Here is a 72,089-nt window from a genome sequence, read left to right as displayed (position 1 = left end):
TAATAGGACAAATCATAAGTGAACATTTACTTTGCATGACTGGTAAGATACGTGATTGAGTATATTTATCCTCAAAATTATAATTTCTCCAATCACGCCCTTTTATCGGGATATAAATCAAACAAGTTCAAATAATAAAAAATTCCAAGGGTCTTAGGATATCCAAAATTTTCTATTCATCTTAGTATACAAGGGATTAACCATATTATCTTTATCTATCTAGCTAGACTTCCTCAAAAGTAATTAAATGCGCCCTAACAAAAATCCAATTTATCTAAAGAAAAGTAAAAAAGAGCATTGGATCTGTGTGCGTATGCTACTCTAATAATAGTGTGGTTAATACATGAGATAAAAAAAATCTCAAGTGTGAGTCCATCGTCATATGCTTTTTAAAATTATTTGTTCGTCAATAAAAAATAATAATTACCTATTATACATAAATTATACCCAAAATTTAATATTTAGTCAACACTTCAACAGTTGAAATTTGGTTCGAACAAAATTTCGGCAACCAATAATCGTATATGGATGCCAAAATATTATTACATGGCAATTTGGCCGACATTTAAAATATATTTTTTTAATAACAAAAAAATATATTTAAAATATTGTATTTTCTTATATCTTTATATATATAAAAAGCAAAGTAAATGTCAATAAATTTAATTTGAAGGGTAATTTTGGAATTGGAAAAAATAGATAACTGAAAATTAAATTCAATATGTTGACTAGATATCGAATTTTTTTGTGCAAGAAAGAAAAACTGCCGTTAACTATACCAAACCACGCACCAAATTTTGTGCAATACATTAATTAAATCTTTTATTTCTTTCTTTTTTTCAAAAGTAGTCGAATTGTATATTTTTTTTATTTTTTTATATCAAAAAATTATGAATAGGACATTATGTAATTAACATAAAATGGTACTTTAATTTATTTGTATAGTTATAGCAACTCCACTCCCAGAACTGATCACCTACCCACCGTGGGCAAGCATAACGTGCCCACCATTGATGTGGCAATTTTAATTAGGAAAGAGAATTAATAAATCTTACTCTAATTAAAATTATCTTACCATAATTACAATTGCCACATCATGGTGGGCACGTTATGCATGCCCACGGTGGGTAGGTGATCGTTTCTGACTCCACATATAGATGATATTATATCTATGTATAGATATATGTTATATTTTTGTATAAATTAAATTGATCACTTTGCAAACAATAAAATTTGGTATCACATTTTAATTTTATTAGTTTATACTATTACTTACTCTGTCCGAATTCAATAAACCATGGGGCTTGGGAACTAATTTATGAAACGAATAATTTGTAATAAATTAAGAAAGAGAAAATAATTTTTTTTATGGTATTTGTCAAAAAAGTAGAAGAAATCATTATTAGTTTTTAAGTCAAAAGATAGATAATTATTTATGGATCACAATGACATTTAATGTAAATAATAAGTTGAGTGATGGTGTTTGTTTTGTATTAATTTTTCATTTTATACGAAGTGACATATTGAATTGTAACGTATAAATAAGAAAATTATGTATATCAAATTGAAATAGGAGGAGTGATAATTAAAAAGTATATATATATAATTTACGTAAGTTTAAAATCACAATCACCGCGCATCGCGCGGGAGATACACTAGTTATATATAAAATAGATATCGTTTTCTTCATCTTGCTTGCAACATGCAGTAGGGTTTAGGGAGTTATAAATTATCGGCTAAAATGACATGTAAGAAAATTTCAACATCCACATAACATTAATTATATTGTTGTCAGAATTTTAATTTGAGCCAAATTTCAAAATAAAAAATTTCATGTATTGATTAACTAAAATAATACTAGTATTAATTAAAATTTAAATTTAAATATATTTTATATTTGAATTATTGGCGTATAAATACACCAATTTTAGATCAATTTTTATTTTTAACACGAATTTTAAAAAGTGTAAAAAAATATACTAACTTATTGATCAAAGAAATTTTGACACGAATTCTATTTTATATCAAATTAAAGCTAAACTGACAATCCAATGATATTAATTGAGTGAGGTGGAATCAACATGGCAAAAAGAGAGAGACATGGCTTGAAAAAGACGACATCGATATCTAAGCTTGATATCGTACCCCAAGAAGAATTTGATGCGTTTGCAGAAGACAATATTTAATAGCTATGAACCCTATTTTTTTAAACGATGGTCATGTCTCATGATTCTGTTCAATTTGAACATAAATTTTGTTCAATGACATTAGAATGTTGTATCCATAATTTCGTTTTTATAAACATCTGATTTCTCTATATCGACATTCCAATATGCCATATCAATTTTAATTTGAATGAACATTGAATATGTATTAAAATTACTATTCTTAATAAGTTAATGTATTTTTTATACTTTTTAAATTTGCATTAAAAATTAAAATTACTTCAAAATTAATGTATTTATGTGTTAATATATTTATATTATATTTTTATAAAATTATTATTTTTCATGAGAAATGAGAATAATAAATAAGCCAATATACGGTTAGATAAGTGAAATTTTCTTGAAAATAAAATAGAACAGTGGAACGGGAATACGGGATGACATCATTGCCCCCGTCGTAACGGATTGGGTGGTCGAGAAACAGCGAGCACGATGAGGTGACAACATTTGGTTGGATGGATTTTACGTCAACCAATAGGATTGCGGGATCCGTACTATTTGGAAGGTCCCACCAACCTCGTAAGCTATAACGGTGTACCTACTCCAATCCGTTTCTCCTGCATACATGGAGATCTTTTTCCTGCGCATAGGCCCACTCGGCTATAGCTTTGGGTACTTCCTAAGTCAAGAACTAAAAAGACAAGATTGTCCTATTTTCCACAATATTATTTCATATAGGTTAAATATTATTTTAAATCTTAAATTATTTGTCTACTATTAATTATATTTTTAATTATTAAAAAAATATTATTTTTTATTTTAAATTATTAATTTTGTATTAATTATACTATTCATCTATTTTTTCTTTCTGCTCTAAAAATTTGATGTGGCTCGCCAGATGCCACAATGTATTTAAAATTATTTCTTTTTAAATTTAAATTGTATCGAACGATGTCATTTATGTCATATTAATAAAAAATTCAAAAGATGAAAAATAGATCAAGAGTACAACTTATACAAAATTTATAGTTTAAACTTTTAAAAGATATTTTCGATAATTTATGATATAATTGATAGTGCGAAAATCATTTGAAGTTTATAGTGATATTAGCCTTTTATATAGATATATTAGTACATAAATATACAAACTTTAGGTATTTTTTGATTTTGCATAAAATTTTTGTTTTCTGAACTTAAATACATGATTTTTTTTTCTTTTTGAAATTTCCACTGAAGTTGAATTGTCACCATATTAAATCTATCGTGGCAATCAAAACAATTTATTTTAAATAACATCACCTCTGTACATCAAGAATATACAGCAATTATTCGATTTAGCGTCCACAAAGAGTGTATTACTTTTATTTTTCAGAAATGATAATACTTTCTCTTTTAACTATAATCACTCATTTGTATATAACCTCACAGCAATTCAACCACAACCATTTATTTCACACGATGAAACCCTTTATCAACTAAAAAAATCTATCAATCATTTTATTGAAATCTGTGCCGGACTCAAAATAGTATTCCCTTCGTCCACAAAGATTGTGTGCTTATTACTATTTTCGTCCGTCCACAAAGATTGTGTGTTTCCTTTTTTAGAAATTCTTTTTATACATTAAACCTCATTCATACTCAATATTTATAAAATGTTCACCCTTTACTTTTACAATTTAGAGGACCCAATACTAAATCACATCTTTTAACTATTTTATTAAAATACGTGTTTTCCACTTCACTACACACTCTTTGTGGACGAAGGAAATACTATCTTTTATTATTGGAGGTAGTATAAAATTAAAAATTAAAATAAAAAAATAAATTAATTTTAAATCATCCTTCGCAGTTATCTAATACTTTTCATAGATCGATGGTGGGAGACAGACTGAATTAATTAACATTTGAAGCTCATAACCACTCTAATATGAAACTACCACATCTATATTTATACTATATTAAAAATGGAGTTTCCAATTTGAAATTGATTTCAATGGCGATTTTGTTATTTATTGAAAAAATAATGGCTTATTGTATATATTCAAAAATTAAGTAAACTAACTTAATTAAAATTATGTGTCCCACGTGGGGCACCAAAAAAACTGCTTTAATTCATGCAATAGATTGATAAATTGCATTTGGATTTAAGAAAGTGGAAATATAACATAATTTTGTGCATAAAAAATTATTTTTTATTTATTTTCTTTAATTTCATTATTTTTAAAAATCCCCGTTCAAGAAATTATATGCAATATGGATCTTGAATTAAAGATCATGATACAAGCTTTAATTTGATATATGATATTTAAAAAATGAATTTAAAATAAACACATTATAATCATTTAAAATTCCATAATGAATTATATGTTTATATGTTTATATATATGTGTGTACACAATTTATAGGCATTCGTTGTAAATAATTTACAAATTTATATTTGCATAATACTAATTTATAATATATTAAGAAGGTAATTTTTAATTTCAAATTAATTTTAAAATTAATAAATGACAATTTTGTAGTTATAATAAAATTGAAGGTTTATTTGTCAAGTATAATTTTTATTTATTCATTTTTCTTTATGTTCTTATTTTTTTTATTTATTTTTTTTAAAATTGAAGTTTTATTAAAAAGATAAAGGAAAACCAGTGAAAGCACAAGTACGCAAACAAGGGGCCCGAGGCTCGAGAAGGAGCTCGTCAAAAGAAAGAAAAAAACAAAAAAAGGAAACGCAGAAAGCCTAAAACTTCAGCGTACAGAAACTCAATCTCAAGAATGATCCATGTTGTTGCAGAAGTCGTCCATCTCCATTTCATCCGACCAACGTCCTTTGGAGATATTATTCATAACACAGATACTAGCACTTCTGCTTTTATCGATAACAAACTCCCTCGGCTTATAACTCATTTCCTCCGCATGACGGAGTCGATTCTTTATGCTATCTTCCAAAGGTTGTGGGACGCGCGTGCGTTCCATACCCTTTGGAGGACGTCCCCGTCGTTTAGGCGGTGCTTGATCAACAAGTAATTGTATTCCCTGGCTAACCTGCTCCTCTAACCGATTAATACGACTTGCAAAATCTGGAGTAGGAGAGTCTTTAACATTCTTCCCAGACGGGGTCTCCATCTCAAGATCCTCGTCCACCTCCTCGTCACTATTAGCTGGCTGAATAATCTGCTTCAAAACAGCCGTATTCGGCCCGTAAACTGTATGGTCAGCCATTTCGCTTGATTGTTCCGCCGTCACCAAAGGGGCAAAGGAATTCCCAGACTTCTGCTCTACCGTGGTCTGCTCCACTTGAGCACGCTCCGTCAGAGCAGACTTCACCTCAACAGCTTTAACAGATGTAACTTGTAAATGATCCGAGGAGTCATTATTATCTACCGCTTCCAAAGCCTCAGTGTTATGCAACACCGAAGCTTGTACCACCGCCTTCCCGATAGCGTGCCATTCCGGTCCGTTGTCCCTCTTTTCCACCTCATCTGTTGTCTTTCCCTGTGATTTGTCACCATTGCGACATTTCTCCATCGAATGGCCCGTAATCTTGCATCGATGACAAAAAATAGGTATATATTCATAACTGAACTCCACCGAAAACTCGTGGTCCCCTCCATCAATATTAAGCGTCATCGGCAAAATATGTGCCAAATCAATTTCAACCAACATACGCACAAAGTGTCCTACATCTTCAGTCATAGAATTTCCATCAATTTTCAACGGCTGTCCAAGCCAACTTCCAATACCCGAAATAATTTCAGGATGCCAAAACTCCACAGGCAAATGACACTACAAGAAAAGCTATCGGACACCGACGGAATTACCGACGGAATTAATTCCGTTACAAAATAACGACCGAATAACGATGGATTAACGACGGAAATACTCTTTCATACATAGCGACGGATTTACCGACGGATTTACCGACGGGTGTTGGCGGGAATCTTTCCCGCTAAATTACCGACGGAATTACCGACGGATCCCCGATGGAAAATTACCGACGGAAATTTTTCCGTTGTTATTTCTTTTTTTTAATTTCCGCGATTTTAAAAATTGCAGATAGCGATGGAACATTCCGTTGCTATTTACCGACGGACGATATTCCGTTGCTAATAATTATTTTAAATAACCGAAAATATTTATTTTAAAAATAACAACGGAATTCACGTCCGTTGCTAAATAGAAACGGAATTTTCCGTTTCTATTCCATTGCTAATAATTATTTTAAATAACCGAAAATATTTATTTTAAACATAACAACGGAATTCACGTCCATTGCTAAATAGCAACGGAATTCACGTCCGTTGCTAAATAGTAACGGAATTGTCCGTTGTTATTCCGTTGCTAATAATTAATTCAAATAACCGAAAATATTTATTTTAAAAATAACAACGGAATTCACGTCCGTTGCTAAATAGCAACGGAATTCACGTCCGTTGCTAAATAGTAACGGAATTGTCCGTTGCTATTCCGTTGCTAATAATTAATTCAAATAACCGAAAATATTTATTTTAAAAATAACAACGGAATTCACGTCCGTTGCTATTTAGCAACGGAATTTTCCGTTGCTATTTCGTTGCTGCGCCCTAAAAAAAAGGTGAATGAACCGCGCCTCCTCCTTCATTTTTTCAACACAACTTTCACTTCTATTTCGCAAAATTCCCAAATTTCCCCCCTCCGATTCCCCATTTCCGGCGACTCCCGCTGCGTGCTCCCCTCCGGCGACTCGTCCACGCCGCCGTTTCCACCGCGCCCCTGCTCGCCCCGCCTCGCTCCGCCCCGCGCCGCTCTGCGCCCTGCGCTGCTGCCCGCCCCGCGCCGCTCCGCGCCCTGCGCTGCTGCCCGCCCCGCGCCTCGCCGCTGGTCGCCCCGCCTCGCGCCGCTGCCGCCCTGCGCCGCTGCCCGCCCCGCGCCTCGCCGCTGGTCGCCCCGCCTCGCGCCGCTGCCGCCCTGCGCCGCTGCTCGCCCCGCCCTGCGCCGCTGCCCGTCCCACGCCGCGCTGCTGCTCGCCCCGCCCCTCCCTGGCGCCGTGTCCTCTGCTGCCAGCGCCGGATTCCTCCGCCGCCACCGGTCCTCCTCCTCCGCGGCGACCGGTCCTCTTCCTCCGCTGCCTGCGTCCGTCGGATTCCTCCATAGGTTTGTAATTTTTTTTTTAATTTCCATTAATTATTTGAAAAATCCTATTATGTTTTATTGTAAATTTTGTATTAATATTCTGTAAAAATATATCTTTCTCTACTTTACTTTTTAAACTAATCACCATAAATTAATTTATGAGAATTCTGAATAATATTAAATGTTGCCCAGTTTATACTCTTATCAATTTTAGCTAATTAGTTAGTACAAGTTGTTACTCATCAGAAGTTCTGTATAATCTTAACATTTTTATAGATACTAATTATGCGGCAAAGATGGTGACAATTATGAAAATGGCAATAAAAGAACCAAGAATGACTTTTCATGTTTCATTATAGTCTGGTTTCTTTTACCTTAGTTGCTCAATATTATGATTTCTGAGTCATGTTTTAATGTTTTCAATTTTATGAATGCAGGTCATAACTGCGACCCCAAGGCAAATTGAAAGTTTGATACGCCTCAGTGAGGCTTTGGCACGGATTCGTTTCTCAGAATTGGTTGGTGAAGCTGTCTTTAGTAATCCTGATTCGAACTTCAAGTGCTTAATGAATTACCAAGATTATGCACTTGAACTTGCAGGTTGAGAAGTCGGATGTAATCGAGGCTTTTAGGCTTCTCGAGGTGGCAATGCAACAGTCTGCAACAGACCATTCGACGGGTAATACTTGTATTCCAAAATCTGATTCTTCATTTTGTTTTCCCTCTTCCCCATCACATGAGATTATTCTATCAAAGGCCAACTTATCTTAATTTGAAGAAATTAAGACCACTGTAGTTGGGTGTTAAATAAGATTCATTAAAAGTAGTTGGCATGCTCATCTCGGTTGGTTCGCTAGAATTGAGGCATTAGCTATATATTTGAACAGGAACCATTGATATGGACCTGATCACGACGGGGGTATCTGCAAGTGAAAGAATGAGGCGGGAGAATCTGGTGTCGGCCACGCGCAGCCTCATTATGGACAAGTTGACAATAGGAGGGTCGTCAGCTCGCTTGATGTAGGTATGTGAAATTTCAGAGTTAAGTTAGATTAGATGAGTTGGGCTGATTTGGCAGATTGGCAATGTGCAGTTACTTGAAGAGTTGAAGAAGCAGAATCCCGGTGGTGCTGAGGTGCACCTTAGTGATGTGAGTCTCTTTCCCTCATCTCTCTATATTCATTAATGGCTTATGTGAAAGCAAAGCAATGAGCATTTATTTTTGTGTGTGGCAGCTTCGAACTGCTATGGCGACTCTTTTAGCAACAGCTAAATTTCGTGCGTATGTTCGAGGAGATATTGGCTAGGCTTCCACCTGGACCCACTGGACCCACTCCACCCACTGGACCATCATCTTGATTATGTTGTGTTTTTGTATTTTGAATACTTGAATATTTCTATTATATATTTGTGAACACTTGAATATTTTGTTAAGTTATGACTATTCGAATGCTAATTTAAATTTCATTTGGTGTTTTCGATATTGATGGTTATATAATTGAAAAGAAGCGTGTAACAGGACGTCGTTAAATTGTATAATGCAAATTTAAAAAAAAAATTGTATTAAAAAATACCGACGGAATTTAATTCCGTTGCTAATACCCGCACGAAAATTACCGACGGAATTTGATTCCGTTGCTAATACCCGTACGAAAATTACCGACGGAATTTTATTCCGTTGCTAATACCCGCACGAAATTTACCGACGGAATTTGATTCCGTTGCTAATCGCGACGGAAAATTCCGTTGCTATTTCCGTCGTTAAGTCTAGACGACGCCGTCGTCGTCCCCTCGCAGCCGACGGGCATTCCGTTGCTATTTCCGTCGGTAAGTTAGCAACGGATTTAATTTCCGTCGGTAAAAATTTTACCGACCATATTTTAAGCGACGTACGCGCGCCGTCGTTAATCCGTCGGTATTAGTTTTTAGCAACGGAATTTTTGACTTTACCGACGGAATTTTCCGTCGGTAATCGGTCAGATTCTTGTAGTGTGATAAATCCGAATCCACACCTGAGCGAGAGAAGAAGATTCCTTGTAGGGATTAAAGAAACGTACCCAATCACGTAACCGAAGCGATCCAACAGATAAATTCCATAAAAGATTAGCTTTGGCAGTGGCTTTATCCTCTTGCGACTGAAATCTAAGAGTATAGTAACCCTTTCCCATCGGCATCAAGTGCCAGGGAGAAGAAATTTTCCAAAGCGATTGAAGTTCCGCCTTTAACTCACGAGATTGCCTCGGCTTATCGCCTTTATTTAACAAAAGTCTGCCTATAAGAGCATGCTTAAACTTCTTCAATTGAGAATCCTGAATATCACGTGGTATAACAAGAGTACCTTGATCACCATGCCTAACCGGACGTAGGGCACGAAAATTATGCGCTGGTAAATCCGGCTGTCGAACCGTTTGAGGGGCAGTAATCCGAGCGTATGAAACGTTCTGTTGTTCAGTCGAATTCAAAGAAACAGGTGCAGCAGGGACATCCACCGTGCTCCTGAGATTAACTTGAAAGTTTTGCTTAGAAACCCCATTCGAGGGTTTGAAATGATGTTCAAAATTTGCAGAAACCGAGGGGAGATTGAGGGCCCCTCTGTCTGATGTCGGAGGGGAAGCAATCGGCGCAGCAACGGCGCTTGAGTCTTCAGCCTCACGCAGAGCAGCAGGGTGAGGGAACTTCTGGAGAGAAAGAACAGTCTGGGGACGCTGCTGGGGAGACGCGCCCGATGTTCGTGGAGAAACATTGCCGGAGACCTCTGCCGTCGAAACCATCGGAAACTGCTGGGGAGAGGCGACCGACGTTCGTGGAGAGTTGCCGGAGACCTCCGCCGTCAAAACCATCTGAAGAGGGTTGAACAAGCCGGCGAAGACGGCGTCACGGAGAGGCCGGAAAGCGGCGCTGCCAAGAGCTCAATCCATCGAGCTGCTGACCGTCAACCTCAGGCAGCAGCTGTGGCGGCAGGTGGCATTTCAGGGGCAGAGGTCGCGGTTGCCGGACTTCCAGCTGGTGACGGCGGCGGCGGCTCCGAGCGAGACGGACTGCTGGAGGTCAGATCCGTCAACCTCAGGCGAAGCAGCAACAGTTCCAGACGGTGGCGGCTTTACTGGGCAACTGCCGGCGGAGCAGTTGGTGGCGCGACGCCGGCAACGAGACTACGGGTTCCGAGGCTGGATGGAAGAAATCTGAGGAAGGCGGCGGATCAGATCTCTTCTTCAGCGACAGCAGCGGCGGAGCTTCTTCTGCGGCGGCGGCGGGAGCTGACCTTCTCCAGTGGCATTAGGGAGACGTCGGAGGCGGAGGGGTCGAACGCCGGGTGGCGGTGGGGACGGCCCGGTGGCCGGTTACTGGGAACCGGAGGACGTGAAGGTCAAAGCCCGTGGGCTGCGCCTACTATGAGTTCTCGTCTATATTTATTTATTTATTTTTATTTTATTTTTTTATTTTATTTCTTTCTAAAATTGTGAAATTCGACTATTTATAAAATATTTAATATGCATATCAAATCTAATATCACAATAAGAGCTTTAATTTAATATGTTTTATGTTAATATTTGATTTAAAATGTAAGAGTTACATTTATTTAAAGATTAAATTTTTTAAAAAATTCTCTCTCATCTCTCCTCTTTTTGTAAAAAAATCTTCTTTTTTTTTGTTTTGTTCTTTTTACTCATGTTATAACTTTTCATAAAATTATTTTTTTATTATATTTATAAATATAAAAATTAAGTTGATATCTATTTTATATAAATATAAAAATATAAAAATATTTTCCGTGCATTGCACGGGGTGCAAATGCTAGTAATATATAAAAGAGGAGTTTTTTCCCTCTATTTTTTCCCTCTCCTTTTCTCTCTCTTCTTCTACCATTGCTTTTCCGTGCATTGCACGGGGTGCAAAAGCAGGAGTAGTATAAATTTTTTCCCTCTATTTCACTATTTTATTTTTACTTTTTCTTATTGTAATTATTTTCTAAACGTCACCAAATTTGATCATGAAAAAATAATTAATATGTATTTTAAATTTAATATAGTATAAAAATCATATATAAAAGATGAATAAGTTATGAAAATATTAAACTATTTTATTTTCTTTCTCTTCATTAAAAAATTTATAACTTTTTATTTGCGTATGTATAAAAATATTTATTATGATGAATAATCTATACATAGCGCAAATTTTCATTAACGAATAATTTTTAAATTTATTTCATAACTTTAATTATCATTACACTTTGTATAAATTGAATATTTATATTTTTAAATTCAGAATTTTATTGAGTAATTGATGTGAACTATTATATTTTATTAAAATATATTTTGTATTTGTTTATATTTAATTTTTTTATTGTTTAAATTTATTTATTTATTTAAATTTATCATTTAATTTCAATGTCCATCGTGCATCATACGAATGGGCATATACTAGTCTGAAAAACAACAAAGCAGAAACCTTATATAATTAATACGCCCAAATCCCTTATTATATTTATAGGAACACATCGGCCGTTACACAATAACCAAATTTACTTTAATATATTTGATTTGTATTAATTATAGGGATAATTGCATATAAATTACTGAACTTTCAATAAATTCTCATTTTGCACATGAACTTTAAAATCTTTATTAAAATTACTCAACTATTAATTTCTTCTCATTTTGCACATCGGCCTATTTATCTGGTTGTCTGGGCAATTGGTTGAAATATGCCCTTTTGCCCCGCATGTCCAGCAGTTGCAATCTTTGAAACTTTCATTTGTTTTGGCTTGGGTACGCCTGAAAGTTTTTCTTGCAGGGATTCTTTTTTGGGATGAAAACCGGCTCTTTGATGGTCCGCTCCGTTGGCCCAATTTGTAGGACCGTGCCTTCTGTCTTGTCCACATAGTCCTTGACTTCCAAGGACTCCTCCTTGATCTTTTTTCATAGGGCTGGTACCTATGTTTCTTTCTGCTCTTCCGTTGATATAGCAACTCAGCTCCAATCTCTGTTGGAAGATCGATGTTGTCGCACATCAATGGAGATCTTTTGTTGAGTCTTCTCAATTTCTTGAGATTTCTCTGGTCTGCCGCCTTCTGGCACCATTCGGACAGCTTCTTGTGGACATATGACATCCTTCTTGACGCACTATCACGTGGATAATCTCCTGGTGACACGTACTCGTTGATGAGCATTTCTCTCCATGGACTCGAAAATTTTGTGAAGAACAGGTCCATGGCGGTTTGATCATCAATCATCCCCAATCATCGATAAGTCCTTCCCAATCTTTGAAACTGGCTTCATCGAGGTTGAGAATCAATCCGTATGGATGGATTGGTTCAAGTGTAGCCTTTCCTACAGGAGTATCCCGCATCTGAGGCCTGCGTCGTCTGGTGCGTTGATATTGGCTCGAGTCTTCCTGAGCCCCACCTTTCTTTGACTGCCCTGCTTGTTGATGCTCCGCTTTGGGCATCTCTCCTCCTTGGTTCATCTTTAGATCAACCATGTTGAGATTAGCAAAAGATTCTGCTAATTCTTGTAAATCTTCTAATCCGATTCGATCAAGGTTGTTCATGTTGTTTTCCTTTCACGAATCGAATTATATCCTCTGGCCGCAACTCCTTGGGTGCTGCATTTAGTGGTAATGGATACGTCGGGTCTTTGGACCATTTATTCCGAATTTTCCCGGAACATGGTTTTCGCCGTTCGATCTCCTCCACCTTCTTCTTGATATCACACAAGAGGTTCAGAATTTCCTCTTGCTTAAGTGATATTTTGCTCATTTCCATCGGTAGTTCATACAGCTTGACGCCATAATATTCCACCGTTTTTTGAATCTCCCGCAAGTTGACATTGTCGGAAGAGTTCGGCTCGATTTTGTGATAGCTTGGATAAGCTACTCCCGCCTTGTCCTTCTGTTCCATCAAGTATGATATTGATGAAGATAGGCTCTGGCTTGTCTGTTTGCCACTTTGGCCTCGACATTCTCCAGTAGGGCATCAAGGTAGCCCTGAATGTTCGTAATGATTTCACGAACAGTCTCCACGTCCTCGGTAATATTGAGCATAAGTGCTCTCCAACACCATCGTAATTCACCCATTAGGTGACTAGCTTCTCTTTCCAAAATTTGGAAAGATATCCTGTATACAAGACATCTCGGACATTCGTCCGGATCCATACCAATTCTTATGGAGTCTCCTCCCATATAGGTTAATCCCAAATGTAAATCATAAAATAAATTAAATATAATATAATTCCTCAATTAAAACCCGCTCTGATACCATTTTAGGCGAGCGTGAGTTTGCATATGTTATAATTAGGGTAATTTGAAAATACAATTCCAAAAGTGGGGTTGTTATGCAATTTATTATGTAATGGGGTCAATTTTACATATTCAAGAAAAAACAGGGGTATGATTTAAAATAGTCAAGAATAAAACCATGGGCAAATTGGACACAAATCAAAGTATTTGATATAATTTGGATTTTTAGAAGTTCATGGGGAAAATGGATTTTGAGCATAGTTGGTGATATTATACGTAGGGATGTCAATCGGGCCAGCCCACCGGGTTTTCGGGCTAGCCCTATCGGGTTCCGGGTTAGTCGGGTGCGGGCTAATCGGGTTGGAGATTTTTTCGGGTTGTAAATCTTCAACCCTAACCCTAAACTTTCGAGTTTCGGGCTAGCCCATCGGGCTAATCAGGTTAAAGGCGTAAAAATAAAATTATCATTTGTATTTTATTATTCCTAATTATCTATAATGTATAATGTATAAAATATACATAGATATTAAAGATATAAATTATATAGCAAAGCATGAAATGCAAAAATATAAAATATTCAAGATTACATAAACAAAATTATATTAAAATGAGATAGTAAAATTTAACAAGTATCAATGCACTAGAATCAATCTGGATTATTACTGAATAATTAGTGGATTTGTCATGCACGTCTCATTGACAGAAAAAAAAAATTGGTATCACTTTAAAATGAGATACTAATAATTAATTTCTAACTAATGAGATACTAATAATCAATTTCTACAAAAAAATCTGTAATTAATTTCACTTTTTTTAATGAGATTGCACACACATACACATATATATTCTAACTAATTAATTTCATTTTTTTTAATGAGGCTACATATATATATTTAAGCAAATACCATAGATCTAAACATAGCAGAAGTTGTAACTGGATGCATCAGTCATAATTCTGTCAGCCCACCGGGCCAGCCCATCGGGTTTTCGAGCTAGCCCTATCGGGTTCCGGGTTAGTCGGGTGCGGGCTAATCGGGCTGGAGGTTTTTTCGGGCTGCGATTTTTCAACCCTAACCCTCTAATTTTGTCGGGTTATTCGGGTCGGCCCACGGGTTTCGGGCTGCATTGACATCCCTAATTATACGCAATTATCCCTTTAAAATTTTGAAGTCATTTGTGGTCAAAAAAATTTGAAGTCATTTCTATCATACAGTAATAAGCAATGGTGGAATTATGATATCATCTTCTTTTTATTGTGAGTATTTTAATTAATTAAGGCACATTCCGATACATTTGAATGTATCATTCTAATTAAATTTTAATTATCATTTATTAAATTTTAATTCTGAATATTAATAAATTTAACTGAAGATCAATAAATTCTAACGAAATTGAACCCTAGATAATTGGATTTAATTGAGTAAGTGCACCGGATATCGAATCGACACAAGTTTTTGCCATATTAAATTACCAGTGAAAATTTAAAATGCCTTATTTATTAAGTTATATGTGAAAAATGCTCTCTTTTTATAAACATAAGCATTTTATGCCCTTTGATTTGATGGGTTTGATTGGTTTTCTGTAAAAGTCTACACATTTGATCGATTTGACAGCTATCAGTCATAAAAGTCAACGATTTGACAGCTATCAGTCAAGAATACATGTGATCGGTGGGTGGCTAGATCATGTGTCTGCCCGGGCGGACACATAATTTTACCGGGTGGACACATGATTTTATCGGTCGGACACATGATCTGGGTGGCTAGATTATGTGTCCGGACGGGCCGGACACATGATCTAGCCACCCAGATCATGTGTCCGGCTGGTAAAATCATATGTCCGTCCGGCCGGATACATGATCTAACCACCCACCGGTCATATGTACTCTTGACTGATAGCTGTCAAATCGTTTACTTTTATCACTGATGGCTGTCAAATCGATCAAATGTGTAAGACTTTCATAAAAACCAAGCAAATCCATCAACATCAAATGGTAAAATAGACACTTCACATAATTAGGACATAAAATGCTTAAGTTTATAACTTAGGCCATTTTTACTATACAACTTAAGGATATAAACATTTTTGCCTATTAACACTTAAAATACCTCCGTCCAGTGACATATATACTTTTAACATGAAAGTCTACTTAAATATGATTAAAACAAAGAATTCTAACATAAAAACCCCAAATTTTAATATTTAAACCTTAAACCTGAAACATGAAATTAAATCATATCTATTGTGGGGTGTAGATGCAGTTCCGTTTACTGTGATTTCAGAATGTTGGATCGATGTGGCAGTGAATTTAATATAATTAATTAACACATTTGAACTCTACAATTTTTTATCCTCCATAAATCTGTCCTTTATCTTATTTTTCGAAGTTAGCAATAGATTAGACTACTTTTAAAGGCTTATTGCAAATTATAATGGTGAAAGCAATTAAAATGTTATTATTGCATTCTAGAACATTGAACACAAGACATATTCACATTCATTAATTCATGTATTGTTTTTCCTTTTTCTAGAAAAAGAGCCTAGGTATTCATAAGATGTAATTATCGTCTTCTAAAATTACTAACTGGCTGCAAAAGATATGAGTATTTTTTTTAAAGCCAAAAGGTGAAGGAAAATGCCATGTAAGCATGTTGACAAACCAACACTATAATTACTGGAAAAAGATGTGGAATGATGAGGGTCTAAAATGGCTATACAAGAGTGGGGAGAAACTATGCTGTACCTAAACATCGTGAATTTCAAGCCAACGCCATTTGCAAGTGTCAGCCACCACCATCAAATCTATACAACACTATACTCATACCACATCCATTTTAAATCACATAACTTTCTTTTTACATTTACAAACACAAAATATTTAACAGATGAAAAGTTGTATGGATAAAATGCCAATTCCAGCTCTTTGCTAAAAAATATATCAAATGCTATACTATATACATTGTAACACTTAAAACATAGTAATTTTGTTAAGTATGAAATGATATCTATGCCAAAAAGATTGTGTATCAATATCTTCTTGGTGTTATAGGTCCTTATTTGTTAATTGGGCTCAGAATTTAGCATCCACTATTAAATGACTCATTGTACTAGGCTTAGCCCAGCCCATTATATAGCTGGGCCTTTTTCTTCTCACCAATTAGCTCTTTTAGGTGTTTTTTTTCACTACAAGATTTTCTCACATTTTACGCTAAACCTAATTAAGTGAAATTGTTGGCCTCATGTTGCAGTTAACCATAAAGGCTATATTATGATAACAAGATTCTTGAGAAATACTAGGTATTATGCAACATAAAAGCTTATTCTAATCTCACCTTCTCTAACTATTCTCTTTTCTGCAATTACATTTTTTTTTACTCAGTTTGACCCATTTTCAGTGCTCGAGCCAATTAAAATTTAAATTTTTATACTCCGGAATTGGACCATAGAATTGACCGTTTTGCAATTAAACTAGATCAATCCGACTTTCAAAATATTGGTCATACTCAACAATCTTTGAACGTGGATAAATCTCTAATATAAACAAAGTTTGTAATTGTAAAGCAGCGGCCTCTTCCTATTCGCTATTGAATTACTTTTATATAGAGGTGGCCACGGTTCGGTTCCCGGTTCGAACCGGAACCGGAACCGCCGGTTCCCGGTTCCAAAAACTGGAACCGGAACCGAACCGAAAAATAACCCTCACGGTTTCGGTTCCGAACCGTGAACCGGCGGTTCCGGTTCCGGTTCCGGTTCCGAACCGTCGGTTCCGGTTTGAACCGTTAGAACCGTCCGTTTTTTTTTTATGTAATTTTTATTATTTTATGTATTGTTGTGTAAAATTTAATGAAATTTGCTTTAATAAAATAAATGACACAAGAAAATATAAAGTTCATATACATTATTTTCTAAATTGAACTTATAATTCAAAGTTATACCTTACAACTCTTGTAAATAAAATTTACAAATTACAACATTTGAATGCTAAAATAAAATTAAGGCAATTTAGTTTACAACTTTTAATTGGGGAAAAAAAGAAATAAAGGAAATAGAACTTGAGCTTCTTTTTCGTTTTTGTTTTCATTTTTTGCTCGTTTCTGTTTCATTTTTTTCTATTTCATTTTTTTATTTCTATTCTTCTTTTATTACAATATTTATTTTATTTTATTTATTTCAAAGCAATTATTATTATGATAAAAAATAACTATCAATATGAAAAATTGTAGTAATATTTTTTATAGATTACCTTTCATCATATTAATAGTAAAGGATTTTCTTACGACAATAATTATTTGACCAAATATTTTCTTTATTTTATTTTAGTAAATGATTTTCTTTATTTTCTTTATTTTTTCGTAATTTTTTATTTTCACATTTTTTATATTTTTTTCTTTTTTTCCAATTATTTCATCTTTTCTAAAAATATTACATTTATTCATATCAATTGTTATTTTTTTCTTACGACAATAATTATTTGACCAAATAACTAAAATTAAAAGGCGGTTCTAGGCACGGTTCCACGGTTCCCGGTTCTAACCGTGGAACCTTCGATTCACGGTTCCAAGGTGGTTCTGGCACGGTTCCAACCCGGTTCCCGGTTTCGGTTCCGGTTCGGAACCGAGAACCGACGGTTTGAGAAATCGGAACCGTAACCGAACCGGCCGAGCACGGTTTCGGTTCCGGTTCAGAACCGTGTATCACGGTTCCGGTTCCAGAACCGTCCCGGACGGTCCGGTTTTCCGGTTCGGTTCCCGGTTCCGGTTTTTTTGGCCACCTCTACTTTTATACACTCTATTTACTCTCAAGTTTCAACGCGTTTTTTGAAAAAACTTTTTAACTTGAAGAATTCCAATACATGAAAAATAAATTAATTACCAACAATTCCCCATAATATACAAAAAAAGAAGAGGGAAAACAATTCCGAATGAAGTTAATTTGATTAATAAATAATATATGTCATAACAGCATGACATGTAGAAGACTAAATGGCTAAAAAAATGAGTAGAAAAAATGTCCACAACATGAACGCATATCAAGTCACAAGCCGGCCGTAAACGGTACGCCCGTGGACGGCAGCCACGCCCGACCAGCTATGAGGCTCCCGACGGTGAAGCGCGAGGCCACATTGGAAGCCGTTATGATATGGTAACCGGGCCACTTGACCCGGTTCCTGGTGGAGGCGCCCGGGCCGAAATTCTGATACTCCCCGTAATACAAAGTGGAGAGGGCGAAATCGGAGTCCTCCCACCTGGACCAGCCCTCCGGCACGACGAAGGCGTCGATGAAGCTCTTCATGATGACGGTGCGGGAGTACTGCTGCCAGGGGCGACCCAAATAAGTCTTGAAGGAGGCGAGGACGGGTTTGAGGTCGGGCGCGGGCATGATCCGGGAGTTGTGGATGGATATGCCGGTGTTCTGGAACGGGTCGCCCCGGCCCTGGGCGGTGATCACGTTGGCCTGCCCCACCAGAGGCTTGCGGACGTAGATGATGCAGTTCTGGAATACGACGGCGGCGTTGCCGAAGATGAAGTCGATGGTGCCGTAGATGTAGCAGGATTTGTAGAACTGCCGCTGCGCGTGGACGAACAGGGTGTCCTGATACCCTTCGAAGCCGCACGCGTAGAACACCGACAGGTCGGAGGCCGACCGGAGCGCCACCGCCTGCCCCCTCTGTGGGCCCGCCGTGTTGCGGAAGGTGATGCCTCGGGCTATGAATCCGATGCCGTCGATCCCTATAATCAGTTTCCAAATATTTCACTACTCATAATATTTCTTACTTTTTTTTAAAGGATTTTTAAACTTTTTTTTTTTTTTTTATTGCGAGATACTAGTAAGTGAAGTAAAGTAAAGAGCTGTATAAATTCAACTTAAAGGAGTACAAGTTACAGAACTATCAACATTTTAGTTGGCCTAGTTAAGTAATTACTTTAAAAGATATGATGATTTAAAAGGAACAGAAAAATAATACTACTAGTCGATTTATTTATCTTTTAGTTGTCTTCAGATCGAGCAGAATCTCATAAATGTTTATTACTAGTAAATTATGAAAACTGCGTGCTTATACTTTAATACGTGCGCAATTAATGTAACATGCATACTTTCAATTGAGATTTTTTTTCTTCTTTTTTTTGTCTTTTTATTTATTTATTTATTTATTTATTTTTAGAACCTCAATTGAGATAATTAAGAAAGTGGAAAGATATTTTTTGTGGGGGCAGAAGGTGTGTATATCATGTCATCCCACTGAATAAAATTAAATAAAGTCAACCGTGTATACTAAAAAAATTTATTTATTAATCTAGAGTAAGATCCTCTGCATGCACATATGCTAATGAAGAAAAATAACAAGATTGCACATGACTCTAGTGCAGCATATATAATATACATGCTCTTAATTCCTTCGAGATCAACTACTTTGAAAAGTATGTCATTTTTTGTATTTATAATATTGATAAGAACTACATATATTTGCTTGATATGTATTAATATTAATAAATTTAATTCAACCTGTCATGGCTAAAGTAATTGTTAGATCTTTCTTAAGTGGTCTCGTTTAATTTAACACGTACTATATGAACAAAAATTTGATATGATTGTTCATTCGACAACAATCAAACGGTGATAATAATTCTGTATAAACAAAAAGTTCTAAAGTTCAAACATTGTATCCCCCAATTCAAAGAGAGAGAAAAAACTATATATGGTGGCACACATGCAGTGTTCATAATTATATTTACATAGTATTAATTAATTATTATTACTATGAAATTAGGATTTTAATTAGAATATACTACTATTAATCTTTAATTAAGATTTATTAATAATAATTTAATTAGTTATGACATATGCATAAGAGTATGCCTACGAACTAAGGAATTAACTAGTCACCTAATTAACTAAAATTAAAAAAACCTACTTCACTACTATAAAAACATAATTCTTGAGCTACTCTTACCAAAAATAGTTACCTAAGTGTACTTGCACACACCATCGAGATAAGTTTAAAGTTAAATGTAATTGTTAGGTTAATAATAGTGGCAGTAACAATAAAAAACAAAAGGAGAAGGGCGAAACTTAATTACCGACAGTCGCGGAACTATAAGTAGTGAAGCCGGAAGAGACGCTCCGGCTGCCGGTGATGACGGTGTACCTGAGTCCATCTCCGACTAGCATGACCTTATTCATTGTCCTGCTTATTAGAATATTCTCTCTGTAAATCCCTCTCTTCACATACACCACCACTCTCCCATTCCCCACCCGCCTCGACGTCGCGTAGTTTATCGCCGCCTGAATCGACCTGAACTGCCCCGTCCCGTCCTGAGCCACGATCACGTTCGCCTTCGTTGCCAGCTGCAAATCCTGCAGCATTTTCCTCTCCCGCCCCGACACCCACCCGGGGAACCCGCCCCGAGTCGTGCTCGAGTTGCCGGAGGAGTTGCTGTCCAGCAGCGCCCCGTTAGTCGCCAGGCTGTTGCTGATGAGCTCCGACACGTTCCCTGAGAGGATCGGCGAGCTGAACTTGGTCACGTTCAGGTCATTGGAGCTCCGCCGGCAGATCTCGATGTTGGTCAGCGCCGTGCTCAGCCACGTCTGCGCGTCGAAGTCGGTGAAGCTGGCGTTCGTCTGGATGCTCTCTAGGGTTGTGTTGAGTTGCTGGATCGTGTTGTCGATGAGGTTGTTGCAGTCGCGGTACACGATGGTCCGCCGCTTGCTCGAGCACCGCATCTTCACCGCCAGGGACTGGACGTCTGCCGCCCGCTCCAGCGCGGCCACGATCGTCATCGTCCGGAAATCCTCCCGGGAATTCGGGGTGAATCGGGACGGGTCCCGCCCCATGAAGTAGTTGCATGGGCCCGGGTGCGGCGTGGTGCTGCACCACAGTGCTATGCCGGTGCTGCTGCTGCTGTTATTGTCAACTGCGGCATCACCGGCATATACTAAGGGAAACATGAAAAAGAAGAATGATAATAACATGGATTTTGAAGCCATGGTGACTTAGGGTTGTAGCATGAATGGGGAAATTGAAGAGGTCTTAAAAAGATCTTGAGTTTGTTGGAGGGTTGATGACTTATACAAGTAAATGTTGCGACCCACAGTTGGAATTGTTTGAAAAGGAGGGAATGGGAGTTTAATTAAATAATGAATTTGAAATTAAAATTCAATGATATGTCTTTAAAATGAAGAGATCCTTGTTTCATGGATCACGGCCATTACACTCAAGGTGAGCGCATTTGGAGAGAGAAATTAGAGAGAGATGTCTTGCCTCATCATCGTGTCAGGAGCCATTAATTGATTAGAACAATTTGGGGGAGAGTATTAATTTGTTTGAGATGCCTCGAATCTATTTCAAAAGTCTTCTGTTGATCTAATGCTACGTATTGGCTAAAATATGGATCTGTATTATTCCAAACTTAATTCTCCTGTCTTGCCAAATATTTTAAACTCTTTGTGAGATCATAGATGATGCAATCAAAGTTTTATTGCATCCAAAATGAATATCTCTGCTGCAATATTTATTCCATGCATTAATAATTATGTGTATTAAAAAAAACTACGTTTTTTGCTAGTGATTTATAGTGGGTAATTATACGAAATTTTCGAAATATACATATGGTATACAGTATACTGCAATAAAAAAATTAAAAAAAAAAAAAAAAAAAAAAAACAGATTTTAGAATGAACTTTAATAAATTAACATTAATTTGGAATATAGTATCTCGTCCGACTACAAGGAAATTAGATAGCACAAGTGCAATGAACATTTGCTATTTTTAAATATATTCGTCGTAAATGAAAGTTTTTTTCTAAGAAAAATCCTGATCAATAACCAAAAAAATGAAATATGTGTATACTTCTGGTAAAAGTCATATTAACAGAAGTACTACATCTATATATAGATAGATCTAGCTCCAATTCTGTCTGCAATTAGATCATTCATGCATGAGAAATAAAATTTAATTATAACACGACGCCATATTTGAGGCCCAACTTTCCAAGTTGAAACATGATTTTGCTGACGTAAAACTCTGGTGAGTTGAATTATTTTAGTAACTTGATTTTGTTTTAAAAGTTTATATAGTAATTTAATTAGGGTGCCACTTAATTGTGCATGAGAAATATAAATATAAATATAATACATATATATATAAATATATCGCTTCAAGGGTGAATTGCTTAACGATGTTTGCGCGACGGCCAAGTGTGAATATAGATAAAAGTGCGAGCTGTATAACATATATAGTTGTGATTGTGAAGATTAATTATGTTTAAACTAAAGCAATTAAGAAGTTAAGTGCGATTCCGTACCTCATCTGATATCATGTCGATGGTCAAGCAGTACACATGAAGGAGATCTGAGCGTTAAGTAAGGAGCCTATATTCCACCTTAAAATTACTTAACCCAAATGTCTGATCACCTAAGCATTGAAATATGCAGGTTACCCCATGTGCTTAAGAGTATTAATTACGTTTATCATGCTTTACTTTTTTTAGGAAACATTAAGTTTATTTCTTCATCTTTTGTTTCATGGTCAACACACCGATATATAATTAGCTTCAAACCTATCTGCCAAGCTACTTCAAAGATATGATTAATCAGATCAATAAGGGGATGACTAGAAAAACATCAAGGGATAATTTTTTTGAAGTGCTAGTTTGAGGGTGATTTATTCTTTAATTTCTCGTTTAACTTTAAAAAAAATGAATAAAGTTAATAGATTAAAATTTGGTTTTTATGTAACTTGTAAATTTAATGATCCCTGTAATAATTTATGAGATATAAAAAAGAAATGAAATATAGAATGGATGGAAAATGAAAAGAAGGTAGGAAAAAAAAGGCTAATACCATAATTGAGGAAGGAATGAGTAATTATTTCAAAAAAAATAAATAATAGTTTTACTACTAAGTAAATGAATAGAATGAAGGTAGAAATAATCATTCCATTCTTCTCTTCAAATAATGTGTATCACATTCACACCACTTCTCTATTAGATCTACTTCTGTTTTCACAGTCTCTATTAGATATACTGGGACACCTTAGAAGTAACATAATCTATTTGAGTCTGAACCAGAATTTTAATTATAATTTTATGATTTTAAATAAATTTGAGCTACTATTTGATAGGTGAAGTAGCAACTAGCAACTCATATATTGACATAATGGTAATGAGCATATATCAGGTCTAACAATGCCCATCGGCCCATCAGTCGAGCCCAAATTGTTATTTAGGCCCTTACCCAATTACTCATAGGATTAATGGACATTAGAGGCACTACAAAAAAAGCGCTGATTACCGACGGCTAAATGCCGTCGGTAAAAAAAGACGGCCGCCGGTAAATAGTGTTACCGGCGGCGATAACGGCGGCAATCTCCCGCCGCTAAACGGTTCGTCGGCAACGACAATAACGGCGGCGAACATCCGCCGTCGGCAGTTAACGGCGGCGCTGCCGCCGGAATTGTCGCCGTTAAACGGCGGAGCCTAGCCGGAGAAATAGCGGCGGCAGACACCGCCGCTAGTTACCGAGGGCTATCTTGCCGTCGGTAGAGAGCCACCGGAGTCCGGCTGACCTTGCCGGAAAACTACCGACGGCGATTACCGCCGCTAACTAGCGGCGGCGAATCGCCGTCGGTAAAAATCAACCGCCGGCCGGTGGTTCACGCCGGAGGATGGCCGGGTATTTACCGAGGGGAAATTGCCGTCGGTAACTACCGACGGCGTTTTGCCCACGGTAATATTTTTTATTTTATTTTTTTATTTTATTTGATTTTATTTATTTATTTATTTATTTATTTATTTATTTATTTATTTATGTTATTGTATATTGTATATCCACAATTTATTTCCGTATTTATACGGTATTGCATACTTTAGACGAACTTCCCAGTCGGCGACCCGACTTCCCAGTGGGTCACCCATCTTGCTTGTGCTATGTGTCAAGCACGCTTAACTTTGAAATTCTTTTCGAGTGATCACCAGTACAGAACACTCGTATTATTGATATATCTACATCTATTAATTCATTTAAATGCTATATACTCACTCATATAATTATAATTTTTGAATATGTGGAGATAATACCTTAAATATGTTGTTAATTAGTGAGCGAGTTCGTTTCGGTCCTTATTTTTATCGTCGGTAAAATATTTAATTAATATTTAATAATTAATTAATTAATTAATTAATTAATTAATTTTTTTTTTTTTTTTTTAACATTAATACACCAAAAGTGTTTTAATTTGGTTATTATAATGTGATTTGAATTTATTTGTTTATGTTAAATGCAATCATCATCATCATTGCCATAAATATATAAAACATTTATAGTTTTAATAATTAAAGCACTTGAAATATATAGTTCAATAAAACATAAATTTGAAAAGAAAGTGCAAATGTAATTTTGTTTGAAAACATAAACATAAGTCTAAGCATCATCATCATCATCATCATCGGCATCAGGGTGTGGAGGTGGCGGAGCATTATACATCCTCATAAACGCCTCCAATTGAGCCACGCGGTCCTGCATCTGTTGGCGTTCTGCTTGCTCTGCCGCCATGCGCTCCTCTATCTGTTGGCGTTGTGCTTGCTCTGCCGCCAATCGCTCCTCCAGCGTGGAGATCCGTGTCTCATAAAGCTGCTGAGACACCGCAGAAGTGCCCGTGCTGCGGATAGACCCCCTACTAGCCTGACTCTGCCCGGCACTCCCGACGCCGTAGATCCGTGACCTATCAATTTGCACCACCTCCAAATACACCTCGTCTAGCCGCTCCTGTCGTCCTGTGGCAGCGGCCAGTCGATGAACCTCGGCCTAATACATACATAACAATGCATAATTGTTAGAAAATAAATACATTCACTAAATATTTGAATAAACTTAAACACTTACGTCAATTCTAGCATCTCTCTCCGACGTATAACTTCCGTCGGCGTACGTGTGGAGGCGGAGGAAGGTGGCATAGTTCGGTGCATCCTGGGGAGTACCAGGATCCAAGCTCTGTATATGCATTTATATAAGATAAATAAGTTATATTAGTCAATATATTAATTTAATTTATATACTTAATTATTTGTTAATTACATACCATATACTGCTGCAGGATACGAGTCGACTGGGACCCGCCCACGTGCCTACTGATCCCTGTACCCTCCCCATCGGGCTCGGACATCCGGTTGGCACGAGCTCGAGTTGAAACAGCCTCAACCTCGGGCTGATGCCAGTAATCCCGGAGTCCAGTCCAGAAATCGGGAGTCATCCAGGCGGGCCTAGACATCTCTCTCCCTTGGCTGATACACTGCTTGAGAGTTGTCTTGTAGTCGCTCATCATGTCGGAGTACCTTTTGCGGGCTTTTGTCTCCCACATGATCCTCACGTCATGCTCATCATCGGGCTGCCACGTAAACTCTTTCTGTTGAAAGAAAGAGAATTAATTTAATATCAAACATTTTAACAATTTAATATGATATATTTATATGTATTATAAATTTAATTGTACCTGTAATTCATCAAAAAATTTATCCTTCATCGTCGGGGGCGTCAACTTCCATGTGTACCCGCCTGGGTTTTCAAACATCTTAAATGTGCACGTGCAAGCTTTGGACAGGCCAGTGGGCTCCAACAAAACACTGTGTACAAGTAATTGATTAACTTAATCATGGTGTACGAGAAACAATAATTTTAACTAATGTACTTACCCAGTCTCAGGATGCCTCTGAAATACCGTCCTCCCATCAGGTGCCTTAACCTCTCTCTCTCTGATAGCGGCAGCTGTAGGGCCCCTAGGCCTTCTAGCCCGTGAACTACTAGAAGCCTGGGGAGTCTCGGGAGTCCCAGAAATATGCGTCCCAGACCCATCAGATGTATCTGCTGTAGCTTCTGGCGCATTAACGCCATATCGCCTCCCAAATCCCAACAAACCTCGAGAGGTAGACATGATGCCTGTTGCATACAATTAAATTAACAAATATATAGCGACACATAACATTAACAGTAACAAACAAACATAACAAATTTGCAATCAAATTCAACCAAAATGTGCATTTACATTTATTCATAAGCATCACTACTATCATCATCACTATCGTTAGATGTCAACGGGGAATCATCGTCTTCTGCTTCATCGTCATCTTCAATCTCAACGACTCCACCGAGGGGATGAAGGAGAAGTGGTTGTTCAATGCCTACACTTGTGTGAGTAGGCATAATAGTAACCACTTCTTCTTGAAATGGTTGATCTAATGTTGATGTAGATGCTGCAGTAGACACTTCAACCTTAGATCTTGCGTTGACTTTGCATGCTGACCACCAATTTTTCTTTGATTGGTTCGTACTGGGATAGGGACAGTAAAACACTTGAACTACTTGACTCGCCAAAACAAAGGGATCATACTTCCTATATCTTCGTGTGTGGTTCAGTGAAACTAACTTGAAGTCTGTATCAATATAAGTTCCCTGAGCCGACAAATCAAACCATTCACAGTTGAACAAGACTGTCTGCTTAATTGGATACCCCGGATACTCCAGCACGCAAACCTCTTGCAGACGCCCATAAAAGTCTAGCACATCTCTATCACTACCATAGACCGAACCTTTTATGCAAACGCCACTGTTCACAGTCGCACTCTCTCTATCATGATCAGTTGTGTGAAACCTGTAGCCATTCACGAAATAGCCGGAGTATGTTTCAATCTCCCTTAATGGTCCAGCTGCAAGCGACCTAATATAAGGGTTCAACTCGTCGTTACAAGGACGACAAACCTGTTTCACACAAATATCATTTAAGTTTGCTAGCCAATTTTAGAGTAAGTAAATGTATATTTAACATAAATTTATCGTCTCTTACGTAATGGTTAAACCACAGAATAAACTCGTTGTGAAACGCGACTTCAAACTCTGCATCAGTCATGTAAGGATTTGCATATCGTTTTTCCTCCTTGAAGATCCTTGGATACAAAGAATCAAATAAATATGTTAACACCTATATATGATGAACACTTCTTATACGTAAATTGAACGAGAATACTCACTTGCTATATGTCTCTGCAACCTCTGCACAATTGCTCAAAATATACATGTGTGCAGCATGCCATTCGCGCTCATCCATGTATCTCTTCGTCCCTCGGCCAAGTGAACGCCCAATAGGTTTGAATATGGCGAGACAAAGAGGATCATCATTTTCAGCAACGGGCATCTCAATATTGCGAGGCAAAGTTGTCCACTTTGTAGATATTTGATCTTCAAAGTAAAACGAAGAGAAGGTTGACATTTCTGCATGTAAGTATGCATTGGCGATGGACGCCTCAACCTTGGCTTTGTTCTTTATATGATTTTTTAATGTCCTCAAATATCTTTCAAAAGGATACATCCACCGATATTGCACTGGACCAGCCAATCGTGCCTCATCTGCCAAATGAACTGGTAGGTGCTCCATTGAATCAAATAAACTAGGCGGGAAGATACGCTCAAGTTTGCAAAGAGTAACAGCTATCTTCTCACTCAGTATTCTCATGTCATATATGGCCACGTTGCGGGATGTTAATTCTCTGAAGAAGAAACTTAACTCTGTAATTGCCTCCCAAACATTCTTAGGAAGAAGTTCTTTAAATGCAACAGGCAGAAGGATTTGCATGAACACGTGACAGTCGTGACTTTTCATGTTGTGCATCTTCAGGGCGTTCATGTCAACGCATCTACTAATATTTGACACGTACCCATCGGGAAACTTCAGACTCTTGATCCATTGGAGTAAGATCTTCTTCTCTTCCCTGTCAAGCGTATAACATGCTTTCGGATACCCTCGAGTTCCAGCCACTTTCTTCAACTCTTTCCGCTTGCAGAAGGTGTTCAATTCTTCTCTAGATTTTTCTGTATCTTTTGTCTTCCCCTTCACATTCAGGACAGTATTAAACACGTTATCAAACACATTTTTCTCAATGTGCATAACATCCAGATTATGTCGAATCAAAAGATATCTCCAATAGGGTAGATCCCAAAATATGCTTTTCTTTTTCCACCCTACATCTTGATATTTGGCGAGTTGAGCGTTCCTGCCATCGAAGTCTTCGGTAACCTTCACGAAGCCTAACCCCTCGATTTGATTCAAGATTTGTATTCCTGATCTTTGTTCTGGTGGACCAACATTGCATGTCTTATTCCTCAAGAATGAAGTTTTGTTTCTCCTAAACACATGGTTAGGAGGTAAGAACTTCCGATGATTATCAAACCACGATTGTTTTCCACTCATCGGCAAAGTGAATGCTTCTGTATTCTCCATGCAATGTGGACATGCCAATTTCCCAGCTGTACCCCACCCAGACAACATAGCGTACGCTGGAAAATCACTGATAGTCCATATCAGAGCTGCTCGCATCTGGAAATTTTGCTTCAACGATATGTCGTAAGTGTTCACACCAACCTCCCACAGAGATTTTAACTCGTGTATCAATGGCTGTAAGAATACGTCCAACTTCATCTTTGGGTTTGATGGGCCAGGCACGAGGACTGTGAGGAACATGAATTGTTCTTTCATGCACAACCACGGAGGCAGGTTATACGGCGTGACAATAACTGGCCAAGAAGAATATTGACGCCCTGATTGTGCAAATGGGGCAAAACCATCTGTAGAGAGGCCCAATCTCACATTTCTGATCTCATCGGCGAATCCAGGAAAGACTGAATTCAAATGTTTCCATGCCGGAGAGTCGGCCGGGTGGCGCATTATCCCATCGTCTGTGGAGGTCGCATGCCACCGCATATGTTCAGCAGTTGCAGGAGATGCAAACAATCTCTGCAATCGGGGCGTCAAGGGAAAATAGTGCATCTGTTTAGCGGGCACTTGTTTCTTTCTGCGACTCCCAGATGCACGCAAGCTGTCCTTATATCGTGATTGGTCACAGAACATACAACTATGTAGCTCACTAGTTTCCCCCCAATACAACATGCAGTTATTAACACAGCAATCGATCTTCTCTACTGGCAAACCCAAACCACGTAGATTTCTTTTCGTACTATAGAAGTCTTCTGGACAGTTGTTACCCTCTGGTAAAGCAGCTTTCATCATCGAAGACATCTGATTGTAAGTCCTCTCTGACATGTGGCTTTCAGTCTTTATGCTCATGAATTGAGTCATCCAACTTAATTGTGAGTACGTGTCACATCCTGCGTACAATGGAGTATCCGCTGCATCCAACATGTTATAAATCTGTTGAGCGTCATTATTGGGCGGCTGCTCCAGATTTGGAGGATCTTGATAATTACTAGGTCCAGCATGGTCATGCACCATCCTTTCGTAGTTATTGTATAATCCATCATCCTCATTCATTACAGCATGTTCTCTCGGCATAGACAGCGGTGCTTCCCCGTGACAAACCCAAACTTTGTAATTCAGGACAAATCCACGCCTACTAACATGTTCTCTGACCGTAGGTACATCTAAATACGCTTGATTCTTGCACTTCTTACACGGGCACCTAATGTTACCTTGTCCATCTGTGTACGCCGTTTGATTGAACGCCCACTCAAGGAAAAACTCAAGCCCCGTTTCAAATGCGGTACGATCATTGTATCTCGCGTACATCCACGTACGATTATCACTCATTCTTGCAAATTCTAATTGAAAAAAACAAATAAAACATAATAAATTACTTGAAATCTAACAAAATTTCGACAGCATAACCCCACTATCCTAACTACCAAGTGCTCGACTCTACCAGCAACTATAGTGACCATAGTGGTCCTAATTTACTAAGCCTATACTAGGTCTACCCGACCCCCCAATGTCGAAGCAATAATACAATACAAATAAAAGCAATAAAAATCATGGTAATTAAATTAAAAACAATCATTTGTAGGGAGAAGATCCTTAAGATTATATCAATTTCTATCCCAAAGGGAGAAGATCCTTAAGAAATTGATTAAATCTATCCCACAATATATATATATATATATAATAATATAACATTTCATAAACACATAGCACATAACATTTAATTTAACAAAATTATCCAACATATATAAATTATTCTAACAAATTAACAACTTAAAATATAATTTAAAATTAATCATGCTTCATAATTTAAAATTAAACTAACAACATATACTAATTGATTAATATATATAATTTAAAATTAATCATGCTTGATATAATTTAAAATTATTCATGCTTCATATAATTTATTTATAAACAAAGCTAATTATAAATTAATTATTAACTATATATAACAAATAAATCTATTTAATTAACATATAAATACATAAAAAAATTCATAAATAAATAATTAAACAAGAGAAGCGTACGTACGGTGGTGGTTTCCGGCGGGTGTCGTGAAGAAAGCGGCGAAACGAAATCGTCGAACGAAAATAAAGAATATAAGTCAAATTAAATTTAAAAATTATATATATATATATATATATATAATTAAAATTAAATGATATCTAGAGAGAGAGAGAGAGAAAGAGAGTTACCGGGCGGCGGGCACGGCGGCGGTCGGCGGCGGGGGTTCGGCGGCGGCGGTCGGCTGGTGGCAGCAGCAGGCAGCAGCAGAAGCGGCGGGGGGTGGGGGGGATCTGTTTTGCGCAGAACTGAAAAAAGGAGGTTACGCGTGCCCTAATATTAGACATTACCGAGGGCAAGTGCCGCCGCTATCTAGCGACGGCAACAACGCCGTCGGTAATTGTGTTAAAATAATGTTTTATTGAATATTCAAAACTTAACGGCGGCGTCGCCGTCGCTAGTTAACGTCGGCGGGTTTGCCGTCGGTAACTGGCCGGTAATTTCGAAGGTTCGGGTCGCCTGAAATGCCGCCGCCGTGCCGCCGTTGTGTACCGACGGCAATAGCGCCGCCGGTAGTTTACGCCGGTAAACACGCGTTTTTTTGTAGTGAGGCATTCATGGCGAAAAGGATCCTTTGCAGTAGGGAGAAAACGTAGCACGGTACTCCCGCAAAAGATTTTCTTTTCTTTTTGGCCCATTCAATTAATTTTGATTCGTAGCCATTTTTTTCATCTTTTTTACTTGTTATATTTCTGTTTTCAGCTCTCTGCTTATTTTTAATTTCATTTTAGGAGATAATTGTTAATTGGAGATTTTTTTTTCATAACCACAGTTAAACATTTCAAAGGCTTTATTAATCAATTTTCCACAAAAATTTAGTTTTAAATCTTTTTTAGTTTTTAATTAGGCGCTTGTGTGACACGCACTATTCCTTAAAGCCATCATGCCTTACCCGATAAATCGGGTCTCCCTCAGTAAGCCCTTGTTGCAGTGGGGGACTTGATCGCCACCTTACTCGAGTTGGTGGGATCGAGTACCCACCTACTCTCTCTTTATACCTACTTTTACAAATTTCAATTTATTTATTTCTTTCCATCAACTCACTTTATCTACTAATTACACATTTCTTGATCTCCGTATCCAAAAGTAATGGGACATTTATAATGGGACGGAGGGAGTATGATTTTGAGATTATCATATAAGGTTTGTTTTCATAGTTAGGGCTAAATTATTTTCTGCTCCCTTCGTCCCATAAGATTGTGCACTCTTTTCCATTTTGGGATGTCCTACAAGAGTGTGCACTTTCCTTTATAGGACTCATTCTTTCACTAATAAAAGTGTGCCCCTTCTTCCACTAACAACACACTATCCTAACATTTATTAAAACTCCTGCCACCAACAACCATGCACACTCGTATTTTTTTGGGTAGTCCCAACGAAAATGAGACATTTCCTTTTTTTTGATAAAATTAGAGAATTTAAGATCCTATTAATAAAACTCATTAATTCCTTATTTTTCTTAATGACCCTAATTAATACTCATATCCAATCTCATTTCACCTGTTTTACAGAATCATATATATATATTTCTTCGGCGATTTCTTGTCGCTTGTCTCCCTCGCCGCCGCCGCCGCAGCCCCCGTTTCCCGTAGCTACGAAATACCTTCTGATTCTCTACCCTTTCTCTTGTACTCACTAATTTGTGACCCAAAATTCATAATTTTGAAAAATCTCCAAATTTTGAAAATTTTCCCAAATCGAGAGTCTTTTGCCGCAGCACTAGGGTTCTGTGATTTTCTTGGGGGAGGAGGGGGTAAAGGTGGGGCTGGAGCAATTTGTGGGAGAGGCGACACTAGGATTCTGTGATAGTGGCTGAGGATTTGGGGGATTTTTTCATAGGGTTTCGATTTAGGGTGGGAAATGAAGATAGGTTCAGGATGATTGGTGGTGGTGGATATGGAGGGACGGGGCTGGGGATTCGGAGGGTGGGAGAATGAAGATAGGTTCAGGGTGGTTGGTGGCAGTGGTGATAGAGGGGCAGGGCTGGAGATTTGGGGGATTAAGGGGAAGACACGTTCAGGGTGGTTGTTGGTGGTGGAGATGGAGGGGCGCGCCGCGGCAGCAGGAGGTAAGTGGCGCTATGTGATGGTAGGGAATTTAGGGAAGGGAGGGGCGGTTCAAGGTGTTGCGGCGCCTGGTTTTTTAAATTATTTTTGAATTTATTTTTTAAAAAAATCATTAATTACACGTTTTTTTTAGAAGGATTAATTACACATGTAATTAAATACACTTAATACACTAAACATCAACTTAAATATTTTGTCCAAAAGAAATGCATCACTTATGATGGGACAAAGAGAGTATACTTTTTGGTGATTAATTCATTTAAGTTAATGTTAACTAATTATTTAATAAATGTGCATTTTATCTTTTTTATTTGGTCTTTGCAATGCTTATATTGTTGGGATGTGCTTGGTAGTTTGAGTTTAATTTGACTAAAATCTTTTAATAGACTACTTGTTGTTGTCCGTGATGTTTTTACAGGAAATCATATTCGTTTCGATAGATTTGTGTTGGATGAGTAAAGAGTTTGTTGCTATACGAGTCTATAGATGAAAACAGAGTGAAAATTAGACCCTGACTGAAAAAGAACGGACATGAAAAAGTATGCGTGACGTGCCGCATGCACATGGCGCGTGGAGGTAGACACGTGCGGGCTGACCCGTGTGAGCTGACCAGCGCAGCCGCGTGCCCGTGCTAGTACAAGAGATTCTGGAAAGACCACACAGGTCAGGTACGCGGTCATGTGACCGCGTGCCTGACCCGCGCGAGTCTGCGTTTGGAGCAAGGCTAGGAGGTAGACCCGCGTGCGTCTGGTGTTGAGGTTGCGTGTTTGCTAAGTTTTTTACGAACCTTGACAATTTTATGGTACGAATTGATTTTTACTTAAATTTCTCAGTGTCTCGCACCTTGGCCTATCAATACCACATGAAAAGCTTCAAGAAACGAACATAGTCTTTATTTCTGAATTTCTACATTGTAGAGCTTGAGAGTAGAGAAGATATGTGGAGCCAAAGCAAGAATAGCTAGATTCCACAATTTTTCCTACGGGCCGGTTTTATTATAGAATGATTATGTTTTTCATTGTTTATAGTTTGCTAGTTAATTTACATGCCTATGTATGGCTAGTAATCTTTTATCCTAAGGTTAGAGGGTAAACAGATGATGAATTTATGAACTTATTATGAATTATCAATCTAAATCTATTTTTACATTTCATGTTCTTGGATTTATTGTTTTTTCAATTGATTGATCATCAATTCGTATGATTAATTGCATTGATTTGATAGCGGGAGATAATTATTGATGCTTTGATAAAAATATGGAATATCATTTTCAATATTAATTAGTCAACAAGACTTGAGATTTGCATGGGAATTATAACCTTAGAATCTATTGAGAGTTGCATGCTTAAGTAGAATTTGAAGAATATTAAATGAAACGAATAGAGTAATAAATTATTATTAGTGCAAGCGACCCACAAATTTCGATTATGATTTTTCTTAGAAATTAAGGAGTACAATACATACGCAAAGTTGATTTTTTGAATGTTTTCGTATGTTTCTTAACTTTTTTTCAACTCTAATCTACATGCTACAATCTGATTGGATGGTTTTTCACTTGAGATCCTTCTCTATTTTAGAGATACGATAAGTGGTACTTTACATTAAGAATCCTTTTGATGGGAAAAACATACAAACTTATAATAGAAGATCCCAACATGTTGTAATTGTAATTATTATTTAAGATTAAAGTTTCAATTTGAAGTTCATTAATATGTAGTTTTTAATTTATTTCATTCGTTCTAATTAACTTGATCAATATTCGTTTTTAGGGCATCCCCCAACTAAGTTGATCAATTTTTGTATATGGAATAAATATAAGTAAAGAAACATCTAATTACTTATTCACTTTATTACGAAACACACTTAAAACACTAATTTTTTAAATCTTGTGTTAAAATATTATAGGAATTAAATCTTGTGTTAAAATATTATTTTCCTATAAACAATTATCAACATTCAATTCTTTATCCACTTTTTATCGACTTGTGATATATCCTCCTATTTCATAATATTGTGAATGCTATTTTACAAAAATATTTAATAAAAAGAATCCTTCAATTGATGAAAAAAAACGTACACCAATTTACAAGACAACCAAACGTGCTATTATTATTCATCGAGCCCGTAAGTAAAAAAAAATCACAAGTAGTGAATGTGATCTGTAGGTAGAAAATCGTCACAAATTCAGCTGAATCCAATATAAAATTTGGAGTTTAGAGATTGACTTTGTGAATATTTTGTGTGAGAATTACTTAAAGGCGGTATATGTGGATTTCCCTTAAATCAAAGTAGCAAACAATATTTGACGATCATTCTTTTAACCAAACTAAACATGAAATAAATATAACGGTTCCTGGCTGTGATAGTGATAGAATGAAAGTGATAATGATGAGAAAATTAATGTATATGGTGATAGTATTAGTATTAGTGAGTGTGAGTAGTGGAAATGTAATATTGCATGATTATGGGGATGCCCTTGCTAAAACCGTATTATTTTTTGAGGGGCAGAGGTCAGGGAAGCTGCCTGCTACGCAGCGTTTGGCATGGAGAAAGGACTCGGCTCTTCGCGACGGTCTCGATAAGGGTGTAAGTGTCATTTCCTCATTTTATCTCATTTGATTTGATTTTTAATCTCATCAATTACGCTCACAATCCAATTTCTAGAATTAGTTTTCGTACATAAACAGAGAATAAATATTCTTCTGTTTTACCCTATTTTTCTATGGAGAAGAATGTTTGCTCATGTATAACAATCCCTTCTAAAGCATCGGAACAATAATTATTCTGTATAGTAAATAGAGATACTAATTAGTAGTGGATTTGAAATTTATAATTATTTGAATTAATTAATTCAAAGTTAGGATGCTATAATTTTTTATTTTTAATGATAAATATAGTATTAATTAGAGTTTATTTTATGTAATATTTTTTTATTTTTACAATAATTGTATAATAAATAGATTAAGAGTAGGACATTGTGGAACACATTAAATTGTGGGACATAAGATCCCATTCGGGTTTCGTGTAGTGTGCACGCATGCATCCTTGTTTAATTTATATATCTTTGAAATAATTCCTACAAGAAATTTATTATTATCTTTGTCCATAAAAGAATTAACTATTTCTTAATTATATGAGTTTTAATAAATAGGTTAAATGTGTTTTGAATATAATGAAGATCTCATTTTTTTATAGTTTTAAATTGATTAATTTGGTTGAGTGATGTTTAAAATTACAATATTGGTAAATACTGAATAATACAGAGGGTTATAATTACCGTGTGGATGAAATAAGGGTCTTAGTCATATTTCTTACCAATATAAGAAATATGAAATAAATGTATTTTTTATGAATGGATCAAAATAGAAAAGTAAGTAAATTTTTCGTGGATGAAGAAAATATTTAGTATGTCATGTTATTACTTTAAAATTAATTTAGAGCAAACCTTCTGCTCCCGGTAAATTATATATAAGCAGCATGCATATATAACGGCCAATAATGAGGGGAGATCGAAACTTAGAAGAAAATTATTAATTGATTGTTAATGCTACTTTGCATAAATATTTAGAGAATCATTTAGTTGATGGAAATAATTATTTATTAAACATTTCTCACTTCTCAAAACAAATTAAACTCTAGCTCACTTTAGTAAAAATCAATAAATTAATTTGACGCATTTGCTTCTATAAACAAATCTCCCAAAAAATATGTTGCCCTTGATTCTGAAAGAAAATACAAGTCCATAGCTAGCTAATTGTTTGGAATTTCAAAATTAAAATGGATTAAATTGATGCATTTACTTTTGAAAACAAAACTATCTATTTATGAAAAATTCTCTCCCATCGCCTTCTCAAAACAAAACTCTCTATCTGGAAAAAATTATCTTTGTCTTCGATTCTACCCAAACTAAACACCATTAAATATTGTTATTCAGTGATAGAATTGATAAGAGGAAGGGAGATATATGTGAAGGTGATAATGATAAGAAAAATAATGTATGTAGTGATAGTATTAGTGGGTGTGGGTAGTGGAAATGCAATATTGCATGATTACGGGGACGCCTTCTCAAAAAGCATACTATTTTTTGAGGGGCAAAGGTCAGGGAAGCTGCCCGCTACGCAGCGTTTGACATGGAGAAACAACTCGGCTCTTCATGACGGCCACCACCAGGGCGTAAGTCTCATTTCATCTCCTGATTTCGAGAGATATGATTAGTGCTTTTGTGCCTTATTTTTGGAGGATGTGGGGCCGCTTGATTTGACTCTCAATCTACATTACTAATTTCATAATCCAATTTTATTATTTTTGGAGGATGTATCAAAGTTGTTATTTTTGTCCATTCACAACAAATGTATTTAATTTATTTTTAGTAAATTTTTCATTCACTGTAAAATAAAACTCTTACTCCTCTCATAACATATTCAATTATTTTATTAAAATTCATGTCATTTAGAAGTGGATACATTTTTTGTCGAGGGAGGGGAGGGAATATTTAAATACATAAGAGAAGATAACCGTATGTTGGGGGCGCAAAATGCTTGGTCATGTTAAAAAGTATCGAGTTCTATTGAGCAATGAATAATCAGAATTTTTACTAACAATCTTTTCAGGAATATTAAGCAGAATTTTTTTTTCTCTCTCTCTCTATATATAAAAGAAATAGTGGGTTCAATTTTAACAAACCCAAGGTGCTGCAATAAAATTTTAAAGTAGTATTACCTCTCACTGGTGCATCTCATCAATTATTTCTGAGCCATTTGACACCAAATAGTGGGAAAAAATATTGAGAAAATCAATTTATTAGAGCTCAAAGTTTTTTTAGGTTCCTAATTTTGGTTGATTTGTAAATATAGGATAAATTTTTCTGGGGGCTTGTAATTGTAGGATAAATTTTAAAAAATTCGACATAAGTAGGACAAATTGAACCTAAAAAAATAATTTGTCATATAATTACAAGTCCGAAAAAATTTATCTTGCATTTGCAAAATAACAAACATTACGGGCCTAAAAGACCGAGAGGAAGAGAGAACTTTTTTAAAAAATTTAATCTTTAAATAAATAAACGTTAAACCCGTAACTTTGGCTATTTTGTAAATGTAAGATACATTTTTCGGGCTTGCAATTGCAGGACAAATTATTTTTTCTGGCTGAATTTGTCCCTAATGCCAAATATTTGAAAATTTGTCCTACAATTCCAAGTCCAAAAATTTGTCTTACATTTGCAAAACAGTCAAAGTTACGGGCTAAAAAAACTTTGGGCTCAATTTATTACAGTTGTATTAAATAAAATATTCGATATAATTTTTTATCAATTTAGGAAGAAATAAAAAATACAAATCCTTGTATGACACAGGTGGACTTAACCGGTGGATACTACGACGCCGGCGACAACGTTAAATATAATTTCCCGATGGCATTCTCAACGACGATGATGGCGTGGGGAGTGATCGAATACGGCAAGACAATGGGCCCGGAACTGGTGCATGCGCTGGAGGCGGTGCGGTGGTCGACGGACTACTTCCTCAAAGCCACCGCCACTCCCGGCGTCGTTTATGCTCAGGTTGGAGACCCCAAAGCCGACCACAATTGTTGGCAGAGGCCAGAGGATATTGACACTCCTCGAACGGTTTATGTGGTCAGTCGGAACGCGCCCGGATCCGAAGTCGCAGCGGAGATCGCGGCGGCGCTGGCGGCCGGCTCTTTGGCGTTCAGAGCCTTCGGAGATAAAGTGTACGCTAAAGTGCTCCTCAAAAGGGCTTCTGAGGTAACCATTTGAACCAATAAATTAAATTAGTGCAGTTCGTTTCGATTTTGCACCAAATTTGGTGCTGGGATAAAAAAGATTGTGTTCAACTTTCACAATTTTAGTGCAAAATCCACACTAAAATGATACTACCATGTATGTGGAAATCCTCTTAACTAATAAATGCTGCAAATATAGCATCAATTAACCAACACAACACACACATTTCTTGATTGGCATTTCACATTATATGGGATGGAATTGTTGAAGATGAGAAGAAATGCTATTTACGGTAAAGGATACTGTGTGGCTAGCTTGCATTGATCTGCTACAATAATTAAAGCCCAAACCAAATTAACTTTTTTCATTATGAATAATTGGACTACCGTTTTGCATTATCAGAGTGCACATAATTTGATTACTGTTCTGATTATTAACAAAAATATATATATATATGAAATATATATTTGGTTTTCGAGATTTCTTATATGTTTACATATATTTTGTTTTTATATCAGGTATTTCAGTTTGCAGATAAATATAGAGGGTCTTACAATGACAGTATCGGTGAAGGAGTGTGCCCTTTTTATTGTGATTATAGTGGCTATCAGGTATATATATAGTAATGTAAATGAGATGTAATTTTGTAAAAGCAAATTTTGAATAATAAATTTTTGTGCAGGATGAATTGTTGTGGGGCGCAGCATGGCTCTACATAGCCAGCAAAAAGAATCTTTACTGGAATTACGTTACGCAGAACATGATAAACTTCAAACCGCAGATAGAATCCGCCCTTTTCGAATTCGGATGGGATGCAAAACATGCTGGGATCAACGTTCTTCTTTCTAAAGTATGTTTCCCTCTCCATGCATATGCTATCTCTTTAATTATTATATCTACGCTTAGAAAATCTTTCAAAATTATGGCCGGACATGCAGTTGGTGCTAAATAACAGCATGGAAGCTTCTACTCCTTTCCTCTCCTATGCAGACTCCTTCATCTGCTCACTTGTGCCCGATTCTCCCACCAAGACTGTTCAATTCTCTCCTGGTATAATCTATCTCCTTAATTTCATATATATGATATCTTCAATATAATTTGTGGAAGTTAATTTATTTGTAGTGCAGGCGGGCTTCTGATAAAACAAGGAGTGTGCGACTTGCAGCACGCCACCGCCCTCTCATTTCTGGTATTGGCCTACGCTCGTTACTTGAAGAAATCTCCGCATCTCATCCGATGCAACGATAAAATCATCACTCAAACCCAGCTTGTGGGTTTCACAAAACAGCAGGTACGTACGTATGTAACATATCCTCCAACAATATATATCGATGCTTATATTAAATGTGAATTGAAGGTGGACTATATACTGGGAAGCAATCCATTGGGAATGTCGTACATGGTGGGATACGGCAGCAAGTATCCGCGGAGAATACACCACAGGGCATCCTCGCTGCCATCGCTGGCTCAACATTCCGACCACATAGCCTGCAAGGCCGGCACGCCCTACTTCTTGAGCGCTGCCGCCAATCCCAACGAGCTGACGGGGGCGGTGGTGGGAGGCCCGGAGGTGGACGACTCCTTTGCTGATGATCGCGTCGACGCCTCCAAATCGGAGCCCACCACTTATATCGCTGCGCCTCTTGTAGGATTATTGGCTTATTTCAAAGCCCGCTCGTCTCACTGACTACAACATTCCAGAAAAGGCGGCATTGTTTGTGCAACACCTTACGCGCCGGAATCACACACGTGCTCACAACTGTTCACGTGCTTTTTTTCCACATCCCCCTAACATTACTCATTCCTTCATTTTCTGGCGTTTTTTCATATATATACGTTAATTCAGACCAACATCAGCATCACAGTTATTCCAACGCATTCTAATATCAATTATCAAACTCAAATAATTTGCACTCTCTACCTATACCTCTAATTTAGACCCGAGGTCCACGTTCTAATTGTTGGACTAGAATTTCACCCACGACTTTTCTCGTTTGGAAAATACTATTTTGTGTTAGTTTGCTATATTATGGTAGTTTTTGTTGTTGTAATTCAATTAAACTGTAAACTCAATTAAAATATCGAGTCTTACATGGTACGTGGTTTTTTTTTTTAATTACAAGAGACATCTAATATATCCAATCAGCAACCTGCACGCAAGTGGAACCTCTACACCACATAAAGGTGGGAAAATACCATCCACACAAAAATGAAAAAATAAATGTATTTGATAAAAAATTAAATTTTTAATCAAAGATCGTGGAGAAAATAGATTTCGAGCAAAGTTCGTCATATTATATGCAATTAACCCTTTTTTTTTTAAGGTTAGTTCAAACTTCATATTTTGTTAATACTTATGCAATTGAGCCACCGCACAAAACTGGCAAATCGTCGCATACGAGAGAGCGAAATCTTTTCTTTTTCTTCTTTTGAGGGGAAGAGGAACGGGAGATCGGAATCTTGCTAATTCTAAATTAATGCAAAATTAAATACTTAATTCTGGATGAAAGGACGACAACAACCAAAATAGAACGATCTTTTTTTTTTTCAATAATAGAAAGATCAAATCTTGAAAAAACGTGCAAATGATGGGGATCCAGATGTACCAATTAGGTGACAATATGAAGTTAAGTGGCGCGGACATTATAACTTGCATTTGCATACAATAAAATTGCAGAAATAATTATTTGAGTACTCTATTCCTCCTTATTGGAGCATCCACATTGATCGACTCATCCGTCCGATTCGAATTAATTTAATGGGAGTCAACCAATGCGGGATCAGATGGATCCTCTGTCCCATTATTTTGTGTGTACCACTCTTAATTTATTTATTTTATAATTATTTTTAATAAAAATAAAAAATATATTATATTATGAACTCTAATTAATATTTATAACTAAAAATTGAAATTTTAACAAATTAATTATATACCCTAACTTTGAATTAATGAACTCAAATAATCAATTATTAATTCAAATAAATAAAAAAAAATAATTATAAACCCAAATTGGATGAGTGAACCCTTGTTAATTATCTTTTTATAATATTAAAGCATAATACATTAAAATTGAAGAAAATATAATTAAAAATTATAATAAATTAAGAGTGATACACGGTGGTACACACAAAATAGTGGGACATAGGATCCCATGTGATGCGGGATGGGGGGGACTCGAGTTTCGACTCATATTGATGAGCCAGGCTCATCCGTTATTTTGTGCACGCGCGTGCGATGCACGCGCCACTTTTTTAAAAAAATAAAAAACAAAAAAAAAAACCTAATGGATATGAGTCAGTTGGATGAACCTCCCCAATACAGGGCATTGACTCATAACCGACTCATCCGTGATTGAGCCTCCAACCGACTCAACATATGTAGATGCTCTTAATTAGCGCTTCTATCATAATTGTTGCAAACTTTATTCTATTCAATAGAATATTCTTATTAAAATACGGTTATTTATTGAAGAAAAAAGAAAAAACGAACCAAGAGAACCCTTGACAGCACAGCGACGCAGACTAAGGGCCGAGCCTCGTTAAAATCCCTTTACAAACCCAAAAAGGGAAAAATCGTAACGGGGAAAAAGAGTACTCGTCAAACAAAAAACAAAAACAACGAACACCAGCTAACCATCCAAATGTGGGAAAGCTTCGGGAGCTCCGGCCTAACCATCGCCCCCAAGCCATCCCGGACACCTGAATAGTGATAAAAAAAACTCCCAATGCTCAAGATGGGAACCATCAAAGAAGAGTACGCAACAACGACATGGACCGCACCTCCCTTGAGCGAAGCTCATCACAACCCCCAATAAATAACTATTCAATAGAATATTCTATTATACATATACTTTGTCCATCCTTTAAAAATATTCAACGTAATTGAAAAAAATAAAATAAATCAACAATTTTCCTATCATACTCTTATTTACTTATCCAAATTGAAGACTATGTAAAGAAAAATAAATGACCGTTAAATTCAATGCATATTAATGAAGGTATAGTACGAAAAAAATAAATTTTTATATCTTTATTAAACAAAAAATACTCCTATGTTTTGGGGAATAGGTAATTACATAACTATGGATCTACTTGTAGATGGCGTTTTAAATAATTGAAATAATAATATAGAGAAAGGTTCAACAGATAAATGCTAAATATTTAGATAATAGAGAATTCGTGAAACAAAAATGAACAAATCTATAATTTTAATGAACAAATCAATGTACCGCATGAACAACATTTTGGTCTGGGTTCGAATCCTGATGGTGGCGAGTTTTTCTTTATGTTTACTAAATACGTCTATTCATTAGTTATGTTGATCTGTTTATAAAATGTATAGATTTATTCATTCTCTCGAAAAAGATAATTTTCTATGGAACTCAACCCTAATATATATATATATATATATATATATATATATATTTGTGAAAACGTGAGAACCATCAAATCTAATGCATTCACTGTAAAAATTAATGCATTCGTTGTTAAAATTAATGCACTCAAAAAAATAAAAAAAAATTGCTCCCTTCAGGATTCGAACCCAGAATTTGCATTCATCCAACAAGATGATACATCCACCGTAGATCTTGATAATCGAATGGCTGAAAATGGTTCTCCGTTCTTTTTTTATTTATAGTTCTTTCTTGAACCTCTCCCTATATATATATATATCCCAGTGAGACCCCTTATTTTTCGTGTAACATGAGTACAATGAATAAGACATATAATACTAATGAACAAAACGTATATCTAATGAACAAGATGTATATACTGATGAAAAATAAAATTTAAAAATTCGTAATGAATAAGACATATATACTGATGAACAGGGCCGTATATACTGATGAACAATGCAGTATATACTGATGAATAACAAAATTTAAAATATTCTGCTCCCTCCAGGATTCGAACCCTACGAAAAAAAATCACCCTCCAGATACAATATCAGCCATAGGATTGATAAAATAAACGCACCAGATCGTGCCCTATATCTCACTAAAATTAGGGGGTCTCATTGGAGCGGCCCCCTATATATATATATATAGGGAGTGGTTCAATTGAGAAGCTCTATATTGTTGAGAAGTTGAGAAGCAATCTAATAGATGAACACGTCAATACATTTTTATGAACGCGAGTTTGATCTGGGGTTCGATCCTTGGCGATGGCGTATTTTTTAACAAATTAAATAGATTCGTATGTTCGTCAGTTATATTTGGTATGTTCAAAGAATTTATTGATCTGGGGTCTAATTGTCATGTTCATCAAAATGTATTGACATGTTCATCTATTAGATTGCTTCTCAACTTCTCAACAATATATAGCTTCTCAATTGAACCACTCCCTATATATATATATATATATATATATATATATATATATATATATATATATATAGGGTTGGGTTCCGGTGGATCCCTATGCTTATAATAGATCCGTAGATCCAAATCTAGACCATTAGATCAAAAAAGCGGGTGAAACAGGATGCTGACACGTGTATAAACACGCGGATCCAACGCGGGTCAAACGGATCGACCCGTTCCGCCTTTTTTGTAAATTAACAATTTGACAGGGGTAGCATTGTAATTTTACACTATTACTGAGGCGGTCGCGATAGTAATAATTTGATTTCTGACAGTAAATAATTTATTACTACATCGCGAATGCATCCGTAAATCAACAGTCTTCATCTTCTTCACTTCTTCTTCTGCATTCTTCCGATTTCTTCTACTTTAACCGACGATTTCGTACAAGAACACTGATAATGGCGAGAAGAATAAAAAAACCTGCAAGAAAGAAACATTCTAAGAAAGATGATGGTCAGTTCATAGTGTTTGAATTTGCTTTCGTCTATCTAGGGTTTTGCATTTGCTTACAAATGATTATGCATCTTCTGGATTTCACAAATTTTAAACTTCTTTCAAACTTCAAACAAGAGTAACTATATTTTAAATCGATATAGAAAACCCTAACTTTACTATTTATGGAATCGAAAAAAAGAGCACTAAATTTATATTTTTTTTTTATGTGATCTATGACTTTCATGAATTGTTTATGCATATTATAGAGATGTGGTCCTCACTTTTCATTAAAATGTATACTTTATTTGTCCCTACTCAAATAATTACAACTTTCAAAACATGAATAGATCCAAAAATAGAAGTTGGTGGGGCTATAAATGATTTGAATATGTTCTGTATACTATGTTCTGTATAGTGAATATGTTCTGCATACTCTTTGTGCATATTGATATGTTCGTTAATGCATTTTGATTTGTTTGTTATGCATATGTCCATTTCAGTAAATATGAATAGATCCAAAAATAGAAGTTAGTGAGGCTATAAATGATTTGAATATATTCTGTATACTATGTTCTGTACAGTGAATATGTTCTGCATACTCTTTGTGCATATTGTTATGTTAGTTAATGCATTTGGTTTTGTTTTTTTATGCATATGTCCATTTCTGTACATGCATAATCATTTATACTAATATGCATGCCATCAAGTATTTATATGCATTTCCACTAATTGCACTATGCACTTCGGTATCATATATTATGCATTTTTCTGTTATCTTAATTGCAAAATAACTATTACAGACACATCAAATGATGATTTTGTCGAAGAGACTCCAACAGGAAGCGGATCTAAATCAAAACAAATAGTAGAATACAAAGGAAAGGGCAAACAGAAGGCGACCGCAACGCCCAAAAAACAAAAACAAAAGCAAAAGCAGAAGGAAGAGAGAAAATCAAAAAGGCTGATAATCAAAAAAAGTCCAGAATCCGAAAGCTCAAAAGAGGTTGTAGTGCATGCTGAACAAATAGAAACGAAAAAAGAGAAGAGTCGAGGGCAAAGACTAACAAGTAGGACAACAACCTACTCGTTAGTTGATGCTATAGAGAGAATGAATCCAACACAAAAAGCACAAATAATAGAGCTTGGTTTTGGAAACATATTGAAGATAAAAGTTAAGGAATTCCCTTCAACTTTGGCATACTGGGTTGTGGAGAGTTTTGACTACAGAGATTGTGCTTTACAGCTTGCAAAAGGGAAGTTTCTGCTAATTGAAGAAGAAGATGTGTACAGAGTCTTTGGTTTCCCGAAAGGGAAGAAACAGATCGCGAAGAGGACAAACAATGAGGGACAGGACTTGCTGGAAGAGTGGTTTGACTTTTTTCCAAACAGAAACAAAATAAGCCCCGCACAGATTGCTACTCAAATGTTAGCACTGGAGGAAGGAGGAGTTTGGTTCAAACGCCATTTCCTTATTCTAGTTGTTGCATCTCTGATAGAGAACACAAATGTTGGATATATCACAGCTCCAACAATACACCATTTCGATGATGTTGAAGATGCTCGAAATCTTGACTGGGGAGATTTTCTGATTAAATCTCTCATTTCAAAAAGAAAAGCATGGGAAGACAAAAAGAAAAACTTCTGTGGGCCTACATTATTCCTGATGGTAAGAATGAGTTTTTAAAATTTTATAATTTTTGAACATAAGTTTCTATAACATTAATATATACTTTAATCTTTCAAAAAAATGCAGGCATTCTATGTGGATAGAATAAAAACTTATGCTGCAAAGTCATATTCAAGGAACTACCCAGCAATCTCAAATTGGGATTATCAGAAACTGAGGCAACGCGAAGATGATGAATTCGGTGCTGGAGGTTTTGGGTATGGAATTGTGTGCTTCCCAATTGAAGTTCCACAGAATGAAGATTTCAATTCATTCAAAACAGAAGAACAAACCAGTGGAATTCAGGAAGCAGTCAGTGAAATCATCAAAGATGCCAGCGAGATTGCAACAAAACTTGTTGCATTTGTGCAAAAACTAAAGTCAGTACCTGCTCAGGCATTTGATGATGACACTTTCATGCAAACAATGGAACACGCACACAAATTGATTGGATATGACATCAGCCAAAAGCCAAGGGATACTGAACCAAGCTCTTCTGAGATGAGAGAATCTCAATTGGATGATATATTCTGGGGCCAGAATGATGTATGCAAGGCAATAGATGATATTATTAAAGCTGTTCTAATGAGAGAGGAATACATACAGGAATTGGACAATGCTCCTACATTCAGCCTTGGACTTTCTCAAATGTTCGCTGATGACAACAATATCAATCTGGATGATGACAATTTCATCTTTTCAACTCCAAACAGAGATGAAAATGAAGAGGTAATGCATTTATATATAATATAAACATAATTTATATTTATTGCATAGAATTATCAAAAAATATGAATTTCTTAACTCATAAGTATGCGTAAACAGCCTGAAGAGGAGCAAGAGCCGGAAATCGTAGTAGTTACAATTCCAGAGGTAAATGTAATAAATTATAAAGATATTATCCTTATTATAGTCTTATAATATGCATTTCTAAATACATTAATATGCATAAACAGACTGAAGTGCAGCAAGAAAAGGAAAAAGATGATGGACAGGAAGATGAACAACAAAAAGAAGGACAGGAAGAACAAGAAAAAGATGAACAGGGAGGAGCAGCATTTGAGAACCAGCAAGAACCACAAAAAGAACCATTTGACAAGGACGAGGAAGAACCACAAAAAGGTGGACAGAAAGAACAGACAGAGACAGGAGAAGAGAAAGAACAAGAAGGCCAGGTAGAAAAAATACTTGAAAAATTCAAAAAACAGGTAGAAGAAATTAAATAATTAATATATAATGCATACCTTAGATCACTACAATGCATGTTTTCATACATATACATGCATACGAACAGGGGAATGACGTGATAGATGAAATGGAACAACACACTGCACAAAATCAATTCGAAAACGAAATGGAAAAGGTACAAATAATATATATGTATACAGGTAACAGGTTTAAGGTAAATAATGATTCAAAAATTTACATATATATGTATACAGGTTGTTCAAGAAGCTGAGAAAAAACATAGCAAGAAAAAGAAAGAACAGGCCAAACAGTTTGATGAAACTGTTTGGAAAAAATTGGAAGATCAAACAGCAGAAGCGAGAAAGAAACTGGAACAAGAGGCACTTGCAGAAAGACAAAAACAGAGGCAACTACAGATGGAAATGAAAGCAAGAATGGACAAACTCAAAGCAGTGAAGTCAGAAAAAATAACAAAGGACAAAGGCAAAAGAAAGCAGGAAGAAGAAGAGGTAATGATTCATATTAATAAAACTTTTATTAGACAACAATTATAACATAAAATATTACCATATTTTTAGAAATTGGATGACACTCCTACAAAGAGGAGAACTACCAGAAGCAATACTGAACATGCGGAAGAAGTGCCTGTCAAGAGGGAGACAAAAAAGACAGCAATGCTAGTATCGCCTTTTGCAAGACGATCACTAAGCGCTTCTGAAAGCATGACAGCACAAGAGAACCAGCTAGCCTACTTTGCTCTGCACAATAGCGAAGACACCATGTATATTTATTTTCTAAGTTTCTTTTATTGTCTGTAGATTTATTTTACAAAACACATCAACAATTTAACATAAACATAAATGCATAACAGGAATGACATCCTATTCAAGAACAAGGAAACGCAGCTCCCTAGACAAGAGATAATGTCAATGAAACATGGTGAATACATAAACATATCAGTAATTGATATCTGGAGCAGGATTCTGAATGAAAACGAATCAGTCCGTTCAAAGGATTCACCAGTCAGATTCTTTGCTACAACAGATCCTTCTGTAAGTATAATAAAATTATCTTATATTTAATATTATTCATTTATATATGATAGCTAACAATTATTTCATAACAAAATTATACTATACAGCTCATCACAATCAGCATGCCAAATACCAACTGGTCCAATGAAAAAATGCAAGAGGTTTTTCAAGAAAAGTTTCAGTATGAACTAGATAACACCAAAAGCATTCAGCTCAAGGAAATAGACATGGTATGTAATAAATATATTCAAAACTTACACATATAAAACTTTAACACATTGTAACTCACATACTTTAATTGTTTTTGCAGTTCTTCTTCCCTATTTATAGGTATGAACACTATTTCCTAATATGCATCGACATACGGGTGGGAACAGTGTTCATATTGGACAACAAAAATCAGACTGCAGTTGACTGTAACTTTGAAAAATACAATGAAATGTGCATCAAGTTGGTAAGTTCCTAAAAACATTTATATATAGTGTCAATTTCATAGTATGTAATTATATAAATAATAGTTAACTAAATGTTAATAAATCTTAAACCAGGTGGAATTCATGAAGAATTTATTGGGAACAAGAAAAATGGCAGCAAAGGCAAAGAAGCTAGACAACCCCACATTCACAGTTCCAAGGATAACATGGGCCGAGAAACAAAATAGCACCGACTGTGGCATATACGTCATGAGACACATGGAAACATTTAAGGGGGACGTAAACAGTTGGAGGCACGGACTGACCAACAAAGCAAAGAAGCAAATGATGAGAATGAGGATGAAATATTGCGCATACATACTCGGATGTGACTGCAACGAGCAAAAAGCACACAACCTGAAAGAAGCAAATATCTTATACAGAGTATCATCTGCTGATGGGTCATTGAATCTGCCCAAAATACTTCTTCCTTAGCTCATAAATTCTTGGCTTGATCACTGGATGTGAATAGGGGTTTAAGCTATGACTTTAAACATGATTCTGAATGTCTATGGCAAACAACTAACAATCTTTTTTTTTTCTTTCCTTTTTTGATCTGTCGATGAAAAACAGTGATGTTTCCAGGTTATTTTGATGTCCTATATTATGATATTTTGATGAAATTTTATTATGTCTCCAGGCTATCATATATTTTTTTAATTTGTCCAGTATCTCCAATTTACATGCATAATTTCCTACACTAATGTGCAAATATTACTACATGAAAATGCATAAAACTTTAACTACAAATAATTATTTTTGTAAATACATTTTTTTTAAAAAAAAAACCCTATACACTAAACAATAATCTCTAAACATAATAAAACACTAAACCCTAAACCCTAAACACTAAACCCTAAACACTAAAATCTAAACCCTAAACACTAAAACTAAACCCTAAAAATTAAAAACTAAACCCTAAAAACTAAACACTAAACTAAACACTAAGAACTAAAAATTAAAAAATAAAAAATAAACCCTAAACACTAAACACTAAAAACTAAAAACTAAACCCTAAACACTAAACCCTAAACACTAAAAACTAAAAACTAAACCCTAAAAACTAAACACTAAACCCTAAAAACTAAACCCTAAACACTAAACTCTAAAAACTAAACACTAAACTAAACACTAAAATAAAATATTATAAAACAATGCATAATCAAAAACAAAAAATGCAGATACTGTTAACTAACAATGCATAAATATATATACGAAAATACATAATAGTTTTGTGTAACTTATACTGTTAACTAACAATGCATATTCAAACACAAAAAATGCATCCACTGTTTACTAACAATGCATAATTAAAAACAAAAAATGCATATATTGCATAATCAAAAACAAGAAATGCATATACTGCATAATCAAAAACAAAAAATGCAGATACTGTTAACTAACAATGCATAAATATATATACGAAAATACATAATAGTTTTGTCTAACTTATACTGTTAACTAACAATAAAATACATAACAGATAAAATAATAACGTATAATATAGAACAATAATACGCAAAACGTAGAACAATGAAATATTTCAATTATTTATGTAAATCTTAATCAAGAATACTATACAAAAAATGTAAAATAAAATATAAAAAACCTATTTAACAGCACGTTCCTGATCACAATTACGAGCATCATGGTTCACCATCTCTTTGCAATTGCCACATCTTCGTTTCGGTTTATTCTTATCCCTTAAAGCCTTCTCAATCCTCGACTTCAAACGACTTCCACTACCTTTTGTCTTCACAATATCAGGTGGGTGAACATCAACTACTTCAGGAGGTGCACCACCATAAAACTCATTAAAAAGATCATCATTTGAACTGCTAGAACTATTCACAGACAAAGAATCATGCACACCTTTCAAAGTTTGAAATAACTTCTCCATCTTTACAGAATCACCTTGAACCAGACCTATACAACTATAAGCTAAAGAATATAACTGAGAGAGAGTATCTGTCCCACCAGAATTTGTACTTCCACCAACGCAAATTCCTTTTGTCCAACGCTTTAATATATATTGATCAGGAATCCTCTGAATCTTAACATTCTTCAACACACAAAATACATGCGAACAAAGCCAACCACACCTCACAAAGTGCTTGCAATCACAATTGCAACTATAGTCAGCCAAATTATAAGTGACACTAAATTTACCACTTTCACCATCTTCAACTACATAAACATTCTCGCCGACACCAGTCCTAATCTCCAATATGCAGCAACTGAAACTAGCTGAAACAATCTGCTTTTGAACCTCAACAAACATCCCACTAGTATAAACAGTTGCTGCATGCCTTTCAATTGCCAGATCTGTCACCAACTTTGGGAAACAAGAAACATCAACACTATTGAGACGATCACACTGATTTCTTTGAGCTTCAATAGCACGCTCAAAATGAATAAAGAATTCAATCAGATTTGCACCCCTATTGAAATACCTACGGAAAAAACTATTCTGACTCTCAGACATAGACGTTGTCTTAAATAACCCACTCATATGACAATCTCTAAAAAATGAAGGAATCCAATAACTACGCTGAGCAAACATAGAATCAAACCATTTATCACCAACCAAACCATATTTCTCCATTAAATCATTCCATCTTCGTTCAAAACTCAAAGGCTCAGTAAACTCAGACCATGCAAGACGATTAAAATCCTTTTTAAACTGTAAATCGGTCTTAAGTCGATGTGGAACCTTATCCATAACTTTAACCATGATATGCCACATGCAAAATCGATGACGCGTATCATATAAAACACGTTCAACAGATTTTTTTTAAGCTGGATCTTGATCTGTAATAATCATCATTGGTCTTCTCCTCATGCATTCAACAAACTTCTCAAGAACCCATGAATATGATTCCTCATCCTCATGAGAAATTAGACCAGCACCAAAGGTCACACAACTTCCATGATTATCTTTACCAGTGAATGGCACAAATATAAGATTATATCTGTAGCAACAAAATAAAAGAAAAACATACTTAAAACATAATTCATAATGCTATATAACAAGATGCACAACATATATCATAAGTATGCATACCTGTTAGTTGAGTATGTCGCATCAAATGATACAGATTCACCAAAAGCATCATATTTCTGAATTGATAAAGGATCAGCCCAAAACAGCCTTGTAAGTTTATCAGAACTATCAACTGCATATTCAAACTGAAAATCGCTACAAATTTCACGCTTATTGAACAAATTATTCAATAGAATCTGAGCATCAGAACCAAGAACATATGCACGCAAATCACGTGCAAAATTCTTAAAATCCACCGCTGTACATCCAACTTTATCATAACCCCCAACCAATTCCTTAAACAAATGGAATGATTTAACAGGACCAATATTGGTTTTAACACAGTTCAATACAAACTTCTTATGCCCATGATCCAACTTACGATTAGACAACATAAAATGTTGAAGATTATCTGAAACAAATCGATGACTATGACCCTCAATAAAATTCACAATAGTGTAAGAACCACCATCAACAACACGAAGAATAATACGAGCTTTGCAATCTACTCTTGTACTCATCCTAGATCTAATATTTCCACCAGATTTACTTAACCCTTCCCGACTACAAAAAATAAGTCTAGAAATAATCACCCCAGATTTCTTACGCTTAACAGCACCAAGACGCGACTTAAATCCACAACGCTTAGCATAAGCCATATAAAACTTTTCACCATCATCTAATGAAGAAAAATTCTTCCCAACAATAGGTTTAAACTCATCATCACATTCAGGTAAAAACACTGTATCAGAAGTTGAACTCTGATCAGAAAAAACACCATCTGCAAAAAATAAAAATAAAAATGAATCATAATCTCAAAAATCCAAATGCATAATGCATAACAACGGGAATGCATAATCTAAAATAACCAAATGCATAATTCATAAACAAGAGAATGCATAACATATATTATCAAAATAAATACATCCGATAAAAATAAAATATTTAAACACAAATGCATAATACTAACCACTAACATGCATATATATATTAAAAAAATGCATAATGCATAAAAATGAGAATGCATAAAAATGAGAATGCATAATCTCAAATAACCAAATGCATAATTCATAAACACGAGAATGCATAATATATATTAGCAAAATAAATACATCCGATCAAAATAAAGTATTTAAACACGCGTGCATAATCCGAACCACAAACATGCATATATATATTAAACAAATGCAAAATTTTAAATAAAGATTTAACGTAAAAAAAATATAGCACAGCACATAAGTTAAAATAAATAAAAAAACCAAACAAAAAATACAGATTTCATATCAACACATAACGCAAACGTAATTTCCGATTTATTATACATAATGCAGAAGAAAAAAACGATAAAATCATCAAACTAAAGAAAATAAAAATACAAGGAACAAATAATATTCATCACGAAGAACAACGAATTAAAAAAAACAACAACTAACTGAACAACGAATAATCAATACATGATTCCTCAATTCAAAACACAATAAGAACTAACTGAACGACGAATAATCTCACAAATGAAGAGAATCGTCATGAACGTCAAATAACAAACAATACCTGATTCCTCAATCGTCATGAACGAGAAAACGAACGATTCTCACAGATGAAGAGAATCGCAATGAATATAGAAACACAAGCGCGAAGACTGCGAGGTAAAAAAATAACAGACGACGAGGTAAAACGAAGTAGCATGCGAAATATAATCTAAGAATTAAAAGACGAAAATACCCTTTCGCATTTAAAAATTAGGTATAAAAATCGGATCAGATCTGGACCGTACAAAATAATAAATCAACGGCTGATATTAGGATCTACGGATCTATTATAAGGAATGGGATCTATATGATCCCATTCCTATATATATATATATATATATATATATATATATATATATATATATTCACAACATTCTTGTTAACTTTGATAGGTGCAGTTGGGAATATTTTGCACATAACTTCTTTTTTTCTTGATTTTTCTTGCCACTTCGATTTTTAGATCTTAATGATCCAGTGGCTGAAAATAATTTATATATATTTTATATTTTAAGCAGTGTTTTTATTTTTGCCTATTCCTGTATATATATATATATATATATATATATATATAAACATTTTCAGAAAAAAAACGTACGTTTAATTACAGTTAATTACAGCTTACCCTATATTATAGCATTATATGCAAAGACGTAATGTGTGTGTGTGTGTGTACCGACAATATAATTAAGCTACATCTTAAAGAAAACATAGCAGAAATAGATAAATTATGTAAATTCTGAATTAGATGACTTAGAAGAGGCATGTGATCGAGTTGAATACTAATTAAGCTTTGACAAAACGCATTCCCATTTGCATGTGCCTTCGCACAATCAACATCCTAAAATAACAGTTTTTTAACACCTAAATTATTCCCGCTGGATTCAACAATTAATTCACCTGACACTTTCTGCGTTATATATATATATATACCCTTTTCCTTCCTTGTTTAAACATCCATCCATCCCACAAGTAAATCAATTCGAACACACACACACATACACATGATGGCATTTTCAAGCAAACATAATTTCCTGATCACACTGGTGGCCCTCACCCTCTCGATCAACATTATAGTTCCGACCTCCGCCGCCACGTCAAAGGAAAGCTCGACTAACTTCGTGGTGAAATCGTGCAAAACGACGACGTACTCGTCGCTGTGCGTGAAGACGCTGCTCCCCTACGCGTCGACGGTGGGCACCAACCCGCTGAAGCTGTGCAAGGTGGCCCTCAAGGCGGCGGTGCTGGCCACCTACAACTGCTCGGCCACGGTGACCAAGCTGGCCAAGCAGAAGGGGCTGAAGAAGGCCGAGGCCATGGCCGTCAAGGACTGCATCGGCGACCTCAAGGACGCCATCACCGAGCTCAAGGACACGCTCACCGCCATGACCCACATGAACGACGGCGACAGGGAGTTCCAGTGGGCCAATGCCAAGACCTACGCCAGCGCCGCCATCACGGACGCCGACACCTGCGTCGACGGCATCCTCGACCGGAAGGTCAACACGGCCGTCAGGAACAAGATCAAGAGCTGTGCCACCGCTGTGGAGAAGCATATGAGCAACGCCTTGGCCCTTATTAACCATCTCTATTGAATACCTCTATCAATTCATAATTTCATTGCATGGCCTTTTCAATTATGCAATACTAATTAATAATTTCTACGAGATTGTCATTTTTTATGTTCCACCAATAATTCAGATTTACTATTCCACCATAATTACAAATTAATTAATGATTTGTTTGGTCTTCTTCCCAAGATGCTCAGTTGCGTAATTAATTTGCCAATGTACTAATTAAGTAATGAATATGATGTAATCTAGATCGATTTGCCAAATAACGTTAATATAGTGATATTTATCTGCCATCTGAATAAACAAATGAATATATATATATATATATATATGTAGAGAAAAGTTAAACAGAGAATGCTAAATATTTAGAGAATAGAGAATTCGTGAAATAAAAACGAACAGATCTACAATTTTTACGAACAGATCAATGTACCGCATGAACAGCAATTTGTCCCGGGTTCGAATCCTGTTGGTGGCGAGTTTTTCTCTTTTTTTACTAAATACGTCTGTTCGTTAGTTATGTTAATCTGTTCGTAAAATGTATAGACTTGTTCAAAATGAAATATATAATAATTCTCTGTTTAACTTGACCCTATGTATATTCATTATCAATTTTTTAAATTTTATTGTTCATTAGTATTATATGTCTTATTCATTGTCTTCATGTTACACGAAAAATAGGGGGTCTCACTGGAGCGCGCCCCTATATATATATATATATATATATATATATATATATATATATATATATATATATATAGGGTGCGGTTATAGTGAGAACCACAATTATCGTGAGAACATAAGAATCAATAAAATTACTGCATCTGCTATACAAATTAATGCATCAACTATTAAATTTAATGCATCCAAAAAAAATAATTTTTTTGCTCCCTTCAGGATTCGAACCCAGCATCTGCATCCATCCACCAAGATGATGCATCCACCGTAGATCTTGATGATCGAATGGCTTAAAATGGTTCTCTGTTCTTATTTTATTAGTGGTTCTTATTTGAACCTCTCCCTATATATATATATATAAAACACCCTATTTTTAGTGGGAGTAATATATAGATACCATACGTGGAGCTTCCAAACGCTCAAGATTTCATGCTGTTAATTAATTATCATATTCTACTAATCTTACATATTTGGCAACGATCCATCGGTGGAGATGGAGGACCATCCCCTAAAAGAGACCAAGTTAGTGCAAACAAAATATTCAACTCATCATTTTCAATGGGAATGAAATTGCAATTCAATTTACTTTTAACGTGGGAAATTAAGTTTAGTTTTATAAATTTTCAAAACTAAGGAGATGTTTTTAGGCCTTATTTCGTTTGATCATCATCAGAAAAAAAAAAAAAAAAAAAAAAAAAAAAAAAAAAAAACATTTAGTACTAATACAAAAACCTTATCTCAATTAGGGGTCTTAGCCCACTGGCCACCGGGTCCTCCCTTAAGTGAAGTGACCCAGGTTCGATCCCTCTTGGGAGCGAATTGGAGATTGGAGATATAAGGTGGATTTTGGTGAATGAAGAGATAAGGTGGTTCTTGGGAGCGAATTGGAGATTGGAGATATAAGGTGGATTTTGGTGAATGAAGAGATAAGGTGGTTCTTGGAGTGGATGATTTTGGTGAATGAAGAGATAAGGTGGTCTTGGAGTGGATGATTTTGGTGAATGAAGAGATAAGGTGGTTCTTGGAGTGGATGGGGAACTAATTTCTAACATCTAACATGACTTTGTCCGATCAAAAAAAAAACAAAAAACAAAAAACAAAAACAAAAACCTTATCTCACATATTCAGCAATCTCAGATTTAATGAGCTAATTAAAAGGTAGAGTGGTAGAAAGTATCAAGGGCATAATGGAATCCAAACAAACAAGAATTAATTTCCATTAGTATTCAGTGTATGAAAGCTTCAGCCACAGAACACGCCTGAACGGAGCGTTCCGACAGCCTGGCAGCCTCGGCGATGATTCCGGCGCCGATTAGATCCTTTTGCTTCTTCAACATATGGGAGCAGGTGGTGAGATCATTCCTAGCGGAATCGATCATCTTCGTCACGGTCTCTACGTGGGCGCTGCGCTGCTCGTCTTTGGCGGCACGCAAGAGGTCGAACTCCTGCGAGGCGTTGCGGAGGCTGTCGTCGCTGTTGCCGAGATTGCCGAGGCACTTGGCCACGGCGGCGCGCTCCTTCTCCGCGGCCTCCGGCTCGGTGGTCTGGCGCACCATGTAGGCCCTCGTGGCCTGCACTTGGGCCAGGGCGGCCGAGAGGGCGGCGTATCCCATTTTGTTGGCGTCGTTGTCCATGAATTGGGAGGCGTAGGGCACCAGCAGCTCCGCGCAGAAGCTCGCGTTCGAGGTCTTCTCGCACGCCGCCTCTACCCCGCCGCTCTTGGCCGATTGAGCGATGGGGAGGAGGTGGAGAAGCACCACCACCACCACCAACACCATGGGAAATGCGCTTTTTGCCATCTTGTTGGGATTTTCGTTTCAGCAGTTTTGATTCTTGAAAATGGTTATCGCTATTTGTAGTTGGAACCCGATTCCTCACTTTCTCTCTATTAATTATGGATTCAAACACCGGAAATGTTTGATCCGTGATTTTCTATGGTTTAAATTTGTTTATATAATTTGTGTACCAAACTAACCTTTTTTGTGCTCTCATAATATTATCCAAATATGTAAAATCCACAAATAAACACAAACATGAGAGACACTATCCAATAGCCCAAATTTAAACGCTTCAGCCCAAAAGGCCTAGCATCCATCAACAAAGCCTATCCCGGTGGTTGTAAAAATAGTTTTACCTTTTTCAAGTCACGTAAAATAATCATATTTTTTTATTTTAAAACGTCTACAAAAATTAGTCATATTTATTTATAAACCACCACTACACTATAAATCAATTCATATTACTTTAAATATATCAATTTATTTACTTATTGTATATTGTATGATTCACCATTTTAAATTAACATAAATCTCGTTATTCACTAAGGTGGATCCCCTATCCACTTCAACATTATTTTAAAGGTGGATCCATTATCATTTATAATACAATCAACTATAATTATTGAAATATGTTTCACTTTCTTGTAGGATTATTTTTACGGGATAGAGGACGATGGAGTATTTATTTTTGAGTTATAAAGTGATTATTTGTTTGTTTAGTTGAGTTCATGAGTACTTGAACTGTACAATAATAGTCGATGAGATATTGCCTTAACAGTAAGAATCATACATCTCAAACACGGACGAATCGATTTTAATTCGATTTACGTTGATTTCATCCAAATTTGTGTTGCTTGGTTAGTTGGGTTTGTGTTTGTCCAATTTTTCAGTGACTTGGGTTTATAATTGCAACTATTATTATACTTGTAATTCATGAACACGTTACTTCGGATCAAATTAACCAAAGAAGTAGACTATATATAGGTACCTTAGCTCAACCCCGAGACAAAAACTATTTCTTTAAGAGGGAAATTAACCTAATTAAATAATTAAATATATTTCAAATTATCGCAATTTTTATTTATTCTATCATAAGGTATTGAAATTGATTAATCAATACATAAACTAAGAAAAACTATGCAAATTAATTTCCAAATAAATTTTTAGATACTTGAAAATTAAGTGGGATCATCGCGAATTTGATGACGTGAGTAATACTTTTCTAATCATCACCACTGGTCATTAACTATATTGCTTTGCCGAACAACAGTATAGTAACCAAAGAATTAGTGTAGCTTGCTCGCTTTACTATGTTGATTAGCACACGAGTCGTAGTTGGCCTTCGCATTCCAAAATGTATACAATCACACATCATACTAGGGATTTTCTTCTTCAACTGTCTCGTTTTTGATGTTTCGTTCCGTATTCCATTTTTGATCTTTTTTATAATTTTTGCATTACAATAAAATATTTTAGCAATGACATCATTTTTAAAGTATTGTAAGATTTATGTTACTGAATAATATTATGACGTTTTGAGATAGGTAGCTATCATGCATGTCACAAAAACAAAACAATATCACAAAGTTAAGTGATATTTGAGAGTATAGATAATTTTGTGACATGTAAAAGTGTTTTATTTATATTTTGAAATGAAAAATGTAGTTATTTTGTGACATATGAAAGCGTAATTATTTTTTATGACAATATATTTATAATTAATTAGTTCTTCAAAAAATTAATTTTATTAATAATTAATGTAATATAAGAAAATTTGTGTGTGTTTGTGTGTGAGAGAGAGAGAGAGACGGAGTAATAAAACTATAAATACATTAAGGAGAAAATTTAATTAACATGACATTTTTTAGTATTTTTGTCTTCGAAATTAGAATTTTTCTAATCTCGTCCTTTTAATATGATATGAGGTAAGCAAAATTAATTCAACTAAATGTGGTAAAAATCATTAAGGACTTTAGAATATTTTAAAATTTTAATTCATCAACATAAATAAAAAATTAGCATATATTATATATTTATCTAAACTAACTAAAAGCTAGGAATACACATAAGCTATAAGCTCAGGCGAGTGCTGGAGGTGAAGGGATTCATGATTGGGTCCGTTTTGAAGCTCCGAGAAAGCTATACCAGATCCACGAGTGAACAAAATTTTTTTTTGATCAAGAAAAGGTGAATTTCATAAAAGGTACCAGAGGTACCAAAAGAAAAATCATTACAAAAAACGTGAGATCAGCTCATAAGAGGACCATTCGGCAACGGTGGCATCCACCCCGATGATCCCAAAAATTTTGTTCCAACACCAAAGTCTAACCTTAACTTCAGTGATGAATTTTCTAGAATCCCAATCCACGCCTTCGAATTTGCAGTTGTTTCTCCATTTCCACAGCGCCCAGATAGTACAAATTAAATATTTGTAATAATCTTATTTTTTTAATTAAAAAAAACTCATTAGTTATATGGCATGAGATAACTTACGATATTTTTAAATGAGATGTCTATTAATTTATTAAATATCAATATTATATTTGATAAAATATATAAAAACTTTAATTTTTGAAACAAGTAATATACTCCGTTCGTCCCCCAAAACTTGAGCAATATTCTTTTTCGGGTTGTCCCGCTAAGCTTGAGCAATTTTCTTATATGACAAAAGTTTTTCCCATTATTCACTTGTTCACTTTTTCACCCTTCGTCCCCCTAAGGGCTCGTTTGGTTTTCAGCAAAGGATTATATATGTAGGATAATTTGTAACCAGGATATTTAACGTGGATAATGACAGATTATTAATATTGAGTTGGTGTTTGCTATCATGGCTAAATACAAAATATCCTGGTTTAAGTTAATCCTAGGGGGAAGGTGGTATTATTAATCCTAAGAAATCTGGATTAATAATACTGGGTCATGGGATTAAACCGGGTCATCCACATTATTACTAAATAATATCAAACACTAGACTGATCTGTACTAAATTAGCTAATACAGTGTATTAGCCAATATCAAACACGCCCTTAAGTACTTAACACACAAAATACTAGTCCTTAAAATTCGTGCCGAAAAGAAATTGCTCAAGATTTATGGGAGTATTAAAATACTATAAATATCTACCTCATCATTAGATGCATAATAAATATTTATTAATAAAATTTTATTGAAAAAGAAAAGAAAAACAAACTTAAACCCTTGAAAGCACAGGAAGCAGACTAAGGGTCGAGCCTCATTAAAACCTTCCAGAAAGGAAGGAAAAAGAGTACTCGTCTATGGAATAGAAAAAACACCAAAAAATCACAGAAAAGTGAGAGTACTTCGAAAGCTCCGGCCTAACCATCACCCCCAAGTAAACCCATCATTTTCTTAGCTGAAAGAACAAAAAGAAAAGAGGAACCTCAAGAGAGGAGAAACCAAACATAACGTAAAAAACCAAAGCCAAAACATGGTTAACCGAAGCAAGGATCTCAAACCAAAACCTAGAAGTGCTACCAACACAAATATGCTCAACCCGGAGCAAAGCACGGCACATCAACAACAAGAAAATGCCGGCTCCAAGAACTCGACGCCGATAAAGAAAAATCTTTATCGCCGAGCTACCAAGAAGGCCCAACCATTCCAAAAATCTATAAAAGAGTTGAAAAGATGCCCAAAACGACCACCAATAAATCACCAAACGCTGAACCATCGAACCAGGAAAAACGCCCAACAAGTGCTCGATGAAAGGCCAAACCATAAAGATGGCGAGAGAATACCAGCTACAGAGGACAAAAATCCTCAAAAAACAACACGGTCGACCAAAAGCTTGTAGCGTCCACTAACCAAAATCAAAAAGCGTGAACCTAAGAGAAAAGCGAGATAATAAAAACTCATCAATGAGCAGGACGCAGTACATCAACGACCTAAGCTTGCCGGCTCCATAAACTCGACGCCAGTAAAGGAACTTTATTGCGGAGCTACCATATATCAAGGCACGAAAATCATCAAGATGCATAATAAATATATTTTCATGGGATAAAAATCATATGTATTTACTTTGTATAATTATAATTGATCATATGTACGATTAATTATTTTTATCATAATTTATCTAATCTCATCATTTTCATGGAATAAAAATGACATAAAATTAACTCGAATGATAGAATTAATTAAGGATTTTGAGTTATTCTAAAATTTTAATTTATTAAAATAAAAAAAAATTAATATTTTTATCTATCAAAATTAATTCTCCAAAATAAACACCACAATACTTAGTTTACTGAGATTTAATCAAAACTAAACATATGATGAGATCTTGATGCGTCGTTTTACAACAAAAATATCCGGCAGTCAGCCGGTATGCCCACACTGCGCAGACAACAATAAGCAAAATCGTCTCCCAAGGGACTGGCGAGAATTTCTCCAATTAAAGCCTGCAAAGTAACCACGAAAATTGAGATTAAAATCGCTAAAATACTAAACTTAAAATTAAATAAATAAAATTGAAATAAACCAATTTTGATAATGGCGAAAAGATGAATAAAAACTCAACAATTAATGAAAGAATTCCGACAATTAATTAAGTCCACCCTAGCTTAATTATTCCGATCATTGATGCAAATATAACTTTAAATCATGCAAATAAATCAGTTATAACCACTGAAGACGCTTCTGACGTGATCTTATTTCTCCTTAATTATTTGGTAACCAGGAAGACGCTTCACTAATGACTACCCTAATCGACTGACAACCGTAAGAGACGCTCTATAAGTTTAATGAGCCGACAACATTAATATCTAGAGAAATCCGATTCAAAACCAATAAACTCTGACGCAGGATTATTGAATTAAGACTGTTTTTCCCTTGACCCTGATGTGTCAATTTACCACTAATCAAACCTAAACCACAATTACGTTCAATTGACTATATAATTAATTCTAACCCAATAAATATTTGCAACTATCTAATGGATTAAAACAATTAATATCATTAAACATGGAGAATCGCAGCTGCAAGCATAAAATAAAATATAAGAACAACTTAGATCTCACAGAATAATCTTGCTAGTGATTCCCTAATCATTGCCGGAATAAACGAATTTAGCTAGAACTCATAATTAAATAACCAAAGAAATAAATAAATAAATTACAAAAGAATGAAGAAAAATAAAACTTGAATTGACTCCAAAATTGCGTCCAAAATAGCTGATGTTCTTCAAGTGGCGTGAATTGTGTTGATTTTAAACATAAAACTTATCTAATACTATTATATACTCCCTCCGTCCACTAATTGTTGGCCTAGGAGCCAAAACACGGATTTTAAGAACAAGTGTATTTTTATTAGTTGAGAAAGGAACCCACAATTTATTAAAGTCAATGCAATTAGGCCACAATTTATTAAAGGGACCCACAATTTTGATTAAAATATGAATATAAACTTACCCAAAATAGATAGGACATAAATGGATGGACGGACCAAAAATGCAAGTAGGCCAACAATTAATGGACGGAGGGAGTATAAATTAAAAAAGACTAAACCTAATTCTAATCTAACTAACTAAAGTGGCGTAGGCCCACTAAAAACTAACTAACCTAATCTAATCAACTTTAAACAAAAAGTGGCGTTTGAAAGCCCACAAAATAAATCAATGCAACCCACTTCAATAATTCCAATCAGTTCGACATTTAATTTGCATGCGAATCTCGCTCCTTGCAAAAGCTTCTTCTTTCACAACTTGAAACTTCAAGATTCTTTTCAAAATTAAATTCTTTCTCTAGATCTTATCAAAAACCATTAAAATTCACATAAAACTTTAATTCATTTCAAAAGATGATATTTAACACAAATTAAGCACAAAAATGATACCAAAATCTCCCAAATAAATGCGTATAAATACGCCTAACCAGATCTATGGGTCCACCGTCATTCACATGGCATTTCCATGTTTACTAGTTCACCGTCTTTGACAATAATGAGCTATGGGCCTAAGCATGTTCGTTTAACGTCACTTCTCATACTGAATCAAAGACCAAATATGTTGTGGTCAACAACTGTCGTTTAAATTGCTTTTACTATACTCTGTACGTTGAGCACGATATAAATTTTAATAAAAATAGTTATATATATTGTAAATGAAGAAAATATCTTATTTACAAAATAATATTATTAATAATAATTAATTGTATTGTAAATGAAGAAAGAAGTTCAACCATATTATAAAAAATTTCATAAATAAAAATTAATTAATTTTTATAAACGTTCCAAAATGATAAAAATAAAATTGAATTTTTTATCCGCAGAGAAAGTATTTGAAGACTCATTTTTGCTTCAACTTATAGGATATGACTATTATAATTTTTTGTATTATGCACGCTATTATGTTATTTGATTATTAGATATATTAAATTATCTGTGATATGGATAAATATTGTTATAAACGAATGAAATTGTGGTATTTTATTGTACTCCCTTCGTCCTCCAAATAACTTCCTATGAGGGATGGACATGGATTTTAACACAAAGTTGTTGAGTGTATTGAAAATAGTAAAAAAAAATATTATAATTAGTATAGAAAGTGGTGAAAATGAGTTATAATTAGTATTGAGAGTGATGAAAAAGTGAAAAATAAGAATAAATGATATATTATTAGTGGTGAGGTAATGTCCCAAAATGGATAGGAAGCTATTTGGGGGACGACCGAAAAAAAAAAGATAGAAAATTATTTGGAGGACGGATGGAGTATAATTTATGATTGGATGATAAAATTAGTGTAATTTAGTCCATCAATAAATTAATATATAATACCCCCTCTGTCCCAGTTTAATAGTCCTGTTTTTTTTTTCGGCATGGAGATTAAGAAACTTGTTTTTTGATAGAAAAATAGTGTGATCCACTTTATTTTAGCCATTCAACTATACTACTAAAATAAGAATAAGACTATTCTAGAGGCAGAGAGTATATTTTATGTTTTGTATTAGGTATTCCACCTAGGTGGTATATATATAAAAGTGTTAATACTAATATTTGCCTCTATATAAAATGTCACAAATTTGTATAGTGTATATTCGGCCTTGTTTTATAAAGTGTTTTGTGTTTCGAAACAAATATATGACATGCGTAATAGGTATATTAAGACTCGTTTGATGCTCAGTAAGGGATTAGTCAGTATAGTTAGTAAATTAGATTATTAGCGTGGATAAATATGTGTTATTAATATTGGTTGGTTGTTTGCTATTATGGTTAATCAATCATGATTTTTGTTTGGTATCCATATTTCTAGGTTAGATAAGCTTAAAAATGGACACAATTGCAGGACCGTATTAATTATCCTGCGTAATCCGAATTTTTAGCTCAGGGCCTTCACATATCGCAGGACCATCCACGATGCATGTATTGAATATCAAACTATGCACTAATCTGAATTAAATTAGCTAATAAGGTGTATTCCCTAGCACCAAACGGACTCTAATAGTGCAAGCTTTATCACCCTGAGTTAAACGAAACAAGTGTAAATAGGTTGACGTTGTCCTGTTATAAAATCATGGAAAGTCTTTCATAATTAATAACTTGATACAAGTTTACATAAACCACATTTGGCTCGTGAGATTATTTGCTATGAAATGTAGCTTGCTTCATCAAATATATTTGTACTACTATGTCTTCTATATTGTAGATTTAATCTTATATTAAAAAATAATGTGGTATGAGGATATAAATTTCTTTCCTCGTATCAAACGATGAATGTATAAAAATAGAATCAATCTGTTAAGGAACTGCAAGTTAAGGGATGGGTCATGTCATCATTTATTGGCCCCGAAACAATTGGAAAAGTCTATCCTACACCAAGGCGTGATACGCCTTCATAATAAGACAAATAAGGATAAATGGGCCCCACCAATTTTTCTAAAGACAATTTGACTTCATTCGTTTCTAATATTTACAATTGATACCATACATTTTGCAAAAAAGAGCACAGTTAGCCTAAACCGCAAAAATTTCTATAAGAAAATTAATGCATCCCGCGCTTCGCCTAAAATGGTATCAGAGCGGGTTTTAATTGAGGAATTATATTATATTATTTTTTTTATGATTTTACCTTTGGGATTAACCTATGTGGGAGGAGACTCCATTTAAAATTCATGGATCCGGACGAATGTCCGAGATGTCTTGTTTACAGGATTTCTCTCCAATCTTTGGAGAGAGACAACAGTCGCCTATTAGGCGAACTACGATGGTATTGGAGAGCACTCATGCTCAACATTAACAACAACGAGGAAGATGTTCGTGAAATCATTACGAATATTCAGGAGCATCTTGATGCTCTATTAAGTAATGCCATGGCCAGAGCGGCAAATAGGCGAGCCAGAGTCAACATCCATCAACAATATCATACTTGATGGATCAAAAAGACAAGGCGGGAGTAGCTTATCCGAGCTACCACAAGATCGAGCCAAGTTCTTCCGACAACGTCAACTTGCGGGAGATCCAAAAAACGGTGGAATATTACGGCAACAAACTGTATGAGCTACCAATGGAGATAAGCAGAATATCACTAAAACAAGAGGAAATCCTAACCCTCTTGCGTGATATCCAGAGAAGAATGGAGGAGATCGAAAGGCGAAAACCATGTTCCGGGAAAATTCGGAATCAATGGTCCAAAGACCCGACGTCTACATCTCTATTCGATGCAAAACCCAAGGAGTTGCAGCCGGAGGATATAATCCGAATCATGAAAGGCAAATATCATGAATAGCCTTGACAGAATCGGATTAGAAGATCTACAAGAGTTAGCAGAATCTTTTGCTAACCTCAACATGGTTGATCTAAAGATGAACCAAGGAGATGAAGGCCCCAAAATTGAGCCTCAAGAAGAAGAATCGTCAGGAAAAGGGTCAGCCCAAGACGATGCAAGCCAGTTCCAACGAACCCGAAGACGGAGGCCTCAGATGCAGGATACTCCTGTAGGAAAGGTCACACTAGAACCAGTCCATCCATATGGATTGATCCTCAACCTCGACGAAGCCAGTTTCAAAGAATGGGAGGGTCTCATCGACGAATGGGCTTCATCATTAAAAGTCGTGATTGCCACAATCGATTACGACAAAAAAGAATTTGCCAGAGTCTTCGAAGCCAGCTTGGCAGGAATGGCAAAACAATACTGGGACAGACTTGGGGTTCCAGAAAGAGAAGGAATGTTTAGTAGTACCTCCATGTATGATATCATCAAGGAGATTACTAAACAGATTAAAATCCATTTCTTGGGAATGGGTTTTTTCGAAGGATCCGCGGAGGAAAAGCGCAAGAAATATCAACAGGCACTTTACAATCTGCGATTGATGGTGCTAGAGCCAAAAGCTCTCAACGAATTTCTGCGCCTTTATACCCTATATATCCATATGGGGGAAGTGAAAGAACATAAGGCCATGGACCTCTTTTTCCCAAAGTTTCCAAGTCCATGGAGGGAAATGCTCATCAATGAGTATATTTCACCAGGAGAATATCCTCTTGATAGTGCTTCAAGAAGGATGTCTTATGTCCACAAGAAGCTGTCCGAATGGTGCCAGAAGGCGGCGAACCAGAAGAATCTCAAGAGATTGAGGAGACTCAACAAGAAATCCCCATTGATGTGCGACAACATTGATCTTCCAACAGAGATTGGTGCTGAGTTGCTGTATCAAAGGAGGAGCCGAAAGAAACATAGGTATCAACCCTATGAAAGAAAGTCCAGAAGGAATTCTTGGAAGCCAAGAACTATGTGGACGAGACAGAAGGCACGCTCCTACAAGTCAGGCCAACGGAGCGGACCATCCAGAAACCGATTCTCAAATCAAAAGAGAATCCCGGCCAGAAAAACTTTCAGGCGCACTCAAGCCAAAGCAAATGAAAGTTTCAAGGATTGCAACTGCTGGACGTGTGGTGCAAAGGGGCATATCTCTACAAATTGCCCAGACAACAAGATGAGGAAATTCGAATCCACACCGGATATCGAAGACGCCATCTACCACCAGGATTTGATACCTGTGTATCAATTCGAAAATATATCCTCTGATGAGAGTATATATGAACAAGAAGAGGTCTTTAGTTCTGAGGATTCGGAGATGACCGATGGATCAACCGGAGACGAGTCAGACTAAAGAGGAACGAGAAGTCCACCACACTCAGAAAGAGGATCAGAATGAATTTACCAGCCATTTTCTGATTCCACAAAAAGAAGTGGTGAAGCAGCTCGTGAAAAAACTCAAGAAGGAAACCGAAGAGGTTCAAACCTACCAAGGGTTTTCTAACGGGAGATTGAATCGAGTTTTAAATAGCCTGATTCCAACCAAGAGGAAGCATCATGTCTATTTTGGCGTCACAAGCCAAGAAACGGCGCTTCCAATTGAGATCACAAGCAACCAGGTGGAAATCCAGCTGGTTCCGGCCGAAGATATTAGGAAGGATCTCAAGAAAATGAAGCCAGAAGTCGCAAGTACGATGAAGTGGATTCATATTGGAGCAATTCAGTTGGTACTCAAATCTTCCCTTTTTCCAGGGACAGACCAACCAATTGACGTCGCACTTTGCGATAAAAGAGTCAGAGATGCCAGAGAATCAGTTATTGGAGCTTTTTCGAGCAATCTCTATGCCAAGAAGATTATAACCGAGTTCTACCCACAGATCGCTTATAATCTACAGGATTCATCCTTCAGCCGAGCCCTAACTCTCTATCAGGACTACAAAAAGAAGGAGTACATGACAGATGGAAACAGGCCATACTCACTGACTTATCAAGTCTCGTATGCCCTATCAAATTCCCATCATACGGAGTTATTTCTGGGAAAAGAATTTATTGAAATTCCAGAAATATTCAAAGAAGTAGCCAAGGCAGCCCCTCCAAACCGAGTGGAAATTCCCCAAGTCAGGGAAATCGACATCGATGTGGGAGACAAACCGGTGCTGAGCCATACCCAGAGTCTCAGACTGGGAGCACCAAGGCTATCATTCCAAGGAAATAGGCTAACCTCAGGGCCTATAACAAGGAGTTTCTCTCATTCCTATGAGAGAAGGGCGATCCAGGAAACACCAGTTCCAGACATAAGGGTCAAATTCAAATGTCCCGAAGGATGGAGACAGGTTTCCACAAGAATTGATACAACAAGCATGGAAAACAAGTTTCCTTGCAGTATGTTGTATTATCTGGCGAATCCAGGCGACAACCGATACATCGGAACTCTGGAGGTTGGAGGTTTTGAAATTCAGACCGAAGGCCAAGCCGGACAAGAAGCAGATGTCCTGATCTTAGGACGAAATTTCCTTGATAAATATAAACCATGGTCATGGAAATCAGGAGGAATGGAGATCACAATTGGGCGCCAAAGAGTGATGATCCAATGACAAGTCCATTCTCGATATACATCTCTGTAGGGATGTTATATGAGAAATTCAAAGCAGAATATTTTGCTGCTTATGTGGATTCAGGAGCAGGAATCTGTACAGCAAAACGAGGAGTCTTTCCAACAGAAGTGGAAGAAGATCTACCTCGAATTGCAGGAAGGGATTTCTCCAAGAAGATTTTACTCTTATCAAAAGGAGTAAAACAAACGGAAATATTGATAGGCGGAGCAGGACAGACACCTTGGTACAAGGTTAAGACTCCACCAATTTATTTCCATGATACCGGAGCAGATATATTATTCGGAAATAATTTTCTGCAAAGCTTCAAAAGATACATACAGGACAATGAAGCCAGGAGGCTAGTGTTCACAACCAATTGTGATCACAAGATCATTGTGCAAAGGCTCCAGGGAGCTTTTCATCGTTCGATGCCAATCAACTTTCGCAGCAAGCGTGGTGATGATGGCAGACTCCGGAGACCCCAAATGAAGGATCAAAGGAGATTCGGAGAAGTTTTGCTCAAATGCAGAACTGAGGGATTCCCAAATCTCTCCGAGGAAGAAACGCAAATCCTCAAGGTATCCCTGATATCACACAAAGATATCAAGGAAGAAGAACAGGTGTCCATAGCAGATGTCAAAAGGAGAATCCAGAAGTGTTACCACGAAGATCCTTTGGCATGGTGGGACAAGAACCAGCTCAGAGCAACCTTGAAAGTTAAAACTGGAAAGGAGTATGAGCTCGTAAGATTCAGACCTATCCTGATGAACCCTCAAGATCAACAGGATATGATGAATATAATCAAGGAACACCTTGATTTAAAGCTGATCGAAGAAGGGAGATCACCCTACAGCAGTCCTGGATTTCTGGTGAGAAATCATGGGGAGATCAAGCGAGGAAAGCCAAGATTGGTCATTAATTATAAAGGGATTAATGACATTCTTGAGTTTGACGGATATTTCATCCCAAGCAGAGAACACCTTATCAACTGCATCAGAAGTGCAAAGGTATTCTCAAAATTTGATTGCAAATCAGGTTTCTACCAGATTCGCATGGATGAAGGGAGTAAGAAGTTCACAGCTTTCTCAACTCCTCAAGGACATTATGTCTGGAATGTCATGCCAATGGGGCTAGCCAACGCGCCTCAGATATTCCAAAGGAAGATGGATAATCTCTTCAAAGATTATTCTTCGTTTATGTTTGTTTATATTGATGACATTCTCATTGCCTCAAAAAACATTCATGAACATGTCAGGCATCTGGAGATCTTTGCGGATGTTTGTCAACAAGAAGGACTTGTGCTGTCTGAAAAGAAGGCAGTCATAGCCACCCAGAAGATGGAGTTTCTGGGGATTGAGATCGATGAATCTGGAATCATTCTACAAAATCATATTGTGGAAAAGGTCCAGAATTTTCCGGAGGATCTCAAGGAGAAGAAGCAGCTCCAAAGTTTTCTCGGAGTTGTCAATTTTGCAGGGATGTTTATCAAAAACCTTGCAGAACATAGAAAGGTCTTCAGTCCACTACTGAAGAAAGATGTTCCATTCATCTGGAAGGAAGAACATCGGGAGGGTATGAAGAAGTTAAAAGAGATTTGCAAGAATCTCCCGAAACTTTCAATACCACAAGACGAGGATGACTTGGTCCTCTACACAGATGCGAGTGATTCATGGTGGGCAGCAGTGCTCACAAAGATCACCCCTTATGGAGAAGAACCTTGTAGATACTGTAGCGGTCTTTTCTCCAACGACGAGGCTGTGCGATGGCACATAAACGAAAAAGAGTTTTTTGCAGTCAGGAAGGCGTTCAAAAAATGGCCGCTATTCTTACTTGCTAAAAAATTTGTTTTGAAAGTAGATAACACTAACGTTAAAGCTTTCTTAACTAAAAAGATTGAATCTAAACCTGAAAAGGCTAGATTGATTAGATGGCAAGCAGAATGCCAATATTATGATTATGATATTGTCGTTTTGAAATCTGATCAGAATGTTCTTGCAGATTTCCTGACAAGGGATGGAGCTCCCTGAAGTGGAGGCCATCGAGGCAATACAGGGGCAGCTCTTTGAAAGCCTAGAGCTGCTACAACAAGAGTGGCACAAATGTGTGCTGCATACCAAACAGGCAGGAAAGATACAAGCGGCTGACGAAGCCAAAGTATCTAGCCAAATCGATATCTGCTTCATGAAGATGTTCAATCTTCAGGAAGCAACCAACAAGCCGCTCTTGCGCGCTGTCCGTGAAAATCGGGCTAAAGCAATGCTTTCCGTACAGGGCGGATTACCTGTAGCAGGGGATTCAAGTACCCCTAGCACAAGTCCTGAGACAACGGTTTCACAGCCAGACTCTCGAGGAAAAAAATGTTGTTAAGGGGTCACACCCTGACTCAACATGTCAACCCTCCACCTCTGGGGTAAAAGAGGGAGAGATCAATCTTAGGCCCATGACAGGCCAAGTTAAGGTTGATACTGACTTTTTTGAAATTTCTCCTTCTTGGCAGATGTACCAGGACAGGTGGGAGAAACTTCTCACAAGGAAGGGCATTAATCCGGGAAATTGCCGGGTTGATGTTGCCGGAAAATATCCAAGGGTTTGGACGACTCCAGGAGCCAATCCAAACGATGTCAAGGAATGGTATGAGTTTGGGGCTTTGGCCTCAGTTTATACCACTGCCCCAGCCTTCACCGAAATCAAGGGTCTACCAAAATGGATCCAGAAAACGGTGTTCGACACATGGGAGAACAACGAGTCCCTCAAAAGGGGAGATGTTCTGGAATTGTACTGTTTCAGTGCAGCACCAGAGCCAGTCGGAAAAGGAATCCGTGAAGCTTTCCACTTCATTAAGCTTCGGAGACCTGATACGGGAGCCCTTAACAGGATCAAAGTTCCCGACTTCCAGGCCGCAATCGTCTCAACATTCACGGAGGATCAAATCTCCACTAGACGAGCATGGGGTCTATGGGTCTGTCTCACAGAGATGGACAAAATGAAATCCAGATTCAAGTTCTATCAAAGCTCGGATCTGGGAACGTTCCTGGTTAATACCATGACAGGAACAACAACTCCTTTTGCCGAAGAATCCTTCGAGAAGAAACGGCAAATGATTTGGAAAAACAGGATTGCGGGGAGCCAGGAGACTCGTCGCAAGTTCTGCAATATGGCTCATCTTGGCCAATGGAGCGACAAGATCTGCGATCAATGCTCATCGCAGAAGGAGCCAGAATTCGGCAAAGGATTCTTTCCAAAGCCGGATAAAAGGAGGTTCCGGTCTGATGAACATGATAAGCATCAGACTCCAAAGGGAAGGACACCTCGGGCACCAAAAA

General features: G+C 36.2%; 5 protein-coding genes and 1 long non-coding RNA gene across 8 annotated transcripts; 3 read left to right on the top strand and 3 right to left on the bottom strand.

Moving 5' to 3' along the window:
- Positions 1-6,603: 6,603 nt before the first annotated feature.
- Positions 6,604-8,744, top strand: LOC130993569 (uncharacterized). Its single transcript, XR_009091705.1, has 6 exons — positions 6,604-7,298; positions 7,715-7,795; positions 7,878-7,956; positions 8,165-8,301; positions 8,371-8,427; positions 8,513-8,744. It is a non-coding gene; the product is annotated as an uncharacterized LOC130993569 (long non-coding RNA).
- Positions 8,745-18,429: 9,685 nt separating this feature from the next.
- LOC130993567 (probable pectinesterase/pectinesterase inhibitor 59) lies at positions 18,430-21,684 on the bottom strand. Its single transcript, XM_057918497.1, has 2 exons — positions 20,594-21,684; positions 18,430-19,243 (listed from the first exon to the last, which is right to left on the bottom strand). Exons 1-2 carry the CDS (start codon positions 21,498-21,500, stop codon positions 18,549-18,551), a joined length of 1,602 nt encoding a protein of 533 aa, XP_057774480.1. The 5' UTR covers positions 21,501-21,684; the 3' UTR covers positions 18,430-18,548.
- A 4,622-nt stretch (positions 21,685-26,306) lies between these two features.
- On the bottom strand, positions 26,307-30,855 carry LOC130993566 (uncharacterized). The gene is made up of 5 exons (XM_057918496.1): positions 30,806-30,855; positions 27,534-30,114; positions 27,350-27,449; positions 26,552-27,264; positions 26,307-26,445 (listed from the first exon to the last, which is right to left on the bottom strand). Exons 2-4 carry the CDS (start codon positions 30,101-30,103, stop codon positions 26,554-26,556), a joined length of 3,381 nt encoding a protein of 1,126 aa, XP_057774479.1. The 5' UTR covers positions 30,104-30,114; positions 30,806-30,855; the 3' UTR covers positions 26,307-26,445; positions 26,552-26,553.
- Positions 30,856-35,274: 4,419 nt separating this feature from the next.
- Positions 35,275-40,761, top strand: LOC130993564 (endoglucanase 8-like). 2 transcript variants are annotated; one of them, XM_057918494.1, is made up of 7 exons: positions 35,275-37,077; positions 38,258-38,668; positions 39,166-39,258; positions 39,330-39,497; positions 39,586-39,697; positions 39,775-39,938; positions 40,005-40,761. In XM_057918494.1, the coding sequence occupies exons 1-7, from the start codon at positions 36,883-36,885 to the stop codon at positions 40,332-40,334; spliced, it is 1,473 nt and encodes a 490-aa protein (XP_057774477.1). In that variant the 5' UTR covers positions 35,275-36,882; the 3' UTR covers positions 40,335-40,761. The 2 variants fall into 2 exon arrangements, with proteins under 2 accessions (XP_057774477.1, XP_057774476.1); XM_057918493.1 differs by having other exon boundaries at positions 35,281-35,490.
- Positions 40,762-50,335: 9,574 nt separating this feature from the next.
- LOC130993563 (protein FAR1-RELATED SEQUENCE 5-like) lies at positions 50,336-52,833 on the bottom strand. Of its 2 annotated transcripts, none has more exons than XM_057918492.1 (2): positions 51,874-52,833; positions 50,336-51,781 (listed from the first exon to the last, which is right to left on the bottom strand). In XM_057918492.1, exons 1-2 carry the CDS (start codon positions 52,509-52,511, stop codon positions 51,604-51,606), a joined length of 816 nt encoding a protein of 271 aa, XP_057774475.1. In that variant the 5' UTR covers positions 52,512-52,833; the 3' UTR covers positions 50,336-51,603. The 2 variants fall into 2 exon arrangements, with proteins under 2 accessions (XP_057774475.1, XP_057774474.1); XM_057918491.1 differs by having other exon boundaries at positions 51,874-52,821.
- Positions 52,834-54,261: 1,428 nt separating this feature from the next.
- On the top strand, positions 54,262-55,118 carry LOC130993561 (pectinesterase inhibitor 4-like). Its single transcript, XM_057918490.1, has one exon. The coding sequence runs from the start codon at positions 54,383-54,385 to the stop codon at positions 54,971-54,973; it is 591 nt and encodes a 196-aa protein (XP_057774473.1). The 5' UTR covers positions 54,262-54,382; the 3' UTR covers positions 54,974-55,118.
- The last annotated feature ends 16,971 nt before the right edge of the window (positions 55,119-72,089 follow it).

This window comes from Salvia miltiorrhiza, chromosome 7 (genome assembly GCF_028751815.1).
Source record: "Salvia miltiorrhiza cultivar Shanhuang (shh) chromosome 7, IMPLAD_Smil_shh, whole genome shotgun sequence".
NCBI lineage: Eukaryota > Viridiplantae > Streptophyta > Magnoliopsida > Lamiales > Lamiaceae > Salvia > Salvia miltiorrhiza.
Note: the sequence above shows the minus strand (reverse complement) of the source record. Positions and strands in the feature narration are given on the sequence as shown.

Excerpts from the sequence above, each read along its gene's own strand:
- LOC130993567 (XM_057918497.1), bottom strand. The coding sequence starts at position 21,500 with ATGGCTTCAAAATCCATGTTATTATCATTCTTCTTTTTCATGTTTCCC. Across the intron at positions 19,244-20,593 it reads TTATAGTTCCGCGACTGTCG|GGATCGACGGCATCGGATTC; the intron begins GTAATTAAGTTT and ends AACTGATTATAG.
- LOC130993566 (XM_057918496.1), bottom strand. The coding sequence starts at position 30,103 with ATGAGTGATAATCGTACGTGGATGTACGCGAGATACAATGATCGTACC. Across the intron at positions 27,450-27,533 it reads GTTGCAGAGACATATAGCAA|GATCTTCAAGGAGGAAAAAC; the intron begins GTGAGTATTCTC and ends TTTGTATCCAAG. Across the intron at positions 27,265-27,349 it reads TTCTGTGGTTTAACCATTAC|GTTTGTCGTCCTTGTAACGA; the intron begins GTAAGAGACGAT and ends TGTGTGAAACAG.
- LOC130993564 (XM_057918493.1), top strand. The coding sequence starts at position 35,290 with ATGATGAGAAAATTAATGTATATGGTGATAGTATTAGTATTAGTGAGT. Across the intron at positions 39,498-39,585 it reads TCAACGTTCTTCTTTCTAAA|TTGGTGCTAAATAACAGCAT; the intron begins GTATGTTTCCCT and ends CCGGACATGCAG. Across the intron at positions 39,939-40,004 it reads TGGGTTTCACAAAACAGCAG|GTGGACTATATACTGGGAAG; the intron begins GTACGTACGTAT and ends TGTGAATTGAAG.
- LOC130993563 (XM_057918491.1), bottom strand. The coding sequence starts at position 51,555 with ATGTGGCATATCATGGTTAAAGTTATGGATAAGGTTCCACATCGACTT.
- LOC130993561 (XM_057918490.1), top strand. The coding sequence starts at position 54,383 with ATGATGGCATTTTCAAGCAAACATAATTTCCTGATCACACTGGTGGCC.